This window comes from Cricetulus griseus, assembly GCF_003668045.3.
Source record: "Cricetulus griseus strain 17A/GY chromosome 1 unlocalized genomic scaffold, alternate assembly CriGri-PICRH-1.0 chr1_1, whole genome shotgun sequence".
In the NCBI taxonomy this organism is placed as follows: domain Eukaryota; kingdom Metazoa; phylum Chordata; class Mammalia; order Rodentia; family Cricetidae; genus Cricetulus; species Cricetulus griseus.
Window position 1 is genome coordinate 44,890,476 of NW_023276807.1, and position 64,465 is coordinate 44,954,940.

Sequence of the window (64,465 nt, forward strand, 5' to 3'; positions counted from 1 at the left end):
CTTTGTGTACAATACACCTATGTGATGCATTTGGAGGCCAGATGAACATACCACGTGCTTTCTACTCTCTCCTCATCTTATTTTTGAGGTAGTCTCTCATGGAACCCCAAGACTGCCATTTAGGTTAGGTTAGTAACTTCCCTTTTAGGTTAGGTTAGTAACTTCCCTGGATCTGCTTACCTCCACCCAGAATACTACCTTCAGCTCTGGGATTGCAGGCACATGTGGCCATGTCTAATATTTACATGCGTGCTGGGAATTTGAACTCAGGTCCTCTTGCTTTCACAGAAGTGTTCTTACCCACCCCATCCCTGGATATCTCTATATCCCCTTATCGAGTATTTTGCTAGTGATGGGATGGATGCTGAGGAGCTTCCTGAAGATCAAGGTCAAAGTGACAGGTCCATGTAATAGCAAGTGAAGTGGTAATCTCAGATATGGGATCTTGGGGTGGCAGCTTCAAAAATAGCTGATTATTTTTGTTGTGTATCAGGAGGACTAAAGTTCTGTGGATATTTCTCTTCTGTCTCAAAAGACCTGGTAATCACAGTGATGGCTGAGTTTAGTAAAATAATAATAAAGCAGAGTATATCGTATTGTGTTTCTGAGCTTTAAAGGCCCTTAAAATCAGAAAAACAAAGAGAAATATAAGATTCCAAAATTTAAGCGAGTCTGAAATGTGTGCTTTTGTTTTGTGTGATACATACCCATACTAAATTATTATAAGTCATATTAAGGTTTATTTAAAAACACATGGTTACATTATAAAGTGTAACATAACAGTTAAAGCAGCAATAGTTTTTATTACAAATTCTAAAAAAAGAGTCCGACTTTATATGTAAAAAGGAATAGAAATTATCATTAAAAACATCAAGATTATTTACTGAACAAAACATCTTTACATTTGCACAAGTACTTACAACAGGGTACTTGTAGGGTTTTCTAGATGTAGATGTTCTGGATTGTTTTAGGCCTCCACGAACAACTGCTATTAAATATAATGATTACAAAATAAAGCAATAAAATGATTTGGCACTGCTAGTGGACATGAAAAATGAGAGGCCCATCAATGAGGTGTGGGTACAGAAAGCCACCCTGCTGGCAGTACAAGACTTTTCACCAACAGGGTCTGGGCCATGCATTTCTCATCTTGAGGCTGTGTACCTGCAGGAGATACAGGAGGGTCAGACCCTACCATGTCAGTTCCAAGACACAGCCACCCCCTCCAGAGGTCAAAGACATTCCTTGGTCCTTATTCACCTTAATATACTGATGAGATATTTGGGACTGAAGTTAAAGATCCCAGATGAGTTTCTATTCATTAGAAGTTCTTCACTATACTTAGTGAAGGATAGACACCACCAGAGTATAAGAACAGATACCCACACACAGCAGGTTGCTTGGATGTGGCATCACACTGGGGTCCTAGCTGGAATCTCTATGGGGCTTTCAGTGGTCAGAAAGCTGCTTAAAGTCCAGAGATTGTGGCAGTGGCTTTGGCCATGAGTAAGAACAGACAAGTACAGAACTCCTGGCCAGTAGTGTTAAAATCAGGTTATGCCGTAACAGAATACATTTGAAACTAATAAAACCAAAACTATGTAAATATAAACAATTATGAATACTACAAAAACCAACACCTAGACCAGCAATACAACAGTCGTATCAGACCTCTCAAAACCCACAAAACTATTTTAAATTCTTTAAATATAAGTACATAACGGGGAAAAACCTTCATTAAACAATAAAGTCTAGCAATTTTATCTTCACATTGAGAGCTAAGATGACCCTTGCTGGCATTATTTACTACATGAATTTCAGTATTATTATTTGATATATAAAAATAGAAAATGTACAGAGAAGGCACTATTTTGGCACTAGCAAAAACAACAGTTAATGTCACTCATATCACCAACCCCTACAAACTATGTGAATGTGAACCATCCATTAATAACACTCTAAACCCAATCTTTTAAAGTGCTGTTGAAATTGTAGTTTGGGAACTATCACTTGAAGTGTATCTGGAGAAATCCCCAGGTGTATTGCAAAGAAGCAAGAGCTGGGATTTCAGTGCAACTTCATCTTCTGGGTGGCAAATTTGGGATACACTCCAATTTTATGTTTTACACAGCCACCACATGTACACACACACACACACACACACACACACACACACACACACACACACACACCATAAGCCTGATATAAAAAGGGAGAAGATAAGGTGCCCAAATTCCTTCTGAATCCTTAGCACTGTAGGGCAACTACTTGTGCTAAATGTTCAGACAAACTTAGAAAATTATTGGGTAACAACTCTGAATCACAGAGTTTTATTCAAAAACATTTTAAGTTACTACCTGCAAACTTTCAGGGCTTGGAAAAAATTGGCTAAAATAAAGACTCTATAAAATTTATCTAACTTTTTATTCTTTAGGAAGACAATTCAGAAGCTGGTCTTCTTGAATCAGTTACAGTTAGAACTACTAAAGTTAACGTACCAATAGTAGTTTCAATGTTGACTTTGATATATATATATATATATATATATATATATATATATATATATATAATATTTTCCTTAGTAGGTATCAAAGTCTCCAGTCAAGTTTTCTCAGGAGTTTTTAAACTTGAGCTTTCATAACTGCCCTTTTAAATATGTGGCTGTCGTGATCTTCATCTGCTAATTCCCAGATCATTCTCCTTTACACAGAGTATGAAGTTAAGGTGCTGTGATGAGACAATCTCACTGAAAATACCAACAACACAGTTCTTAGTGTAAGAAAAAATAAAGCACTACAAGCTACTTTTGCTCACCATGAGGAATAAAAGATGTCCACATTTGACATTCTGGATCATTTGCTCACTAGTCAAATCTATATAAAATATTTCGGTGCTCCTATAAAACAGAATAGGATGTTTGTTCAAAGAATTATGAACTCAAAGTTTGGGAGGACAGAAGGTTGGCAAAGAGCTGGCAGTACTGGCATTTGCTGGCAAGCAGACACAGGGACATGTGTGTCAGAGACAGTGCCACAGAAACAAATGAACAAGAACACCCCAAGGTTCCTACCCCTACTCCATTAAGATTCCAAAGCACCTGTCATAATATACTACAGTTTAGTGATTTCATATTAGAAACATGATAAATATGTCTTAAAGAATCTTGTCTATAGAAAACATACATATAAAATTGTATCTTTTAAAATAGCTTAAAATCTAAAATATCTATCAATATAAAACATTAATTTCTCTCCACATCGTGTTTTTTTAATCTATGTAACAATATCACATCCAAAGCTTATCAAAAACCCTACTTACTTACACACTGATAAGCAAACACCCTCCACAAATTCACAAACAAATATATATCACACATACATATGCCAATGTGTTTATAAACATTATACACATATAGACATGCTTTCCCATTTGGGTCTTCACAGAAAAAACAAAGCATGGTCTATGACAAAACATGTTCACAGACATCCGTGTTTCCAGATGTTTTGATGTGAACATTCTGCTCCTAACTGAACACAGTGGCCACAACACTTCTAGTTGCCTATCATGGGCCAGGCAGATCTGGTTTTGTTACAGTAAGAAATTCAGAGATTCATGTATGAAGTTGTTCACATTTCCTGTGTGAAGGACATTGCTGTAACAGCAAGGATTTTTTTTAAATTAAAAATTATTTTGAGCATTTTTTACATGAGTATATAGTTCTGATAATTTCTACCTTCCTTTTCCCTCTCCAGTTCCCCCCACTCCCTATCAAATCCATGACCTATTCTTTATTATTTTTGCACACACATACATGTGTGTGTGTACACAGCCTGCCAAGTCTATTTAGTATTGCTTGTATATACAAGTGTTTAATAGTGACCAATTGGAATTACATAACAGATCAAGGAGCTCATCCCTGCTTCTCCCTCTCTGGGCAGCCATTAACGACAGCAAGAATTCTTGATCATGCCTACTCCTTCGCAAACTATTTTAGCCTTTGCTTCTCCAACTTTTCTCCTGTAGTAAAGCAAGCAGTTGGAAAGATGTCTGGGCTGCAGATGTTATCAAGTGTACCCTGGAAGCTTCAGAATGTCAGTACTAAGCCCTGGGTTAGGGAGGTATCCCCAGTAGCTGGGAACCCAGAACCTTTGCCTGCTCATCTGATCATTAATTACAATAAATGCCTACTTCCACACAAAGGGTTGCAACTTGCTTTTAAACAGCATCAGTAAAATAAATGATCTCTTAGAAGAATTACGAGAAAGCAGCTGTTTTCCTTGTTTTTGGATTATGCAGGGAAACTAGCATTCTTAGTAACAAACTGTCTCCTGGGAGTGCCACGTCTGTGTTAAGTGTCCAGCCTCTAGATTTACCTAATAAACCATTTAATTACTTTTACAAAATTAACTCATGAGGAATAAGAATGAGATTTATAACTGGAGATTTATAATATACTATCAGAGAACCCTATAAAGTAAAATGTAGCAATCAGAGAATCTTACATATAAAAATTTATTTAATCACATACAAAGATCACCGTGCTTTTAAATTCAGTTTGGTTATTTAACTCAAAGTTGTAAATAATTGTGTTCTGAAAGTAATTGATGAGTTAATTGTATAATATCAGAGCTTGTGTTAATAGGCTTAATGTGGTCATTTAAAGGCAAATGGAACAAAAAGTGATAAATGATGGGACAGGGTGGGGGCAGGAATCTCTAAACATTTCTATAAGAAACATCAGAGGCCCAAATGCCCAGTGAGACTGGACTAATGGTATTTTCCTACACCCCTTCATCTTTTTCTTTGTTTGCATATTGTAAAGATAGAATTTGCTAACATGTCCATTTCCATCTAGATCAGAGAAAAAATCAGAAGCAAAAGAGTGAGTTATGTGATTGATGAGGTGATAGATGATGAGCTGTGATTAGGTATTAAATAACAGAAAACAGCTTGAACCATTTTACCAAATGTGTGACATGGGGGCTTATACTGTCTTCACTCACTTTTAAAAACAGAAAGCCTGCCTGAACCTCTGTCTATGTCTCTCTGGTCCTCAAGTCATGGGATGGGACCTCATTCATTCTTTGGCTTAAAGGGTCCCAAGTAGGCCCTGATGCCCCTCCTGAGCCCTTGATGGGGTTGGGGTTGGGGTTGGGGTTGGGGTTGGGAGAGCATATCACTTACAGCAGGTGGAAGGGTTAGGGCCAAGGCTCTCAAAAACAAGAGTAACCATCTGGTGCCACAGACTCTTTCTCCATCCTGTCACACAGAAGAAACAAACACTCGCCCTGGCTGAAGTTTCAGTAAATTGTTCTAGCAAATAGGAGAAGAAAATGTGTGATAACTCTGCTGGGACATTGTAATATACAGAAAAGGCTCGCCCTTATTTCTTCCTCGACCCTGTCCACTGCTAAACATCATGACAGGTGGCTGCATTTTTGGCAAGTCCAAATTGCCAGCCACAGACCTAATAAGGAGAAAACCATCACTATTTTCTTACCACCTAGGCATATATAGAATACACCTCTATTCAGCAACATACTCTAGTACGTAAAGTGTACGCCACTCATTACAACACTGGAATAATGTCACATAGTAATAAAAACCAACAACATGTAACACGCAAACAGTCCCAAATATACATGTATGCACACAGGCACATTACTTTGGGGGTACTCGTTGCTGAGGAGTGCAGTGCACTCAGGCACTTTCCCCAGACACATAATTCACCATCTAAAGAGAAGCTATCTGGAGGAGAAATTATAAGCTAGGTGAACCATGTCTGCAACAAACCCATGACATCCCAACATGATGGTGACAGCCTGCCATAGTTTTCTCCTTGTAAGTGATGTCAGCATTCGCTTGTCTTTTCATGGAATATGAAAGGTAAACTGAAGCTTCTTTGGTGATGGTCCTTTGCTTGCATGGCGGATTTCTCTTCTATTGCTGCACTGATGTCATCTGCATAGACATCTTCATCATCATCTTCATCCCTGGGGTTCCCCTCCAAGCTGTGTCTAATGCCATAAGCGAAGTAAATCAGGAAGCCTTTGGGGAGGGAAAGCGTATCAATGTGTTAGGAAATGTTTTAATGTGGACAACTCAATATAGTAAGTCTCCCTGTCTCTGTGCAACCTTGGAAAAAGAGAATGTGTGCATATACAATATATAAATACAACCGACTAAGTCTGCCATTGCTACCCATGCGGATATGGTTTCAGGGCTGACCACTTTGCACTGGACAGCCAATAAGGGGGCTCATCCCTGGGAGAGGCTAACTCTCCTTCCTCAGCAGTTGTTAGCTGTTGCCTGTGATTCTAGAGGCTATCAACTTAAAACTTATGTGTGTGTGTGTGTGTGTGTGTGTGTGTGTGTGTGTGTGTGTGTGTGTGGTAGACGGGAGGGGTTAGAGGGAGGTACCTGGGTGGGGCTGGAGGGTGGGAAGGGAGGAGGGAAAGTAATATAATTATATTTCAATTTAAAATATAGTTAAATAAAAATAAAAAACAAATAAAAATACGTTTAAATAAAAATGAAACAGAATGTAAAAATCAGATGCTGCACACAGATCTCCTATCTGGCTAGAAAGCAGCTCTTCATTTCTAACGCCCCAACCTTATAGAATATATTTTTTTCTCATCGAGTATTTTCAGACAGCAGCTATGTGGAAATTTCCCACTTATGTTCTCAAAACTCAACAGAATGACTTTGAGCAGAATCATGGGGGAGGCACACATGACACACGTGAAACCCCAGCAGTGGTTATCAGAGTCATGGGCAAGCCCTGTGTTCACAATGGACATGGACACCCTTTTACCTGTTACTGTCATATGGGAGGCTTACAGCCCGAGAACTGTCAACAGCCATGCTAACTGTAGGGAGAAGGAGGCAATGTTTTAAGTGTCCTTAGAAGATAATTACCTATAAATACATATATTCCCATGCTTAGTCCTAGTTTAGAAAGCCGGGTAAGGGTTTGGCATTGTTATGACAACTAATTCAGGAGCTTCATTTTTCTCATTCATAAGCTGGAGAAGACAGAATCTGTGTGGACTCCAGGGTTACTGTGGGAGTTTGGATGAAAAATAGCATCTGGAGGGCTGGAGATGTGGCTCAGTGACAGAGGCCTGTGATAGCATGTCTGGGGCCTGGGGTGAGTCCCAGCACAAAAGAAAAGAGAAAGAAAGGGAAGAAAAACCAAAGAAAAAGCATCATGAAACAATGGTAAAGCAAACATCGAGATGGAGTAGGAATGGGAGGAAATGAACAGAGCCTTCAGTTTTAGGAAGGGAGAGAAGCCATTTCTGTAGCCACAGCCCACAAAGCAAGGCGAACCAAACTCCAGAAGAGTAAGGCATCACGAGACCTACCAAGCCCCATCCAGATGCTGAATCTGACCCAAGTGTCCGCACTTAACTGGACCATCAAGTAAATGTTGACCAGGATGCTGAAGGCTGGCAGAAAGGGTAAGAATGGGACCTAGGGGAACAAAACATCCTTTGAGTAGAGTGTTACTGTAAAAGCATATTCTCCAAGTAAGTTCAAGGGGTGTAGATAGCTGATATCTAATCATATCACTAAGCTTATAGTTTCAAAAAATGAGACCCTGAACAAATACCATCCCCATAGAAACTAGTGAAAGGAAAATGTCCTTTCCCATTACTGGCTGAAGCTGAAACACCATCACACCAGCAGATTATCATCAAGACACCACAGGGTGCAGGCATCCGTGTAGCTCAGAGGTTAATGGTCTCATTTAGTCATCAATAGGGAATGCTTCTGGAACTCTGGATACATGTAGCATCCTGGGGTTCCCTTCCAAAAAGCTCTGTCCACATTCAAGCCTACTGCTAGTTCCATTGGGGCAGGATAATTTAACTTGCAGATGAAGACAGCTGGTGGGAATAGATCCTCACAAGAGGGCTTCAAATTTCTGAATATAAAACCCTCAAACTACCTTCTTTCCATCTTCATTTAACTTTTAATTTTTAGTGCTGGGGATTAAACCCAGAATCTCATGAATTATTTTTTCTAATATTACAGACTGTTCAACACAAAATTTGTTCACTGTATGTATGTATGTATGTATGTATGTATGTATGTATGTATATATGCATGCATGCTCAAGTTTTTGAGAAGGGAAGTGAGACAACGCATGTACTGTGACTAAAAGGAATTCATAAAGAATCTGACAGGCTTGTTCATTGCTTGCTTTTGTTTAGAAGAATTAAACAAACACAGACAACATACAGAGGGAGTGTAGACAACAATTAAGATTTCTAATTATTTTTTCACATACCATGAAGGCTACTTTTTGCTGATTCTGTGGCTGTCTCCAAATGGTCAGAATGACGGCAGTGCAGAGGATAAGAAACAGGGTAAGAAGAGCCAGGCTCCAGGCTTCCAGTCTGGCAATGGCCTGGACTCCATACGTGGTTAGAATGCTCATGCCCAAGATGAGAAAGGCTGTGGTGGTCAGTACACAAGGCAGAGTCAGCACACACCCTTCCCTCATGCTTCTCAGTTCTAGTGGCCTATCCGGGTACAACATCAAGTTCTTTATCATCTGCTTTGCCACACAGACCCCCACCCCACTTCTTTTCTTTTGTGAAAAAGAGTCAGTCCACTTCATCCATCTAAGAATCATGTACATGTTCTCATTTCTGTCTTTTCAGAAGCCAACCTCTTCCTTCATTTGGCACTAACATCCTGCTTTGTCCGTCATGTGACCAGGGATCCAAATTTCCTATTCTCAGACCATATGGATAGGATGTTTCTGGTGGTGTGTGGCTTCCATTTTTTTTTTTCCAAATGAAGTATAGCAGCTTTGCTTATTTTAAGCTATTATGAAGGCTATTTGGTTTTTTTGTTTTTTAATTTTTATTTTATTTTATTAGTTCAAATTAGGAACAAGCTTGCTTCACATGTCAATCCCTTCTCCCTCTCCTACCCCTCCCCCCCAACATCCCACCTGTCCCTAGCCATCCCCCCTCCACTCCCCAGGCAGGAAGGTCCTCAAAAGGGGCTCCCCAAAGTCTATCACATCATCCTGGGCCAGGCCTAGGCCCTTCCCCATGTGTCCAGGGAAGGCTATTTGTTAATGCAAACAAACAATACCACATGATCTGAATCTCTCTTCCACATTCCAGGCAATGATATCAGGCTTCTTTTGATCACCAAGTATGCAATAAAAGCCCCTCCTACTCACTCTCAGGGAAACCTGTTCTTCCCTTGTTTGCCATGACCTTATTGTACAATCTTCAGGAGCAAGAACAGTCTGTCTCACTACTCCAAGTGCCCAGAACAGTCCTTGGCACACAGATAATGCCTGGCAAATGTCACTAAACTTATAGAAGATTAGGTAGCCAGATGCGCAAACAAATCTTCCCTATGTTGTTTCCCAATACCATTGGGTTCCAGTTCTGCTACCTGACCTGACTCTTTAACACAGGGAGCACCTTGCACTAATGGAGTATGCCAGTTTATAATTCTACAACTCTTACTGTAGGAATTCCTTGCTCTTGTGTGCATGTGTGCAACTGTGGGAGCATGTGTGTCATAGCACACATGAGGACAAAACATGGCCTTGGATGTTGGTTGCCACTTGCCACCTTGTTGGAGGTAGGGTCTCTTATTTGTCACTGTGTATAGGAAGCTACTGGGGAATTCTCTTTCTAACTCCCACCTTGCCATGGTCACACTGGTATTCTTCCTACATAATATAATACAACCTCAACTACCAGTACCTCTCTAGGTCAAATTTCATGTCTCAAATTGGCTAACATATCCCAGACAATGTGAGGCCTCATCCTTTGCCTTCCACATACACTGGTTCCACACACTCATATCTTTTGGCCTTTCGACACCTGCAGCGAAGACTTACCCAGGAATCCCACCAGAAAGCTCACAAGGGAAGCCGACTGTCGTGTGGGCAGAGCAGAGGGGTTGAAGAGGGTCCGGAGGCTGAAGCCCCGTCCTTGTAGCATGGTGACCTGGGACTCGCTTTTCGAAGTCGCACTGGTACAGGATTCCAGAATTTCCTTCTCAGGGATGTATTTGGGCTGCTCATAACACAAGCCAGGTTGGTACCTATCCCCAAATAAATATCGCCATCTTTACTCTCATCAGCCCAAATGAAATTGTCACCATAAACTCCTCAGTGAAACACTTTACAAAGCTACCTAGTGTGCAGTCAGGTGACACATCTCATGTCTCCAGCTCACAGTATGCTGAGCCAGGCTACAAACCTCTTCCATCAAATCTGAACGGCAACTCTGAATTTTCTCTTACTGCTGCTTAGTCAGAAAGTTATACAGTAGATGTCAAAAAGTAAAGTTAAAATTAAGATGAAGCAATGATTGTACCAGATGGTATCTGAAGCCTCCGGTGCCCAATGGAATTGTAATCCATGAACACAGCACAGAAGCAGCCACCAGCTACAGAGTACAGAGCCTGGGGCTTCAAACTCGAAGACTCCTATCAGAGTCTGTCCCTCTGCCCATGTGTCCTGATTCATCTAGCTCCATCCAGAGATGCTCACTTAGCTACCTGGCCACCTAACTACCCCATGGGCATCATTTTCCTCTGTTATTTGCCCTGTTCCTCTAGAGCGCATCCATATAGCCTGCTTTTCTTCCTAGTATCTGTAGCCCTTGCTTATTTCAGAAACAAGCCCCCCCACCATGTAAAGAAATGAGCTCACCAAGGAAAATGCACAAAAGAATACAGAAGGAAGTCACAATGACTGATAGCACCATTAAGTTAATCATCGTTAGCATTTTTGGGACAAGTTCATCCTGGCATTTATGCATCCATAAACATTATTTCTTAATGTAAATTTCTAATGTTATTTAAGCAAATTCAAATGCTATGGCTTTGTCTATTCAAATTGGAATAGTTATCTATATACCAAAACATGAGTTTTTCCTGTAGAAGAAGCCACTGGATACAGTACCTTTATTTATGCCTCTATTCTCCTGCTGTTACTCATATTCATGTTTTCTTTATACTTGTCAAGCTACTTTTTCTGTGACTATTATTTACATCTATTTGTTGGTGTCTTTCCTTAGCACTAAATTATTAATGCCAAAAGTACTAATAAGTACACACATATTTGGTAGATGTACATTTATTGACTTGAAAAAAATTCAGGCAATATTGCTAATATAACAAAGGCAATAGCGTGTAGTAGTCAAGAACAGGGATCTGTTCGTCAGTCTGCTAGTATTTACAATTCCAAAAATACAACATGTTTATGTACATTTTAATAAACTGCCTTGGTGACTGGGACAAGCTATCAGGAAGGCTCAAACTCTACTTGATGTTTTGCTAAAAGCTATGTCTGCTTCCTATACCCCATCGTACTGCTTTAATGGCCATGGCCTTCCACTTTGGTGAAACCGCTGGCTCTTTGCAGTCCTTACTGTCTCTACTCACTATATCCCACCTAGCAAATGCCCTTCAGAACCAACAGACACTCACCTGAGGATGAGCACACAGGCTGCAACCAGAGAGTAGGCCATGAGGGTACCGATGGACATCATGTCCACAAGAGCCTTCAAGTCAAAAAGGAAAGCCATCACAGCTGTTGGGAAACAGATAAAAAAAGGTCAAACCAAAGGCCTCTGAGGACATTTCTTATAGCTGTTCACTCAGGAACAGCAGACTGACACTTTTCTGTTTTGGTACCAATGACAGATCAACATCACAACATTGTAAGATGGTCTCTGGGTCATATAAACTGCTAACACTAAGACTTCAAAGACCCCAGCTCTTTAGGAAGTACTGAATACATCTGGTATGATTATTTAAAACAAACTCGGCTTGACCAAGTGTGAAAGTATTATATGACAGAATATTGTCTTTTGAAGTCTCGGAAGGCAAACAAACATTTGCTAGGAAATACCAGTTTTCTCATTACAAGTTATATAATCACTTTAAGTTCCATCTGTATCGAGTCATATGCAATTCAAAACATTTTAAATAGTCTTTACAAAAATTATACTTATTTTTCAATGAAATCACAATTTGGATGTAAGTTAACACTAATCAAATTAAAGTCACATGCTCTGGAAGACTGATTATATGTGAAAGATCAACTTACAATCCTGTACACAGAATCTTGACAATGTTAAAAAGTAAAAATACCTTGCATTAGTTGAACTTACTACATAATACTCCCTATCTCCGTAAATAGATAACACCATGTTCAATTTATATGGTGTCCTAGAACTTTTTACAGATTTTGTAGTCTATGAACTCACTTTATCTTCAATGACCCTAAGAGGCAGAGGAAATTACTTTTTATTTGACTATTTATTTATTTTTACCAAATCCAGCAACTTCCCACGGTCTTCCTTGATAGGATTATTCCTGTTTTATAGACAGGCTGACGTAAGCTTACAATGGGTAGATATGGACAGGGCTTTTCCTGTCCTTAAAACCACACAGTATTTCATCTTCTTTCTGAATATGTACCACATGCGTCACTCAGCAAAGACTTCATTACTAGTATAACCATATAACAGATTATGAAATTTTAGCCTGCTTGTAATGACCACAAAAAGCCAAATGCTGATTATTCATATAAACTCTCTGATCTAAATTTAAAATATTTTGGGTGTAAGAAATGTAAAAGACACAATATTTTAGAAAGCATCCCACCATTAACTGTCTTATTATCCTGTTAAATTCCATTCTTCCTAAATGAAGGAAAAGTTAAATTATCTTTAAAATTCTATATCCCGAGTAGAATTATTAATTGGAAAGGTTTTCACTTTGTGGAGAATTCTTTATGACTTGGCTCATCTTTAACATTAAAATAAACAGTGGTTCTCCACCTTACTAATACTTAGACCCTTAGTACAGTTCTTTATGTTATGGTGACCCCAACCATAAAATTGTTTCATTGCTCCCTCATAACTAATTTTTCTACTGGCAAAATAAAGTATCTTATATGCAGGATGTCTGATACGTGACCCCAAAGGGGGCGAAACCCACAGGTTGATAACCACTGACCTAGAAGAATCTTCATTTTATTGCGGCAGAAATTTAAGCCTGAGAAAAATAAGTGATTTGACCTTCTCACATATGTCTCAAGTGTCAGATTTAGAAGATCTGCCAGGCGAAAACTACATAGACAAATGCTTCCTGACTTGAAAGAAACACTGGCTGGGTATGTAATAAAACATTCTTGATCCCAACTTCCTAGCACATTAGAGTCTCAACAAAGTCAGAGATTTTATTTGAACACCTGCTCCTCAGGCAGCTTCAATTCACTTTGCTACGAAGCTCACTGCAGTCTTTCTCTTCTTCCTGTGTCAGGCCCTTAAGACCATTGACTCAGTTCATACCATCCCTGGAAATTTCCACATGCTCTAAGAATCTGGTCAGAGGCAGTTAGCATGGACATTATAGCATATCAAAACATAGGCAATCTGGATTCTAGGAGCAAAACCTACATGTCTCAACTATTGCAGGACAACTAGGTTCCTACTGGGGCTTGAGAAGGTGAAAGTCTAACCCTGCTGGGCAATGCACTTCACTCTGGGCAGTGAGGACAACAACCAACTTCAGATTATCTTTGGCATTTTTCTTACATTAGCATAAGAATTGAAGTAGTTTAGCTTTTCAAAAGTCCTACAATCATTATTTTAAAATCAGTAATTCCAATATTAAGCCATGATTCCATTTAGAAATTTTTTCGGTGCCCGAATTATAACTTTATGTGCTTATTCATCAGTTAGAAGGGTGATACCTCATACATAGTGTAGAGTCATTCACAACTCTTTGCACACATTGGTTAGATACCTGAACGGTTAAAAGTAGTAAAAACAGAATCTTCAGTGATTAGCTATGAACGAATTTCAGTGTTTTCACCATCACCGTAATTGTCAGATGTTAATCCCAATACCCACACATTAATTTACCCATGATTTTGCTCTTAACTTACATGCACAGCATGCAGACCCTTTTTAAGTCCATGCATGTGCACAGCACATTTAGTCCAATGATGGAGAAACCTGTGTTTGTAAGGCTTACCAGCAATGACCCCCGCGGTCAACGTGGCAGCAACGGGTGACTGCCTCTTACTCACTCTTGCAAGAAATCTAAACAGTAAGCCATCCCGGGCCATGGCAAACAGAATGCGGGGTAAGGGGAACATAGAACCCAGAAGACTAGAACAGAAAAATTCATAATCCAATGTGAGATGAGTATTATTCTGCAAGGGTACATATAGGTACACAAAGAAATCAAAATAGGAAAGTCACAAAGTTATTGAGCTATATGTTAATCAAAACAGAAAACCACCTAACTGTTCACATTTTCCAGAGTTCTTGATGAAAACGATCCCCCTTTCCTTAGTAAAAGTCAATGCTCTCACCTGCCACAGCACCCGATGACAAAGTAGCAATTATTGGTGTCTTCGTTTTGGAATTGATTTGAGCTAGACATTTGAAAAGCAACCCATCCTCCGCCATAGCATAGATTACACGAGGCATTGGGAAAATGGATCCAAGAAGACTGAGTAAAAAGCAAAGACATGCAGTATGGCAAACAGTCATGCATGATCACACCCAGAATAGAAACACAGTGATTGTATAACACTAAGCATGGCAGCTGGGATCAAGGACTCACATAGTCTTACAGTGCACTATGGTTGGGCATTTAAACACACCTGCCAATAATGGCCATGGTGTTACTCATTACTCTTATAAATATTTGCCCAGCCAAATTATAAGACTAAAAACAATATTGCAAGTCATTTGTTTATATCATGATTGTTATGGAATTAAAACCAAATTAGGCTTTGCAAAATAAAATTAAGTATGAAACACTGAGATGTTTTAGTGTTAATAATTCAGAAAGCAAAATTTCCAAATTAATGTGTAATTAAAAAGATTAATCAATTTTATGTCACAGTAAGTCACCCATTTATACAGTGATTATGCATTTTCACATTCCCATGATTTTACACCCTGTAGCTTGACCTTTGATACAAGTAATAGCTCCAAGCTTCAAAATTATCAAGGTAAAGAATGACTTAAAATAACATACTATAGATTTAGTATATAGAAGGAGCTACAATTAAATGTTAGTAACAGTGAGGTTTAATGTACAATTGTTGCTTAAGATAAATTGAATTATTTATGTTTGTTGCTTGTGTCATTCCACATATGATTCAGTTGTGAAAGTAACTACTTAAGAAAAAGAGGTAAAATATTTGATTTTGAAAGTCTATTGTTTGGAAGGTCTGGGCATGGTGGCTCATGCCTAAAACCCTATCAGTTAGGAGGCTGAGGCATGCCGGGCGTTGGTGGCACATGCCTTTAATCCCATCACTTGGGAGGCAGAGGCAGGTGGATCTCTGTGAGTTCGAGGCCAGCCTGGTCTTCAGAGTGAGTGCCAGGATAGGCTCCAAAGCTACACAGAGAAACCTTGTCTCGAAAAACCAAAAAAAAAAAAAAAAAAAAAAAAGAGGCTGAAGCAGAAGACTGCTGAAGGTAGCTGAAGACTGTTGAGGGTAGCTTGGACTTAATAGTGAGTACCAGACCAACTGAGGCTATATAGCAAGACCTTGTCTCCAAAAATACCTATTTATTGTCTTTATCTTTTCCCCATTATTTACAGAATACTTTATTAGTTTCTGTTACCAAACCCACATAGATAAGACAGTGAGTTTAGCATTGTTGGTTTTTGTACAATGCCAACTCAACACAGTAAAATGAGAAACCTTTTTTTTTCAAAGTTGACAGCATAGCTAAAGTTTCCAAAAATTCAGTGTGTGTGTGTGTGTGTGTGTGTGTGTGTAAGGACTAACCATAGTAGTGGGATGTGCTTGATGTAGCTACAGGGGACTATTTCCACCCCTTTGAAGGTCATAGTGACACCATATAATCAAAGTTGGGACTTTAAACTATTGGAAATTCTTCTAGTGAATCAACAGAAGCTGACTAAACTCACTTAGTATTGTTACAGTAGAAACTAAAAACAGGTTTGAAAGAAAAAAAAATAAAAGCCACGTTGATAAATTATACTGAGAAAAACTTCTAGTTTCAGAATTGTGAAAAGTGTTTTCAATTTTAAGAAGGCATTCTCAGGCAATAGCTTTTCCCTGCGTGCGAATGTTACACTATGAAGTGTGGCAATCATGAGCTAGAGTGAGATGTTTTGTTTCAGATCATATGAGAGGCTCCGGAAACCTGAGGCATGAACTGTAACATATTAAATAATTAGCTATTGAAAATCTGAAAGTTTGACAGTCAAATTCCCTTTTCATATGAATAAAAAATTTCCGCTGGTAATTTCAGGATGGTAATTTCTGTTTCTCGAGTAAATACATTCTGATCAGAGCTAAAGGGAAAAAAGTACATTTAAATAATGACACAATGTATGGCTTCTAGTCCCAGACACACTACTGCTTCATGAAGAATTGTCCCAAGTGTGAAGTCTGTGTATAATCTCTGATGGAAACAATGCAAGCAATACTGATGCCAGTAGCATGAACATCCCAAAGGTGTCTAACATAATACTTGATTATGTGTGACACAGATATGTGTGTGTCCCAGTGCTATGAATATTAATTACTATTGAAACTTAGACCACCATTATTCTGAAAAACAAAAACAAAAACAAAACAACTGACTCAGCTGATGATGGTCACTCAAAATTTTTGTAACCACTCAAGATTTCTGGACAGTGATTCTGTGCAAACTATTCATTGAGTGCATAGTTGTATAATGCATTCCTCATGTTAGGATATTTTTAGACTATATGAAATCAATCTTGTGGTAGCAGTGCTGACCCAGGGCCTCTAGAATGCTAGTCAAGCATTCTACCACAGAGCTATCCTTAAAACCCACAAAAGCAAATTTGAAGACATTGACTACACTTGGCAAGATCCCTAAGAGCCCAGACCCAAGGACAGTACAATGTACCTTGTTGACAAGGCGCAGAGGGATCCTGCAGCAACAACATATTTGGCAGGACCCCATCCAACGTATTCAAATGCTACAGGAAGTGGGCTTTTCTCATCCAGGAGGTAGTAAGGCATCATAAGCGTTAAAGCTGCAGAAACCCCAAAATAGGCCATAAAGCAAACCAGTAGGGAAGTCACTATTCCAATGGGGATAGCTTTTTGGGGGTTCCGGACCTCTTCACCTAAGGAAACACAAACAGAAGGTGTGCATGGTTAGTAAACAGCTAAACAGCTTAGGAACTTCCTGTTGATCAAATGCCCCTCCTCAGTGGTCATTCTACCCAAGGTTTTGTCCCTTCTGCATTCTTAGTGGGTTCTATCTATTTCCTATAAAATTTCTCTTCTCTTCTTCAGGATACTTTGCTAGTAACAAAAGTGATCCAACTTTCAAAGGAAGAAGAAAAGAATGGAATATATACAAGTCAGTTTCCTATCTTCAAAGGGGGGAGACCCATGAGCACGCTTAAGTGTTTAGGTCTAGAATGGCAGTTGGTGTCATTTGGGAAACAGTCGCACTCGTATTCTGTAAGCTTTTGAACTGCAAGGCTTCAAACAAACTTATTTCATCTATTTATAGGAAACTTTAGTTTCTATAAAAAAGCAAAATATCCTTCTCACAAGATTAATATTTGAAGCTCCCCAGTCAGTCAGTTACAAGGCTATTCAATGGGGAACCCTGAAAGATACTGGGATGAGTGTTTTGTCACTTGGCCTAAAGAGAAAAGAATTGGTATAGTACCAAATTCTGGTGAACAAAAAGACAATTTAAGACAATGACCATCTGGAGGGGACAGAACTTTTAGTTAAAAGGTTAAAGACAGAGAATAAGACAATTTAAAATAATAACCATCTGGAGGGGACAGAACTTTTAGTTAAAAGGTTAAGGATAGGATTGTGAGCATCATTTAAGATTCCTCATCTAATCAGCCAGATGTGTGGTCTTGGGTTGTTGTCATAACATCTTCAGAGGAGGTGCTGCTCTTGACAGGAACAATGCTCTTGACCAAGTGGCTTTTGCATTAGATGCAGCACGGGTTGCAAGTGGATCTGGAGTTGGTACCCTTCCTGCCCTACATCTCACCCTCTCCTGGACCCCCGCTGTACCTGTGGCTACCCCTGGGGTACCCTTGCACTGCCCTTACCAGTTGTTGCAATGCAGTCAAAGCCCACAAAGGCATAAAAGCAAGTCGCAGCACCAGCCAAAGTTCCTGTGAAGCCATAGGGCATAAAGCCACCAGCCCCATAGATGCTTGTTCCATTTTCAGAAGGTGGTTCTCTGAAGAAAAGAACAGACCCAGTCAGCTGCTTCATGGAAACTGTGCCTTCTGGTGATTTCTCTCAAACCACGTCCTTGGAAGACAGTTGGTGCTCATTGGTTCTTTGGAGCTAATGTATATAAACCCACAACTTTATTCTGTCACCTTGTTCTGGAGAACATGGTAGACTCCCTCACAATGATCCTCTAAGTCACTGACATCCAACTATAGGTTATTCAACAGCAAATACAGAAGTCCCAGACCAAAGTATATGTGTGAGAGAGAGAGGGGTTAGGGAGAGAGTGAGAGAGGGACAGAGAGAGAGAGAGAGAGAGAGAGAGAGAGAGAGAGAGAGAGAGAGAGAGAGAGAGAGACTATGAGCCCACATTGGCCTGGAACCTGCAATATAGCTCAGGCGAGCCTTAAACTTGTGTCAGTCTTCTTGCCTCAGCCTCCTGTGAGCATCACTGTGCTGATTTATATAGACGTGTGCTAGATGGAGCACAGGCAAGCAGGATTTTGACATCTGAGATGCCGCATGTGAGCCATGCTCTACAATAAAGGTAAGAAACTTTCTCTTCATCCCCTCCCCTCAAAGAATCAATTCTTACCTCATGGAACAAAAAAGAAAGGCAGAATGTACATCTTTAAAATTCATTTAGGGGCTGGTGAGCTGACTCAGTAATGTAGATTGGTGACAATGTAAAAGCACTTGTCACCAAGCCTGGCAACCAGTTTGAGTCCCAGAACCAGAACAATATCTTGGAAGAAGGCAACCAACTCTTGCAAACTATCTTCCAACATCTATGCATTCATCTCAGTCACAAACACACCACACACACACACACACACACACACACACACACACACACACACACACACAGACACACAGACATACAAACACACCCAGATGCACACACACATATACACTGAACAAATAAAATAAAAAATAGCAAAAAGCCCATAAAATTTACATATAATATAGTTGAAAAAAGTAGAACAGAAGCATCCCATAGGCTTGATTAATCATAATGAAAGTTTCATGTTTTACCATATAGTAAAAACTATAAGATTAGCAGACACTATCCCTTATCAGGATGACTGTAAATGACATATATAAATAAAAAACATGTACTTATCATTACAGCATGTAATAAATACTTCTGTAATCTTTTTTCTACTTAGGAAACTAATAATACCAATAAGAACAAAATGGCCCCCTTGTTGGAGTAGGTTTGGCCTTGTTGGAGAAACTGTGTCTTTGGGGTTGGCTTTGGGGTTTCACATATGCTCAAGCCACACCCAGTGTCTCAGACCACTTCCTGTTGCCTTCGGGACCAAGATGTAGCTCCTTCTCCAGCACAATGGCTGCCTGCATGCCACTATGTCCCACCATGATGATAATGGACGAACCCTCTCATACTGGAAGCTACTCCATTAAATGCTTTCCTTTATAAGAGTTGCTGTCTGTGTTCATGGTGTTTCCTCACAGCAGTAGAAACCCAAACTAGGACAGGCTCCAAAATTTTTTTTCCAAGGGTTTCTCAGAGTAGCTGTAGCTGTCCTGAGACTTACTCTATACATCAGGCTGGTCTCCAACTTAGAGATCCTCCTGCCTCTGCCTCCCAAATACTGGGATTAAAGGTGTGCACCACCATGCCCAGCTTCCAAAATTCTTAAAAGCCTGAAGGCATGCAATGAAACTGATGGTCCCAAAGAAGAAACCACAGGATGCAAGAATCAAAAATATTCCTAGTTCTTTAGAGGTGGTGAACTGTTGGGGAGCCAAGGGCGAGCTCTTGCAGGGGTTAGACTCTGCCCTAGAGGCTGCATTGGGAGCCAGAAGCTGCAGAGCTTCACTAGTGGCTCAGCGGGAAGCACAGCCCTACCTTGGTATGGGAGGTCTGGGAAGGGGAGCTGCATCCTAGAACCATCCTCCAGAAAGGTCTCAGCAGCAACAAGACTGAGAACTGCTGCTCTACAGAGAACTTCCCGAAATGTTCTCTTAAAATGTAGCAGAGAGAGTGGATAGGGAAGAGGAGGAAGGAGCGGGAGCACTACTACTAGTTTACCTGGCACCTGCTGATATATTTTTGAGAAACTCTTCACTGATCTTCCAGTTAGCCACATTTCCTTTCACAAACCCAGCCACCATTACAAAGAGGAGGACCAGAATATTAATAGCTGTGAAGAATTTATTCACCCAAGCAGACTCTTTTACTCCAAAAGATAACAGTCCTATGGAAAAAGAGAAGGCATTAATGTGGGCACTTGACCCATACGAAAGACAATGCTACCCTGATGGCTATAAATGCATTGGATATTATTGCACTAGTATCCATATATTTACATTCCATTTCTTCAATTCCATGGCTAGTTCAGTCATCAATCACCTTTTCTGTGAAGCAATGCCTATGGAGACACCACTGATTTTGATCTCTAGAAGCAGGCTTTGCTCACACTCAAGAGTTCCACACTATCTGTGTAAGTGTAGTAACTCTGGTTATTATTACCAAGGTAGGCACAGGCACAACACCTCCTTAAAAGCTATTCCAGGGCTGATGTAAAAGTCTGCCATGCACCTTCTGATCGTGTCACCAGAAAATAACTTCCCTAAGGGCCACGTCAAAATGTTCTCTGTTAAATCAGTTCTCAGATGATAGATTTACTTTATATTAGGAATGTAAATATCCTATTCAAGTAGTTTGATAAAACAGAACAGTATAAGGAATAAAGATCAACTATGGTATCCCTTCAGAATTCTGCACATGCACACACAGATATTTCTGCACCAATGCATTTATCATCCGTTTTAGCAGCTGCATAACATACTAGGCAGAGATACTTTAAGCCCTTATTTATAGACAATTAGGTCACTCTTGGTTTTATTTTATAAACAGCACTGACATCATTGCCATCTTATAAATACCCCTCTGCATTTTATAACATTTTCCTTACAACAGTCTACAAATTAAGAGTGTGTGGGGGGGCATGCAGTGTGTGTGTGTGTGTGTGTGTGTGTGTGTGTGTGTGTGTGTGTGTGTGTGTGTGTGTGTGTGTGTGTCTAGTATGTACACATGTGTATGTGGGTGTATGTATGTGTGTATGAGAGGTCAGAGGTTGCTGTGGTGTCCTCCTTGATTGCTCTGTAAATTTTGTTTTGGGAGACAGACTGTCTCCCTCTGCATCTTTAACCCACCTGGCATATTTATATGAAGTATGGATCTTAGTTCAACTTTTACTACTGGGGCAATGGTTGCTATGAAAAGACAATGGCTCAGATCTTGCCAGCCTCTTCCCTGTATCCACAGCACCCACCATGACAGAAGCAGAACCGTGCAAGCATGGATGAGAGCAGTTGCATTTCATTCTTCTGCATGTACAGTTTCCACTCTGACATAACAGTTACAGCAATAGCATAAAGGAACGCTGTGGGGTTGGCACAACTATGGACTCTGCAATTGGCTCTTGGGTTAGATGCCTCTGGTGCACACCTCCAAGCAGAACAAAGCCACAGCCACAGTTCATATCAGGTTCCAAACATGCCAATGCATTATCTGCCACCAACAGATTAGATTCCAATAAAGACCTCATCTGAACACTACACATGCCCCCCTCCCTGGTAGCTTTACTAAAACAAGTTCTGGCAGACATATGACACTGCAATTTGACCAAATACTTACAATGGGATATTTAAATTTTCAAACAGTCTAGGAAGTAAGTTCTAATGTAAGTTTAGACTACATTTAAAGAGAAGACTGACGGTCAATGAACAGAGGACAAAAACTCAGTCAGGCTAAAGCCAAGGTCTCGTCATTATAGACTTAACAGTTCTGAACATGTGTCATAGCTATAGGCTTCTGACCATTAAAAGACTAAAGCTGAATATTTTAGGCTTATTGAAGCCACTTCTAAATAACACATGATAACACTAACTAGGCTGTTTAGAAACTAAACTGAGTCAATGTCATTTAATGAAAAGTAATGCATGTATTTCTTTTTTAAAAAACTTGTGAAATGGGCTGGAAAGATGGCTCAGAGGTTAAGAGCACTGACTGATTTTCCAGAGGTCCTGAGTTCAATTCCCAGCAACCACATGGAGGCTCACAACCATCCTTTATGAGATCTGGTGTGCAGATGTACATGGAAGCAGAATGTTGTATACATAATAAATAAATAGAATCTTTAATAAAAAACTTGTAAAATTAAACATATTTGTATGGTTGGGGAAGGGAGGTGGAGTAAGCTCAAGTGTAGAAGTAAAATGACAACTTCTGAGCATTGGTGTTTCTCCTTCTACTGTGGGTCTAGGGACTGAACTTGGGTCTTCAGGCTTACTTAACGGCAGTTACCTTTACCCACTTATTCATGTTACTGACCCTTAACCCATGTCACATGTCTCTCAACATTAGAAGCAAGGTACACAACATTTTGGACCTATGGAATTTGTTTATGTTTGTGTCCCTCTCTTTACAATTTTCTTAATTAATGACAGTTTTTTTTAATGTAAAGCTATTTTGTGAACCATGCACTTGTCCAGGTAAAACATTTCCTAATAGAAAAATTATTTCTGTCACATTCATCAAGCCCAGAGAGAAACCAGAGATGAGGCTAGACCGGAAAGTGAGAAGCCAATTACTCAGGGGAAATCAAGTAAGAAGCCAGAACAAACAGATCGGCTTAAGGGTCTGTAGATAAGGAGAACAGTCATAATAGAAAATGTCCAAATAATCTATGTAAGGGACAGCAGGGATTAACTATGCTTCCAAAATAAAATTGGCTGCCATCTGGGTGCATACAATACTCCAAGCAAGGAGCAGTACGAGGCAGTCTATGGTACTCACATTTCATGGATGAACATACTGAGGGAGGAAAAGACGAAACACACTTTTCAAATTCTGCAAGTAATGAGTAGCAGAGAAAGATGGAAAGCCTAAATGCCCCTACTGTAGTTCTGGAGCCTGTTTAAGGTACACTGTTGAAAGGTGGAAGGTCCTATAGCAAGTATGTCTCTCTGTAGGATATTTGCATTAGAAAATGCCCGGTGAGCTGAATGCTTCCTTTTCAAACACAAGTCTGCAGTATATGCGTGACAGAAAACACTACTTTTTTCTAGAAATGATGTTTGCTAACAACCCTGGTTGCATTTAACATGATGAAACAATACCATGAAATTCTACATTTTTTCCTTATAGAAATACCCTTCCCATTCTTGAACATTTCTTATTAGTACTGAAAAAAACTGATGCTCTCCAAACAAAAACTGACATCTCCATCCTATGACTTACTGAATTCCAGGTACCTTCTCCTCCAAAGCGAGGCTTCTCGCTTCCATGCACATTTAATCCTATTGTGGACCATAGGGGAGATGAAGCCCACAGTGACTCAACACTAAACCTATGGGCCTTGACATGATATGCTGACCTCATTCAGAGAACCCCGGCTTCAAATCTGTGTAACCTACTTTGCCAGGGCCCACTGGTGTGGTTTGTTAAGGGAACAGCATATGATTGGTTTTCTTACCTGCCAAAAGTAATATAAGGCACACAGCAAAAAAGTCTGGATACTCTGCCAGGCCGGTGTAATTCATTTTGAAGTATGTCTTGAAAAACTGACCAATCTGCTTGTTAAGAAGTTCATCAAAAGTGCCACTCCACGCTCTTGCGACACTGGATGTACCTTCCAGAAGCAGAACATTCAGAGAATAAAAGGTTACTGGTAGAAAATTAACAGAACTCATCTGCTTAGTTGTTTCCTGGATAAACCTGGCTTAGTTCATGCTGACTGAAAATTTTAACCACATTAGAAAGCCAAATTACTGTGTATACACACACACACACACACACACACACACACACACACACACACACACACACACACATTACTATTTACATAGTAATATATGTATGACAAGAATACTGTGTTTTGTTTGTTTGTTTGTTTTTTTGAGGCAGGGTCTTGATATGTAGCCTGGGCAGACCTCATACAGGTGTGTAAATGCTCTTACCAGGCAACTTTTATTTGCAATAAAGAACTATTTAGAGGCTAGGAAGATAGCTAAGCAGTTAAAAACACTTACTGCATAAGCAAGAGATCAATTCAGACCCTTACGGAACTACCACGGGGAAGCACAGCCTGTAAGTCTAGCCTTGGAAGGCAGAGGCAGCGCCCCAGGACAAGCCGGCCATGGCTAGCTGGAATGTAACCAATGGGCTCACCAGAGAGCTCCTGCCTCTGAGAACAAAGCTGAAGCGCAACGGAGAAAGATTCCTGACATGTTCTCCAACCTCCCCGTGCACCCAAAGACAGAGCATATGTAGCAGCATACATGCGCGCACGCGCGCGCGCACACACACACACGCACGCACGCACGCACGCACGCACGCACGCACGCACGCACGCACGCGCGCGAAAAGAAAAAAAATGTATTTTGAAAACTTCAAACCACTTTCAAACTCATTAAGAATCATGGATTCAAAGGGGAAGCAAAATCAGAGACTTCAGCAATGAGGGCGTAATTTAGAGATGACAAAAAAAGAGACAGGGAACAAGTGATTCTCTCAGAATCACCCCACAGCTGAGAAGCGCAGGTTAAACCCTAGTGCTAAGGCTCTTTGGAGAGCTATTTTTACCCTGTACACAACTGATATTTGTTTTTAAATATACCTATGACATATGACAGAATGAGATTCCAGCCAGTGATGAAGGCCCACAGTTCTCCAACCGTTACATAAGTGTATAGATAAGCAGATCCAGTCTTGGGAACTCGGGCCCCAAATTCAGCATAGCAAAGGCCTGCCATCACCGAGGCCAGGGCGGCGATGAGAAAGGACACCACGATACTGGGGCCAGAATCTGCTTTGGCGACTTCCCCAGCCAAGACATAAACCCCAGCGCCGAGAGTGCTTCCAACCCCCAGCGCGATGAGGTCCATGGTGGTTAAGCAGCGGCAGAGTTTGGAATCTTCTAGACTGTCCAGTGTGACGATTTTTCTCCGGATCAAACATCGCGCAAAAGTCAGCACCGCTCTGCAGGGAATCATGGTGAAGAGAGCAACCTAGGGGAGAAAGGAGAGGAGGGGTTACAAGGAGGGGTCTGTGGCCATCTCCCCTCCCATTGAGCAAAGAAAACCAGCGGACCCCTCCTTCCCACCCCCCTTACCTAGTTCAGAGCAACCAGGAGGGCTAAAGATGAGAAAGCTGCACATTTTGGGGGTTCACGCACACATACCAAATTAAAGTGGGAGCGGGACGCCGGTAAAAAAGGTGACTTAAAAGATCCGCAATTTGGCCCGATTGTAGTTTTGTAGACACATTGAAAGGAATGCTTTTCTTCTTAGATGGTGAATTTACCCTTCACTAGAAAGCAAGGTTTAGATTCTGCCCTTAAAACCATTTTCTTCTTTAATCCGTCATCCAATTCCAGGTCTCTGAGCCTTCTCAAATGCCAAAGTTGCACTAGGAATATATGCAGAATGGTCACACATGTGTGGCCTCCCATTTAAGGGATCTACAGTCTAGCTATGTCCTAACAGTGCGTAAAGGGTGGTGGTCATATACTTGCAAGCTTTACTGAATGTGTCAGAGCCACCCCACTTTCCTCTTGAGCTGGGAATAAGGAGCAGATGTTAACTCACTAGAAGAAAAATCTGCTTCCCAAAGCTCTTTTGTTAAGAGCTTAGATTGCTCTTACGCAAACTGCTATCCAGCTATGCTTCAAGTATGTGTTGGTTTGAAACTACATGTGCTTATTGTGCTTGAGATTTTAAGACAAGTCCAAAGCCTATAGTGTTATCTTGTATTCTTTTCAAGTGAGAGGAATAATGAGAATGAGCCCCATTCTCCATCATTTGCCCCAACAATTTAACCCTGGAAAACACCATTCTATAAAACAAAGTGAGGCTTTCAGTAATACACACAACACCCACACACCAGAGCAAAAAAAGGTCTGAACCAAAATATTAACCTAACTGTATTTTGATCATGAGTTAAGTTTTTACTTTTAACTACTTCATACAATACAAATTATTATTCTCTACCTCCAGGTTAGTTCCAAGGAATATGTATAACCTATGTGCAAAAGAAATTCTGCAGTTTTAAAAAGTCTACTTGGGTTTGTCTACAGAGGCGTGGAATTCAGCAGACTGAAGGCAACTGAGAAGAGGGGTAGAGTATGCTGTGTATCCGTCAATGCAACGTAGACATTAAGTCGTGTGTGCCCGCACTTCATGCGCTGAATACCGGCACAATGGTCTGCTGCTGGAGGGTGCTGGTCCCTTCAACTTCATCATATCCATCATCAATAACATAAGCGTATGAGACTGCAGCATGGGACCTTCGCCCTATGTCCTTGGCCTTAGGATATACGGGCTCTAATATCCCAGTGGAATGAGGGATTCTGATGATAGCAGAAATAGGTACATATGGCTTTTTTTTGAACAAATGATTATTTTGCTAATTGCTAAAACAGTAGCTTTGTTTGAGGAAGAAAAATGCTGAGATTGAATATAATTAGACAAAGCGGGCCTGAGGGGATTAGCTCTATGTGCATGTCTCTATACGATTTTATTGAGGCTAATGATACGTGTGGATCTTCCCCAGCCCATCTCAACCTGAAGAATGACAGTTTCTAAGTGTCAATACTTCTAGAGCCACCTGGAGATGTAACTTCTAAAACTTTTTCAATCCAGGCCATCAATTTGACAGCAGGGAATTCTGGGTCTAGTAAACCTTCATACCTGATGATAACACCAGGGGGCAGATATCCCCTCCTAGCCCCCATATGCATCATTTGAAATCTGCTAGTTACAGAAAAATGCCCATCCTGGATTGTGGCTTCATTTCCATAATTGAGGCAAAAGTCACAGAAATGAATCCTTCCACTCCTGCCCCGTGTCAAGGCTGATGTGCCAAACTTAGTCCCTGTGTCATCATCACGTGCCCTCACAAACATACCACAGGGGGAACGAAGGAGGCTCGCCAGTGGGGCAGTGGTCCCTAGAGCCTGCAACCAATTAGCTTGTCCCAGTTAGAACCCAGGTTTTTCTTTCTCATTCCTCGGCCAGTTTCATAGTGAGGAATATGCACTGTGCATTTCTGGACTGATGGAGAGAAATGCAGTTACGATGTATATAGTACAGGGTTGGTGCCTACCCTTCCTTTTGTCTTCAGATTTGATATTTTGATTTTATAATCTCCATAGCCAACATCAACTATGTTCCTACAGTTTTAAAATTCCAATACAAAGTTCTAAATTATATTATAGGTTAAATAAGTCAGCAGAAGGAGAAAATGCTATGACATGGATTGCTGATGGTAATTCTTTTTACTTATCTTTGAAAGATAAATTTCTCAAAACAAAGTATTATTTAATTAGAAATGGTAACTCTTGCACCTGAACAACAAAAACAAGCTTTTGCACTGAAACCTATCACTGTTTTTCTGAAAGCCACTTTTCAGAAAGATAGGAAATAAATTACCCTATCTTTTCTCCATATTGAGTTTTCGGAACAATTTCTTCCTCTAAGGTATTTCCCAGATAGGTGAAAGGCAAAGTTGGGATAAGTAAAAATCAAAGATACAAACGAGATCATTACAAATGTACAACACAGTAGTAATTCCTTTTAAAAGTAGTTCTTCCCTTTTTAAAGCATTGAATCAGTATGGCCAGAAGTTAAGGCAGAAATGTACTATTTCAAAACTTCCCACGGGCAGGCATTTCTCCTAAGGTTATACAACAACTGAACAGCTGATGCAGGATTTTGGAACATTTCTACAGACAACGGGTGGTTTGGAACACGTGGTTTGGGTACACTCACCTCAGAAACAATGAAAACACAGCTGAGCAGTTCATAGAAATAGATGGAACATATATTTTTTTTTAAGTGTGTAACTTTGTTCCCAGGGGAAGGGAAGAGAGAATAAAGCAAAAAAGAGACAAGAGACGTAATGAAAGCAAAGCTCTCGGCTCTGTGGTAACCAGAGTAGCTGCCCAGTCAGCACTCTGCCCTGGCTTGGTAGCAGCAAGAGCACCAAGTAGGCGCCTGTTCTCTTCAGCAATGGCTGGCCAATAAATCACCCTGAATGCCACAGGGCACCACCTGTTCCCTTTCCCCAAGATGCTGGTGCCAGTCACTCTATTCACAACTGCAAACATCAGGAGATGCCCTTCTCCAAATTAGTTCATGCCTGCCTGCCACTAATTCACAAGTGCTGCTGTTAAAATGCCAAAGGTCTCCGGTGTTTTCGTGTTCCCGGGATGCCCTGACACTTTTTATTTTATTGTCCCATCCCATAACTTTTTCAATGTTCCTGTAAGATCAGGTCTATCAGGTTTCATTGTAGAGATGAACAAACTAAGTTACTGTATAGTTAGCCAACATCATAGTCCACCTATAACGGAAAGAAGGTGAAACCCATTGCATGGGACTTCGGAACAATGGTTCTTTCTCAACCTGAGGGTCTCAACCCCTCCAGGGAGTCAAATGACCCTTTCACATGGGTCACACACCAGATATTCTGCATCTCAGATACTTACATTATGACTAATAGCAGTGGCAAAATTACAGTTATAAAGTAGCAACATAAGGAACAATATCAAAGGAAGTATTAGGAAAGGTTGGGAACCACTGTTCTGGAACCACTCGCCAAACAGGAACTGTTAGTGGGTGGGTGAAAAGGGTTAGGCCTAATGGGGGTTAAACAGTCTGAATACCTTATTGGAAAAAAAAAAAAAAAACAAAACAAAACTGGAAGCCTGATGTTGGAAAGAAAAGGAATTAGCAGGAAGTGAAGTACAAATGGCAAAAAGGTGAACGAACAATTTACATTTGAATGATAGCAGAGCAAGGGCTGGCAGAGTGGCCCTCGCAGCACCCCCAGACCTTCAGTGATAGCTTCTGGTTTTAATGACCAGACACAGCTCAGCACAGCTTGCATGTACTGAAACAAAGCAGAAGAAACCCAGTCTAACACTGCAAGTTCAGCAGGGGTGGAGAGAAGAGAGAAGGCAACTGGCCCCCCTCTGGCCAGACCTCCCTGGTAAGGGAGCATATCCAGTCACCGCTACTCTGTGGGATTGCAACCTAAACACTATTGGTTATGAGTACCCCAGCCATCGTGTTCTGTAGAGTTTGGGGGACATCGGAGTATGCCCCGGCTACCTATCTGTCTCTGGTCCAGCTAACTGTGGCTTAGGGGTGGGAGACAGTGCTGTAGTGACAAAGGAGCAAGCAGCAAGTGATGGGGCTTCAGCAAAGTGGCCATGTTGCACAAACTAACCAGAACCAATGCAAATCCAAGCAGTAAAATAAAACAAAACAAGGGGGCGGTGCATTTAGTCTTGCTTCTTAAAGAAACTTTAAAAAACGAACATGATTGTCTTTTAATAACAATTCATATTCCCTTAATTCTACCTTTAATGCCCTGTCAATTCCATGATGCCAAGAAAATCTAGATGATGTGAAAGGACCTATAGACTTAGCACCTCTTGAAGCACCCAGTGCACGGGAAACAAAACTCCTTTACTTATTTCTGGGTTAGTCAAATTTTGAATTCCAGATGCTAGAAGAAGTATGAGCCTGGACCAGGATGGGGGCTGGAGAACGCAGAGGTTTTTTTTTTTGGTCTGAAAGCAAAGAACTGATAAATGCTTCAGGCCACTCTGGTCTTCTCTACTCATTCTCTTTCCAGTGCTTTGTCTCTACAAAGCACTCCCTTTTCAATCCAGCACCCTGAGCTGCCCCAAAGTTACTTAATTTAGCCAGCTGTTAGAATTCTACCAATTTTGTTTCAGTGCTAGGCAAAAATTCCTTCCATCAAACTGTGGTGGGAAAGGAATTTTACAAGAATTCACACCCATTTTTTAGCTCAAAAAAAATGTAGCTGGATACCTAGTTTTGTGGTTTTGCTATAAAGTTATTTCCTGGTGGGGGAGGTCACTTTTGACGACACATTTTCAATTTTGAAAAGAATGCTCTGATTTGGTGTTTCTTAAATTCCAGGAACAATGTATGCACAGAGACTATTATTGCTGGCATCTTGGGAAGATTCTTGAAACACTGCTATTGATTAAGGGGACTTTGTAAGTTCATTTGGCTTTGGCTAATTCAGAATAAAACACTCCTATTGTGTGATCAGAGGAAGCAAGGAAAGCCATGCCAGCTCATCCCCATGGTGCAGCACCACAAGTTATATTTAGAATATGCAAACGAAGGATAATGTTAAAAAACGAGCCCAACTTGAAACAACAACGTTCTTAAAATACTAGCCTGGCAGTCTCAACACATTATTAATATGCCATATCTGTCAAGAATTGCTCGTCCAAGTTTTTGTTTTTTGCAGAATCCGTCTTTATTTTCATATTTCTGTAAGGACTGAATTCAGCCAACTAACTGCTCAACAAAAACGTCAAGTTCTCTAAAAGGTCAAGCCTTAGAAATTTCAAAAATTGAAACTTTTCTTAACTTATGTGGAATTCCTTTAAAACCATTCTAGGGGCACAGAGACAGGAGACAGAGACAGGCATGGACTGGCACCACACCATGGCATGTGTTAAATGAAGTCCTGCAATTCCAGAACACACAGAAGGGGGCGCGCTTTTTGGATTCAACTGGAGCTGGAAGCAGTGAAATCTTCAAGAGAGGGAAAAAAAGAAGGTTAAGTGTGGCAATGCATTTCAGAAGACCAAGAGTTCAAGGTCAGCCCTAGATCATATAGGCAGACTCTGTCTCAAAAACTAAATAAATAGCAATTAAAGCAAGACTGCCTACAGCATTGATAGTCTTTATATATATAAACCCAGTTAGTATTCTAACAATGAAGCAATATCCACAATCTTCAAAATTTATTTTGAAATTTTGATGAAGTTATAACCTCTGCTACTTCTGAAAGATAACTGGAAGTTCAAATAGTCTCTTACCTATTTGTGACAATCCTTTTCTTGGAAAAAGAACCCAAACTCTGCAGAATAGTTAGTGATAGTCATTTCTATAATAAACAATAAAAGAAAAATCCTTAAGACAATTATTAATATATAAAATCCTTACAAAGAGTTCTGACAACCATCTATTTTGATTTAATTTTAAACAGCAGCAGTTTACATTACTATGTGATTTAAATTTTAAGTTATCCAATAATGTAAAAAACTAAGTGATAGTCACTCATCAATAAAAGTTTTAAGGTATTTAGATACCATGGGAAGACTAGGTTTTATAAAAATGACTCACAAAAACAAACTAACGGTATTGACATGGATCAGTGAGTAAGCACATTCATTCTGCAAGTCTGTGAACCTGCGTTTGAATTCCTGGCAACCACAAAAAAAGCTGGGTACACTGTGTAGGACCCTAACTCTGCACTAGAGGAGGAAGAGACTGTGGATCCCAGAGCTTGCTGGCTCTCTGGCATAACCTAGAGAGCTTCCAATTCACTGAAAGAGCCACTCTGTGGCCATAAGACAGACTGACAGAGGTAGACATCTGCTATTCAGCTATGGATTCCACCTGTGTGTACTCAAGTGCACAACTCATGTGTGGGAGAACACACACACACACACACACACACACACACACACATACACACACACACACACACACATACACACACACACACACACACACACACACACAAAAGTAATCACATACATTCATACCATCTACCCAGACAAATATACAAAAAGTATTCAACACCCAACAAAAAGTGTTTAATAGCCAGAAATTTACATTATAAACACACAATTATCGTTAAGAATGTAAGAAGGATAAACACTCTCTTCTACCTTGAATTCCCACTGCTGCTTTACAGAACACCTCTAATTTGACCTGCATGGTCTTTAGCACTAATGTGCTCAGAGTGAGAGCCTTTCCTCAGACTCTGAGTCCTAGCTCTGTCCAGGAAACCAACACTGCTGTTTCCCAGCTCTCATTTTAAATGATCCTTGGGAGAAGCAGCAAATACTTGAGAGTATGCTGTACAAAGATTAGTAAATGAATTACTTTAAGAAAGCAGAATTTAGTTTCCATAACTTTAAGTATGCTTGGAAATCATGTATGTATGTATGTATGTACACACACACACACACACACATATGATATGTATACCATGTACATCAGAACACAGATAAAGAATTATGATATACCACTAGTCACATTTTACTTTGAATACTTTGAATGTTATTCACACTGGATTCTCATCTGCCTTCAGCTTGGATTTCCCTCCATGCTCTGTCTCCAGCTTACTCTTCCAGCCTCGGGTTCTGGAGCTCTCCACGTGAATGCTGTGTACTGACCTGCTTGCCAACAATCCTTGGAACATTTGCTTTCTCGCCCACACACGTGAAAAGAGATATTGACCTGTGTGTTCCCGGCTGCTCCTGGCTTGTCCCCTGGCCCTCTGCTTCTGTCCTCCCCCAGAGCCTCTGAACCACAAAAGTCAGAAAGATGTTTCTCTGCCTTCTCTACCAGCACCTGGCTACTCCTATTCACTTGAAGGAAAAGCCAATTTCATAAAACTCCAATTCTAATATTTTTGTTGCTATTTTTTTACAAATTCACACTACTTACTTTATTCTTGGGTATTTTAAAATTAAATACCTCAAGCAAATTCTCCGGGCAGCCACAGTTATTCCTCCTGGCATCTAACTACTTTTCCTGTTCCTGCTTACACTGAGTAATCACTATCTGACAGGATTCTCATGATATCTGATCTTTCTTTTCTTCAAACAGCATGCTATTTAGGACTGTAGTCTTTGGAGTCATAGCTATATTTTCTCTGAGTACATAAAAACCTGCTCTAAAAGGATTTGGGAGGTATAGACTGAATCATTACAGAATGTTCTCTGGAGCAAGCAAATTATTTCCCTATCACCAAGAGACATTTTAAGAATATCACCAAAAAGAGTATTTACTTCGAACTGTAGTCCCAATTCACACTAGCTAACCCTATGTCTTTTATCCTGTGTCAACAAAGAACACATCTGTTTAAGAATCTTTTAGAGGAGGCCACTCCCAGAAATGCCTTTTCTAGTAGAAAAACAGTATTTCAACATCTGCAGCTCCAGAACCTTCTAGTTGTGTCTTGTCCCAGGTGGGAATCCTTCTATAGCCCTTGGCAAATGAGATAAGCAGGGCTCTACCTTCATCATTCAAAAGTCAAAAGCTGATTGCCAAATTCAGATCTGAGCAAACAAATCCTTTCAGATTATCCCCTATGTCTCCTTCAGGACTTGCCCCTCCTTCAGTTCACCTGTCCCACGCTGCTATCTGAATAGTGTCCCTTTGTCGTGACATCTTCCTGGGAATGCACATACAATTCATGAAGAGACAAGAAGCAAACACAACAAACACTAATAATTACAACTAAGATTTCTGGACACCTTTTGTGTTATATTCTGGGGCTTGACTATTTTTGCTCATTTTTAATGTGGTGGACAACATGGTGTTTAGCTATAGTTCTTCACGCTAAAAGGGTTACTTTTGGTTACAATCAGATTAATAGACTCACCAAATCAGTTACCCCTTTAAAAGAAGTCCTTCCCAATTTGTTTTTCTTCAAATAATCCCCACCCAACTCCCCAGTGATGTAGACGAGCATCCTACCACATGGAAGACATAGGCAGAGGGACACCATTCACCTTACAAAGTCACAGCAAACCCAATGGGCTAAAAGGATATTTTTTAATCACACAAATTGGAAAGAAAACACAGGGAACAATATTCCACATATATCCTTATTTACATTCAGGGACAGAGCTGAGCTCTGCGTCATCCGTCACCCTCGACTGTTGTCCCAATCAATACTTTTTGGTAATTTCCTCACTTCTGAATGGTGAAAGGGGAAGAGGGGCAGGGTGTTTTGTTTTATTTTGTTTTGACCCTTTACAGACATAACAGTAACAAAAGTCTTACCCAGAGAGCACTCGTGGGAAGCTAAACATTTAGAAAGCTAATGATAATCGGATGGCATTGTACTCAGTCTAACAAGTGACCTAAAAGCAGCACCCTGACTGGCCAAATGAAGGTGACAGTGTTCTTATCAGGCTGCTGTAAGTATCACACAAGACACTGTTAAGTGCCCACCACATACCACGAGCTATATGGATAGTGGTGTGGTGGGGCAGAGGGCTGTTATTAACTAACTTATTATTAATTTATTTCCAAAACATATCACAAAGATATTTGTTTGAAAATTTTAATCTTGGAACTCAGAAATTACTCCATTTATATAAGCTGCCAACTTTTATTTAGAAAGAGTGTAGGTATGTAGAAATTAGGATCTCCTTAAAGGAGAAATTAAGGCCCAAGAATTCCCCACTAACCCCCACTTTCATTCTGACCCCTACCCCATGACAGTTGGTGAGACAGCGCAGGAGCTACTCTTCCTGGCCCACCTCTATTTGGGCCGTTCTGAGGGAAATTGAAGTGATCCCAAAGGGACACAGTGTGCTTCCCTTTAGCTCACCTCTTCTTCATCCCTGAAATTCCTTTAATCAAATTGAAGGCCATTAGAGTCTTCAATGGGCAAACTAACTTATCTGACAGGCTTGACACACAAAGTATCCCAGATTTGAGAGATTTAGGGACTTTGGAATATTTACCGACTTTCACACCTCTAGTATGAGTATCTGAAATTTAAAACATTTTGAGCTCAATACATTTGGACTGGGATGACTTGAGATTTCAGAGGATGTTCAACCTGTATTTCAATGTCAAGATATTTGAGAGCACCAAGGCTGACTTTTACAAACATTTGTCACTGTGAGATGTCCTAGGTGTAAAACCACCTTTCCCATAGCACAAGAGCATCAATAAAACGTACACAGACTATCAATGCTTGGCAACCACACAGGAAATCCTGTTTCCAGGGGTTCCGTGGGCTGGCTGCCCAGGAGACGCCTACAGACAACTGAGTAAATGAAAGAGCAGTTTAGAAGCCATTCAGCAAAAGGCAATGGGAGGTCCACAAAGAAGAGAGGAAAAGAGACATGGGAAGAGGAGGGGGATCTGGGAGGAAGGGAGGGAGGCAGAGGGAGAGGGAGACAGAATGAATATGAATGAGGTGGTGGCAGGACAGAGGTGTAATGAGTCAGATGTCTAGGAAAGCACAAGACAAGAGGGCAGGAACCAGAGTGTTGTTCCCCAGCATGAAAACAGGACCGAGAGGGCAAGGTCAGTAGCACTTTTGTGAACCTAATAAAACAGACCCTTAGCATGTATTCTGCTTGAATGCAAATCCTCTTGGGAGGAAAGCCTACCCAATTTAGGGCTTCAGCACCCCTACAGATTCAATTAAGCAAATTACTGGCTTACAACCAAAACTTCCCGAACACAAACCAAACCAAACCAGGAAACTACAAAAGTAACTCTGCAGCCTTTCTAAAACTTCAGATAATGGAAACCAAAGATGAGCAGAAAAATGTAAAAGATCAAACTATTGTTTAAATATGGACTCAAAACAGAAAACCAATCAAGTAGATTAAACAAAAAAGGAACCAAAACAGGCCTCTTGGAAAATATAATCAGAAAAATTGAAAGCTCAATGAGTAGGTTAAGGAGCATATTAGGTCTGGAGACGGACCCTCTGAACAAAACTGGAAGATTATCACATGTGAGGCCATGTAGGCCATGTTCTTTACTACCAGGGCAGTGTGCACAGTGAAGCTCAACTCCCCCTACCAAAAGAAAAGGAACACAGTACAAGTAATTCACTCAGGCAGAGAAGAGAAATGGAACAACAAATAAACTCCCAATAATATAAGGACCAAACATATGTTAGAAACATAACACATAAAAATTAATTCCCAGAGAATTAATAAAAAATGTTAAATAAAAAACCTTAAACCCTCAAACAAAATCACTAGCTAAATGCAGATGTCAAAAAGTACCAAAAAAAAAAATCATACTAAACATGACAGAAAAAAATTTCCCACTGATATCAGAAAGTGTCCTCTGGATTTTTAATTTCTCAGTTATGTGTGTCATTACTGATTCATCAAATCAAAAGAACATGGAAAATTTACAGATGGGTGGAAAAGGATCAGTCAATGTTACAACCATAACAAATAAGGGCAAAATAACCAGGCACATGATACAGAGAGGAAGAAAAAACATGATGAAAACAGTGGTAGCTTGTGAGATCCAGTAAATTCTAAGCCTAAAAGCCTAACTAGACTCTTTATGTAATAGAAGGCATTCAACTTATTAGGGAGAAATTATCCTTAAAAGCATATTGATATACCCACTTTGTGACTATAAAATACTTGAAGATGGGTACTTTTCACAAGAAGGGATTCACTCAATCCATGAGCATCATTTTAGCTTCATCATGGATGGCGCCATGAGAGGAACATGAACAGAGGGAGAGATCACATGGCAAAATAAACTATGATGAAGGGAGAGGCCACATTCACACTTTTACTCTCAACCCTCTGTGAGAACTCATTTAGGACTGACAATGGCCAAGGACTACCTTCATCCCTTCCCAGGGTCATGACTCCAATGGTATAACCAACTCCAGCATTGTACCAGCTCTTAAATGTCCTATAACTCTCAACTTTGCCACAGTGAGGACTAAGCTTCTAAAAATTTCAAAATCCCGAACACACATACCAGCTAGTTCTACAAATGATGTGGATCACTCACTTGTTTAAATCTACTTCTACGGCATATCTGCACCTGCCACCATCCTGAACACTGGGGAAAAAAGGGTGAACAAAGCCAAGTGCTTTCCCTCATGGAAATGAAATGAAAGCATGGACACAAACAATAAACAAACGAGCAAAACAACATGTTGCCCTGACACACATCTGGAACTAAAGAATCCACACACATCTCAAACCCAGGATAAACATGTAAACACTTAATATGATTTTTTTAAGCTGGAAAGGAAATTTCCAAGGAAATTATAATCAGACAACTCCCAAACATTTGGAAGCTTACACATATATTCAAGAAATTTAGAATACAGCTCACAGCTTTCATAGAATTTCAGGCCTCAAAAAAGATACATAAATCATCCAACATTTAAAATGTTCTTTTTGGGTTAGGGATAGGGCTAGGGCTAGGGCTAGGGTTATGGTTAGAACTCAATACAAACTCCTAGAAACACTGTTCTGAGTGTTTTAATAATTTCATCCAAGAGATTGCCAATGTATTTTAGTCTTAACGCTGTTCACTATTTAAAAATACTTCTATATCAAAAACTTTAACCTCTCCACTCTTCATTTCTACCACAAAGTCCCAGTGTTAGGATGATGTTCCAGAATCAGTGACAGAAAACCCCAGAAAGTAGTGGTCTGAACCAGGGGCTCATTTCACTGTCATGAAGTCCAGAGGCCACCTGCCTGAGGTCTACAAACCAGAGATGTGAGCCTCTTACAGTTTGTCCCCTGTCGACTCACTACACAGCCTTAAATTAACCTCAGGATCTAACTCCAACTCTTGTTATCTGTATTCCCATCAGTTGGACATGGAAAGGGGTGAGAAGAAGGGCCCCGCCTAGAGGTCACAAGGGCTATTGTACCTTACATGACATTAGCTAGAGTTAGCCCAGTGGCCACAGCACCCTCAGAGGGCAGTGAGACTCTCTTCACTTCAGGTGTTCACGGGGATTTCTGGGTTAAAATTGGGAAGTAAACACCAGGACAAACAGAACTCTATTACATCACATCAGGTAACATGATAAAATGTAACATTCTGCAGAATTGCTCTTCTCACTCACCTGGGTAGTCCAGCCAAGGACACGTGGTACCTGCAAACCACCTTTGCTGCTCTCTTCTGTGGCTGAAAGCTTTTAAACTTTAAGGCCCTGGGTAGCTCAGAGAATTACCTCGTCTGTCTGAAGTTAAGTTTCTGCAGCCACTATAGTCAAATAAGGCATTCCTACTGGTTTGCAAGTCTTTGTAATCTCGATTTAAATATGATTGATTGATTGTATTTGCGCATGTGTGGAGGCAGGAGGAGAACCGGCAGGCTTTGGCTCTCTCCTTCCATCAAGTGGATTGAACTCATGTTGTGAGTCTGCAGCAAGTGCCTTTACCTGCTGAGCTGTTTCACTGGCCCCTGTAATCTCAATTTAAAAACCATTCCACAGTCCCTCAAGACTGGCCTTTGGGCACCTCTTCACTATGAGAGGTGCTGAACAGAACACTTAAACCGGAAAATGAAAGCAGCTCGCCTCCACATGTGGGCTTGATTTCTTCCCTGTACAGAGGAAGCTGTGTGCCAGTAACACATCATCCTGGACGTGGATACAAGAGCTGGGTTTTCTTCAAGGCTTCTCTTGAGCTTTCCTCCTGAGCCAAGTGTATCCCAGCACCCCATGCTAATGAGAGAGTCACTGCCAGAAAGCTGAAAGGAGCCCAGAGCCACATCTTCTTCCCCTGCAGAACCTCTCCGGGGCTACTGGCTCACCCCAGCCAAGTCTTGGCATGGCTGTCTTCACAGAGTGCTCTGACTAGGGAATAGGTTCTGAGGCACTAAATGGTGGTAGGTAGGGACTAATGGGAGTGGAAGAGCATAGGAATTCTGCCTAAAGGAGCTATAAGCACCCTGTCAAACCTGAGACAAATTCCTACAGCCACACACTCTATTCCCTTACCATCAATCACAAAGAACAAATAAAGGTCATTTACAAGATCCTTTCTTTTTTTCTTATGTGGGAAAAACACAAAGTACACTAAAACACAAAGTACACATTGCCCAACCCCTACAAGTATTTCCCTCCATTTTCTGAAATATAAATACTTCTTTGTCCTATCAAAACACACAATTTCACATTTTAAGTGCATTTCTTTCTAAAAGGTAAGCATCCTAAAAGGGCTCAAGGAAGAAGAGAATAGAATTAGAAAAGGAATTGTAGTTACCTTGCATATGTTCGTCTAATCAATACCGTCTATCAACAAATCAAAGAGCAAATACCATTATGGTACTATGTGTTTTCTTTCAAAATCAAACCTAAAAGATGCTCAGTCCAGGGCAGGTTTACAAAAGGTCATTTCGAACTCAAATATTTCAGTTTTGCAGCAACATGTTAAATAACCTTAGGGCATATAACAGAAAGGACTGGCTTTTTCAGATACTCTAAGAATTTTATACAGTAGTTAGTTCTGAGTTCACAGATCAACAATAGCATAGCAAACCCTTAAATGATATATATCCTCTTTCTTAAAGATTTATACATAGGAAAATACACTACTACTGCTCACGGGTACCTCTGGCGCTGCAGTCCTTCCATCTAGAGTTCACCCCAGGACCCTCAGCTCACAGAAACCCCAGTTGTTCATTGATGCTATTCAAACACCTCCTTGAGCATCCACACATAAACTCATCCCGGCATTCAGACTCTGTTCTATTCTGCATGTCAGGACTTAATCTCTTTTAGGATTAACTGAGTCAACCCTCATCTCTACTTTTATCTACCCCTTTCATTTCTCATCTTAATAGTTCTCAAATCCTAGTTTCTCCATGAGGCTTTCTTGGTTCTACAGTACTGAAATAACATAAAATTAAATATATTATAGCTTTATTGTATGTTGATGTGATGATAATCCCAGATTCTTAAAACACACACACACACACCTATATTGTCTCCGAATTCATTGTTGTGGGAGAGACTTTTCAATTCATCACATGTCCTCCTAGCAGGAAATGAACTAGGGTTTACAGAAGAATCTGAGGCTCTTGTCAGTCATTCCAGAAGGCTTCATGGGGAAGGATAGTACAGAATAAGCAAGCTAAGCCTTCTGGGTAAGAAGAGTGTTTGGCATGAGAAACCACCCGTCCTGGTTCAGAAGACCTGAAGAAACTCTTTTCTTCCTCACTTTTAAAACATGCATCATCTTGAAGGGAATGAGTGAGACAAGACAGAGCAGGAAAACTAAAGAAGAAATAGTCTGAAGGATGTGAGGCAAAGATCATGGCAGGGGCGGTGTCAGCAAGCACACAGCCTGGGTGAAGGCTGACCTAGACAGACAGGACTTGGGGTTGGGGCAGGAACAGAGAAGACTTTGATAAGGCTACAAAGAATTTAATCATCATTTGAAAACTTAAAGAGTTCTAATAAATTCATGGAATAATACAGATGAGATATATATATATATATATATATATTATATATATATATATATATATATATCTGTATACCAGTGTGGCTATGCAAACAACCCTCACCAAGAAGCATTACACTTGGGGCTCCTAAGGGCAATAGGACAACTACTCTACACTGTTGTTGCTGTTATCATCTCCTGTAGGCAACAAAACCAAATCCAAAGAGACTAAGTTCCAGCTAAGTGTTATGGATGGACTGCGTCTCCCCAAAATTCAGTGGAATTTTATAACTCAGCGTGACAGTGTTCAGAGGTAGACACTTTGGGGGGGGTAACGAGGGTTAGAGGAGTTTAGATGATGTCATGTGAATGAATTGCCCCCATCCACTCACAATGCCAGTGGGCCTTTAATAAGCCCAGGAGCTGACACTCTCCCTCCATCATATAAACACAAAGAGAAGGAAGCAGCTGCAAGCCAAGGGCCCCCACCAGAGCATGCTGGCTCCCAAATCTTCTAACCTCCAGAATTATATAAAATTAATGGTTTGAGCCCCCAATCAATGGTTATATGTTATGACACCTTGAGCAGACCAAGACACTGGAACATACCAAGTTAGGAAAGAGTCAACTCTGTCCACAGTAGACCTCTAGTGTGCATTAGCATTTTAGAAACAATGCAGGGAGTCAACAGTGAATACAACCTCTCCTCTTCCCCCATCTTTTTTTTGCAACCCTTGTATTTTGCTGCAGTGGATGACGTTTCGCCTTGTACCATCTCAAGAGTCAAGCTTGAAATCTGTGCTTCTGTCAGAGCTCTGGTCCCCATGATGGGCCCTGGCTTGAGGAAACAGAGTGAGTATTCAGGATGACCCAAGTGTTAATTACCACAGTCCAGGAAGCAAAGCACACGCAGTTCTCTATGAAGAAATAGTCCTGTTGTGAAGTACGCCTTCTAAACTGAGATGAAATACTATCCAGAGCATGCCCTCCGGAAAGAAGTTTGTCGCCATAGCTTGATGGGAGGCCAGTGTTAGTTAAAGGTTACATCATCCAGCTCAGTATAGCAACAGCAGAGAAACTCCAAGTCCTCAGGGCGCCGGCCGGATAGATACAGTGTTTTCTTTAGCTCTGATACTAAGGATGAGGCAGGGGCCAGAAAGAAAAGAAAAATAAAAGGAACAAATACCTGAGACTCTCCTACTGGGGAGAAAAAAGTAATTCAAAGAGGATTTTTATATTTTTGGTTGTGAGCCTAGCTTTTAATGGCTGAGCCATCCTTCCAGCCCAGGATTCCGCTTTTTAAGCAAGGCTGTCCTACATCAGACTTTGGGATATAAGACTGGAAATAGTAGAGGCTCTTCATTGTTCATTGAGGATTTTGACATGCTTGTATCACTGAGTTCTCAGCACCTTGGCCTGTCTTCAGTGATGAAACCCAGGTTCTGCACCATTAAACAATGTGTTCAAAACCACAGACATTTGGACTCCAGGTCTATATGGCTGGTAAGCCCCTGATGTTTGCTCTAATCCAAGTAACCTAGAAGCAACAAGAAAATGCAGAATTCTTCCTGGTCCCAGGCTCTTGGCAGCTCACCTAAGGCTCAGCAGATAAAAGGATATTTGAAGGTCATAGAGATGCTACTGAAAATATATCTGAAAAGCTGTGAAATTTTAAAACTTCATCTGCATGAGATTTTAACCTTTCAATGTCAAAATGATCAAAGCCACTACTGGCCAAAGAAGGGAAATGCAGTAATTATTAGGCAAGCAATATAGAAAATCAATCTTTAAAGATAAAGAAAAATACCCAGACAAGCATCATGTCAAGAATGCTACCATATATTAAAATCCCATTTCTTCTGGCTGTAAAATCCTTCCATGACTTAATATAGGGCTATTTGTAGTAAAAAGCTGCCGGGTTTTGTGCAATCATACTGTACTTCCTAAAACACTGTTTGTAGTTCAGGGTTTACCTACCACATTCCTAATCTAACTTTTGGCTTCACAACTATCTAACAGTCTCAAGTCTTCACATCTTTCTGAATTCAAAATTGTTTCAGAGCAAACAATCTAGGCTCTCCTAGTCACATACTTTATATTCTGCTTTGTTCAGATTCTATTTCAATTGACCACTGGCAATATCAGGGACTGTCCCTTCCTATTGTCAAAAGGTTTTCTGGGGCTTTACTTCATGCCTGGAAGTAAATCAGTGTGATTCAGTTGGAGTTAACATTATTTTCCTAATCCACAAGAAGGAATGTGCTTGAAGTGGTGAAAATGGGGAAAACGGGAAGCTGTATCTGGTATGTTTCAAGCATTATTTGAAGTTTTCACATAGAATTGTCACCTCGACTTCTGAACAGCTGTTGTGGGGCGTGAAGAGTGAAGGAAAAAGTCCTGAGTGAACATATGCTGCTGATATGGGCACATCCATGTCTACAAATCCATTAGCCTCAGGCTCAAAGGTTGGCAAAGCCTCTGGAGACAAAGTGAGAGCGTTGGTAGTGTATGTAGAAAATGTCCATCATAGCTTTCTTCCTAGGGACGTTTACCACCTAAAGTCTACCCCACTATAGAGACCACTTCTACAGAGAAGAGCTAAGCCAGCAGTCCCCTAGATCCAGCTGTATACCACAAAGACCGCCTCCTTGTTCATTTGTAGGTAATAGCCACACCCCCTTGTTCAGCTGTATGCAATAACCCCACCTCTATGTTCAAACCCCACCTCTATCTAGTAAACATGCTGAGCTTCCAGGGTGCTGGGGTTTCTCCTGCAGAGGGCCCAGTCCACTCCGCCTCAGTTAATCCTGTCAGTTCCCATGTATGTCTATCTTTTCTTCATTCCTTTGCTGCCCCAGTCCTGTCCATCCCTGGAGGACAAGGCAGTGAGGCAGAGCCTACCAGGCATAGTATAGAGACCCTTAGAACAAAAACTACACGAAGGTAGGGACTTTGGGTATTGGCATGTAGCAGGGACTCAAAATATTCCTGAATGGACCTTCCTCTAGCCCCAACTTCTTAGATCCTTATGAAGTATTCTGAGGTCCTGATGAAGAGACTGAGACAGGCCAGGTGTCTGGGTCTGGAGACCACGTCCTTACAGGTCAGTGAAAGAATTCAGGAGTTGGGTAACAATAGGCAGGGGTGTAGTATGATCACAGGACCCATGATTCTGAATGGTGTCAGCTAGGGCAGCTGCTGGAATCTAAGGACAGTTCTGTGGCTGAATAAAACAATGCTCAGCCTCTGGTTTTTTGCTTACATTTAAACCCAAATGGGTAGTCAGGTGGCAAAGGCAAGTATTCTACTCTAAAGTACATACTGCACCAAACCTCACATCCATCCATCATCGCCATCCCTGCATTCAGTAAGATCACATGGACTAGAGAATTTTAAAAACCAACAGCTGTGCTCTCATTACCAATGACTCCGGAAAAGGCCAAGGGTCATTACACCACAGCATAACACTTAGATCAAGTAAATATTGATTTGGCAAACCTTTCTTGAGTTTAAAGGTTCAACTGATGCAACAACCTAGGTCAACTGTTTACCTGTAATTTCCCTTTCACTCCCCCTTCCCCTCTATTCCAGTAGGGTGTTTAATTCAAAAGAGCAGGTGTTGCCCTTACTCATGGTTCTGACATCGTACCCACCAATAAGATAGGAAACCATTTCTCCAAAGACTAGAAGAAAATGCTCTATCATTTACTCACTTGGTCCAGTCCATGTAGCATCTGGCACTCAGATACCATCTGAACAAATTCTTGGTTTTTCACTTGGTGTTTGTTTTCTTTTAAGACGGTCTTGCTAGCTATCCCAGCCTGGTCTGAAATGTGTGACCCTCCTGCTTCAGTCTTTTGCCCTGGTTTATGAAGTGCTGGGATCAGTCCCAGGTCTTTGTGCATGTCAGGCAAGCACTTTACTGAGTTATGTCCCAGCTCACACCTTTATCTTGAGATAGGATTTTACTAAGTTGCTCAGGCCGATCTTCAACTCGTAATCCTCCTGCCCCAACCTTTCCATTTGGTAGACTTGCAGGCCTGTATCAACTGTTTACCAGTCACTGCTCCTAGTGTGCAATGTATGTTTTAGGACACAGAGTATTTTCTAAGTTGACTGCACTCTGGTTCACCTTAGTGCCACAAATTCCTTACTATACTACATACTGATTTCACTCATTTATGTTCCTTCCTGGAACCAAAGAATTGGGGCCAAATTAGTAATAGACTCTGTGATAAAGGAAGAATCCATCACAGATATGTGTAGGTGTTTTAGCTGCCTAACAATCCTACATGGAATGAACACATACCCATGTAGACAGGAACAAACATTACTATGCATGTTTAATATTTAAATGTGATTTGTATGAAGCAATCCCAGGAGTTCCTCCTCCCCATGGTGTTGACTATCATACATACAGACAAGACATCCTGAGATATCCCTTAAACCTTTTAAGTCTTGAAAAAAAATTGCCAGCAAGATTTTTTTTAAATCAGTGTATATGAATACAAGTGAAAGGCTAGCTTTGTTTTTGAGATATTAGAGCAAATTTGTAGCTACAAAATGCCTTCCAAAGATTAGGGTGAGAATGAGAGCCAATTAGATGGAACACTGTTGGTGGGAATGTGAAATGCTGCCACCTCTCCGGAAAACAGTAATGAAAACTAAAGGAAAAATTAAAAAGCAGAATCACCACATGATGTAGCAGTTTTATTTCTAGGTATACAGCTAAAAGACAGCCGGGTCGCCGGGCGTTGGTGGCACATGCCTTTAATCCCAGCACTCGAGTGGCAGAGGCAGGCAGATCTCAGTGAGTTCCAGGCCAGCCTGGTCTCCAGAGTGAGTGCTAGGATAGGCTCCAAAGCTACACAGAGAAACCCTGTCTAGAAAAACAAAAACAAAAACAAAACAAAACAAAACAAGACAGTTGGGTCTCCAGGAAACAGTTATATGTCAGTGCTCATAGAAGCAGTATTCACAATAGGCAGGGGGTGGAAGATCCCGTGATGCTAATGGGTGTAGTCTATAAAAGCATAAATAAAATGTGGAGCATTAATATCATGAAAGAATAATACTTAGCTATAAAAAGGAAACACATTCAGGGAAAGCTTAGCTGGTACCGTGCCGCCTTGAAAGCTTAAGGGTTTGAGTTTGATCCTAAGACCCATGTAAAGAAGTGGTGTGGTAGCACACACGTGTAATCATGGTACTGGGGAGGAAGACACAGGAGGATTCCTGGGGCTTCCTGGCCTCACCTACATCGTTAGCTTCAGGCCAGTCAGAGACTCAAAAACAAAGGAATGGCAGCTGGCTTTCACAGGAACATGAGCACACCTGCAAGCACAACCCACACCTGCATCCCCACACTGAAAGGAAACAAATTCAAACACTGTAAAATATGAATGAACTTTTAGGATACTCTGCTAAAGACAGGAAGCCAGTCACAAAAGGACAAGCAGTATTCTCCTTACATACTCACACAGACAGAAAACAGGATGGTGGCTGCCAGCCCACCCTAGGAGGTGTTTAATGGGTATAGTTTTTTCTTTCTTTCTTTCTTTCTTTTTTTCTTCCTTCCTTCCTTCCTTCCTTCCTTCCTTCCTTCCTTCCTTCCTTCCTTCCTTCCTACCTTCCTTTCTGATTTGAAAGCACTGGGAAACTGTAGAACAACAGTGTGAATGTACTGAACAGTACTGAATTGGATACTAAGTATGCTTCAGATCACAGACTTTATGTTATTTGCATAAAATTATAGTATCTCAAAATCAAAAGTCAACACACACACACACACACACACACACACACACACACACACACACACACACACACTTTCTACAACTTTTAAAATTTACCTTGAAGCCAGCAAGCCAAACATTCTTAAATGAGGTCATTTGCTCTAAGGACAGCATATTATTTTGTGAAGTTAACAGGTGTACATGCCACAGCTTGGCATGAGGCAGCTTTCAGAAAGGACACAGTCTTCAGTGACCAGTATGAGTTCTCACTCTTAACTTTGAGCTTTCAAGAGTCTAAGCTGGAATGAGATTCCTTACCCCCACAGCAGTAAGCAGGTCTGATGTTTAGGATCAGTACACCTTTATGAAGTGACAGCTGCCCTTGTAAAGCATGACAAAAAATATAACCTATCAGTAGATGCAAGAGTTATAAAATTGTTCACTAGACATACCATGAATAAAACTTCAGAGACAGAGTATACAAAACACTAGTAAACTAGTAAGACTGTTTACTAGTAACTGTAACAATATCAAATACAGTAACAGGAGAAAAGAGTTACACGTGGTAACTGTTACTCTAAGTGAATGTTTTTAAAGATTTATTTATTATGTACATAGTGTTCTGCCTGCATGTATGCCTGCCTGCCAGAAGAGGGCACCAGATCTTATTACAGATGGTTGTGAGCCACCATGTGGCTGCTGGGAACTGAACTCAGGACCCCTGGAAGAACAGCCAGTGCTCTTAACCTCTGAGCTATCTCTCCAGCTTCTTTACTCATAGAAGCAACCACTCAAATGGATAACCAATAGAGAAAGACGGGAAAACCCCTTTCTGAATAATGGAGATATGTGTCACAAAAGTTAGCATGATGTATAGACTGATGGAGACAACAACTTTCTTGAGAGTTAAATTTACCCTCCTCTTGTGTTCAGCTTCATTTGCTTTTATATTTCGAACCAGGCTGTTGGTGCCTCTAGAGTTAGCACTTAGGGTCAGGATTGAGGGAAAGCAGTGGAGAGGAAACAGGGGGAAGGATAAGCAGATGATGAGCATAGGATCCTTACACACCAGCAGGTTCCCTGGGGCCTGTGTCCCCCAGGATCATAGAAAATGCAATCTTCAGGCCAAGATCCAGCATTGACAGTTTTAGGCACTAGTGAGCATTGGACTTGGGGTTAGCTAGGCTACTCATTTAATTTTGAAGGAGGAGGAAGGGGAGGAAGGGAAACGCATGGGCCCTGATGTCAGCCCTCCACACTGCATAAACCACCGAGGACGTTCCAGCTATACACCAGGACCTCTAATGCAGAAGTGGCATCAAGCATAACGTGTTCCGAAGGATCACAGGAGAGATGGGAAATCCTAAGGAATAATGAACAGAGAGGGACAGGCCACTCTCTCTCCTTCAGAGTAGGGACTTAAACACCTTTCTGAAGTTCTAACTTCCCCTGGAGTAAAGAGCTATGAAAATCAACACTACAGTGGTGGGCATTAAAACATTAAGGAGAAAACTTTGACTCTTCCCTACAGATACAGATATCCTCAACCAATTGTTATCTTTAAATATGAAAATACTGACATTTATAGTAGCAGTTTAGAAATGTGATTGTTTTCAGATATATCTGTACAGGCATCCCATAGCCAGTTCACATTTACACAGTCTGCACACCTATGATGAATGCCAGACATGACTCTTCTTGACAAGAAATGTCGTAGGTATACTTCAGAGCCAGCCATCTTGTAATTCACCAATGCTAGCAAGCAATCTTGAATATTTCATCTTTAAATATGTGCAAATCTAGCAGGGCGTTGGTGGCACACTCCATTAATCCCAGCACTCAGGAGGCACAGGCAGGTAGATCTCTGTGAGTTTAAGTCCATGCTGTTCTACAGAGCAAATTCTAGGATAGCCAGGGCTTCACAGAAAAACCCTGTCTCAACAATGAAAACAAAAACAAAAAATAAAAGATGTGCAAATCTCAGTCCAGCAAGTAATTATTATATATAGGTGAAGCTTCTTAAAGCATTAGTCTACACACATCATTTTATTGAGGCCAAAAATAAAAAGAAACAAATACCATTATTTTTGCATTCTTTTTTCCTCCAGATTCAAGCAAATAAGTGAGAAATGGAATCATAAGTCATTCAACCCTGTTTACTCCCTGGACCTAACATATAATACGTTAAGATTCTATGTTATGAAATAAAGGCTTGTTCTTAAAACAGAAAATTCAAAAATGTTATTACTCTTATTACCAAAGACAGCCGGTGTTCACAGTCCCTTCTAGGAGAGCTACTCCACTTTGGGAACATGGTTTTTGTTTGGGGGAGACAGAGTTTTGCTATGTAGCCTAGGCTGGCCTTGGGTTCGAAATCCTCCTGCTTTAGCCTCCTCCATGCAGGCATTACAGGACCATGCCACCACAACTTGAACTTTGGGAATACTTCTCATTCCCTTTCATGTACCTCTACCCTCTGTGGCTTTCACCACTGCACACCCTGAAAGCTAAACACCATGAAAGGCTGGAGCTGGCCATCCACAGATGGGAAAAAATAGGTTAACTACACCAAGTACTTATAAACTATATTAAGAGGGAGAGAGAGAGAGAGAGAGAGAGAGAGAGAGAGAGAGAGAGAGAGAGAGAGAGAGAGAGAGAGAGAATTTGAGACAGGGTCTCCTGCTGATGGAGCTGGTCTTGAACTCCTAACTTTCCTGTCTCCACTTCCCAAACAGTGAGATTCTACAGGCACACACCATTGCTTCTAGCCTTAAAATTTAAAACCTCTGCAAAAAAGCAATTTGGTACAACTTCTGTTAGTTCAGTGAGATAAGTGATCACATTCAGTGGTAAAAAAGGCATGGAACTACCTAGAGGCTGAAAAACAGAAGAATATTCTAAATAATTTACAAGGATAACTTTAAGGTGACAATACTGGGCTCTTTGCTCTTCATATCACTCTTGTAATCTGTAGCAGGAAAAAAAAGATCCAAACAATGTAAATATGCTATTCATTATGCAGAAAGTTCATATGATCCATTTCAGTGAGGCCAACATGCACTATCAACAGAAATTTTATGCAAAGTCTGCTCTTTTTTTGTTTGGGTCACTGAACTAAGTGCAAACCAGCTGTTACCTAGGATAATCTGAAAAGGCAAAAATCCACACAGCTTTCTTCTTTTATTTTGAGCTAACACAAAAGCCCACTCAAATAACACTTGTTCAAAAGTGCCATTTGTGTGTGGGGGGTGGAGAGCAGTTAACTCTTGGTGACTTTAACAGTTTGAAACCTATACTTAAAATGTTCCCTTTTTCATATTAAGCCTCTATTTTTCCTTTCCTTGTAAAGTATGCCATTAATTAAAATTGTCCACATCCTCAAAATGCCACTTTACTAAAATATGCCAACATATTTTAAAATTTTTAAAAATTTAAATCTAAAAACTTTTCAATGGATATTGGAATTTGATTCCCACTTGCAAAATTCCCTATGAAGTGCGGCAGTACTTTTTTTTCACACCTAAATTCTTAGGTTCTGCTTTGGATCTACCATCTCAATTTCCCATGTTCTATCTCCCAAGACCTTGATTTCTGAGCTTTCTAAATTGTCATTCTCAGGTACTTTCTTCCTTTCCACATTTGTCTAGTGCTGTATTTGGGAATGAAGAAAGTGCCAGTAACTTAGTAACTGTCCATGGAAAGGGATGTTAGAAAAGAACATTGGGGAGCTTCAGACCTTTTGGATGCAAAACCAGCTACCACAATCATGTCTCAGCATCATTATGTGATAAAACCAACCACATCTCCGGGTAGATAAGCCTTACTCACACATGCATCCTCTGGGAACACGATTGTTTTGGAGGTGAAATGTTCAGTTTCAGGAGTTAACATGGCACCAGCCTAGTATGTGTTTACACAGCTAGTACTACAAATTGTATCGACGCCCACTACTATTCCTCAATGCCATGCAAATGCACTCTCTGCTCTTTTCTTGATGAATAGCACACATACAAGATTTGTTCCCCCTACATGAACACTGGGCCACAAATGCAGTTCATCAGAGGGCCTTTTCTTTCTCTCCTCCACCCCCCTAGCCAAATATTACAAATCACAACCACACAAACTCCGAAAAAGATGTACTTCAGCAGAGAAATTGACTGTAAATATCCCCACCCCCTGGGCTTGCTGCCACTGGTTCAGCACATTATTAAGCAAATGTAACGAGTAACTCCTACAAACTAGTCATTTGCTCCAGTGATACATTCCTTCCCTGCTACTAGCATTTAATTAGGCTTTGATTCAACAAGTTTATGAAATTCTAGAGATTTCCACAATTTCTATATTAGATGTACAGCCATGAAAATAGATCTCAATGGCATTTTAAAGATGCTCCCATGTTACATATCATTTTTACCCATTCTTGTTGAACCTGTTTATGGGTGTAATCATAAATATTCAAACAAGACAATCTTTTGTTAAAACTAAGTCAAATTAACTCCTTGGTCTGTAGACATGCTGAAATCCATGAATCTGAGAATCTGGAGAAAAGACTATGATGCTGGAAGTTCAAGGGAACTATACCACTTTCACAGTGGCACAAAGAGGCCACTCATCCTTACTTTACTATGTAAACTCTTCCTGATAGCTTGTATCAAGTTGGATATGATTTCCCTTGGGAAAAGCCTGTTCCCAAACCCCAAGCTGTTCTGTATAGTTCGATCTGCTTTAATGATCACATCAATTACAGGGGAAGGAAAAAACCTTATCTTTCTACCAGTTGATCTCACTGTGAGTCCCCAAATGCTATGCCCAACTTAGAATCAGTAGGCCATCTTAAAGCAGCAAGGAGGCGGAACAAATGACCAAAACTGTCCCAGGCAGACTCAACAGAGTCTCTCCAGGTACCTCCCCAAGGCATCAAGAGTGGCTTCTGTATTGTGGGATTCTTATCTCAGTTTGTGGAAACTCTAGCTGTCTACAGGTTGGAAGTAGGGACCCTGAATGTCAGGAAATCTCACACAAGAAGGTCAGAGAGGGGTGTTATTTCCTAAGGAGAAAGGAACTGAGTGGGATGGGTGGAGAAAAACTTATCACCAAATATCTGCAAGTCCCGTCAGACATGACACAAGCCACTGTTGTGACCACAGGTTCTTCTTTCTTCCACTGAATAAATGTTCCCTGTGTGGAAAGTATACTCACAAAGCAGGCAACACTGATACATAGAACCACCTGAAGTTTCAGAAACAGACTCTTCCCAGGGGAATTCATATCCAAGTTGATACAAACTATCAGGATGAGTTTTTCACTTGATTTGCCTGTTTCTGCCTTCCCAGGGCTGGGCTGGGAATTGAAGGTGCTGTACCATGCTCAGCACTGATTTTTTTTTTCTTTTAAGTCAGGACAACTGCTACGGCAAATTACAAACATTCTGTGAACTAAATTAGCCAAACACAAATGTGCACGCACACACACATACACACACAAGCAAACATACATACAATAGGTATTAATGTGCAACAGATAAACTAGTCTCTATCTATGGAAATCGCCACATGGAATGCCTCATAGGATATTCTTGGGATCAAAATTGCAAAGCTTTATTCTAAGGGAATCCTGACTTAGGAAATTTCACTCAGTTATCTGGCTTAATATACCATTATTAAATAGCACACGTTTTACATAGTAGTAGAGGTAAATTTGGCATGTTAACTTCAGAAGCATATTAAGTTGCTTTCACCCAACGCAGGCCTTTTATAAACTGGACAGCAGGAATTGAGGGCAGGGGAAACAACACAGGATCCATGTGCTCTGGTAAAGCATCCATTGTGGGTGACACCTAGATACAACTGCTCAAGTATCCTAAGTTTGTTTCTTGTTTTGAAGGAAATTGTATGCATTTAGAAACCCTGCCTCAAATTCACATTAATAAATGCTGCTGAAATTGGAAAGATACTAATTTTTCCATTTGGTTCAATATAGAATAGCCATTAATTCTACCAGTGACTAGCACCATTATCACTGTTTGCCGAGGTGACAACACTAGTAGGCACCACAACCAAAGCAAGAAATCTTCACAAGCAATTATCTCCCAATTACGATCAAGGTATCAGCTCAAGCATCATTTTTCTCCCAAACGCAAAACAAATAACAAGTGAGTTTTAAGGTTTATTACCTGATGTTATGAAAGAAAATGCCTGCTTTTAAGTACAACAGACCCAATCATCTTAAATAGGAACACCCTTCTCATCCAGCAAAGTACTAGAACAAAGTGAGCACCTTGACTCTGCTATTGCTCTGCATCCCTGGGTGACATGATATCAAGGTCTATATGCTGTGTCCCCCAAGCAGACACTGGAAGGGCATCTCCATGGCCTAAGAAGTGCCGTATTAAACACGGTGGGATGACATCTGGAGTCTCAAAGCCAGTATAAGTTTAGGAAAGAAGAGTAGTTTCCCCACAGCAGTGAGAACAGCCAGTAAAAACCAACAAGGGCCATGCACGTTTCTTGTTAAGTATTGTTTAACAAGCCTCTTTTAAAAATAAGATTAATTCCTGGAAGAAAGGTCATGGGTGTTCTTTCCTTCTCTGTGTTGCAGGTTCTCTGATCAGGGTCAGTTCTGAAGGGAGGAGTTAGCGCACACAGTGTTATTGTATTCCCCTAGCATGGGCAGACATGCCTTTCATTTTAAAGCTCATTCTGGAGATTCAACTTTTATCTTTACTCCTTTACAGGCAGATAAGCATAAAGCATAAAAGAGAATATATGACAGCCGCTAGCTTAATGAGTCAGCCTCAGCCTCAGATGAATAAAGCCCTTCGAGGAGAAAACCCACGGGTTCCAACAACATATCACCTTGTACAATGAAGAACCACAGCTCTCTGCAAGGGTAGAGATCCCAACTGAAAGGTGCAGTAAGAACGTAGAAGACACATGACCCACACAGTCAAAGCCTGTCTTTTAAACAAAAGCCACATCAACTCAGATAGTTTTTAAAGTTGACACTAACCATACTTACCAGTCAGAACATTGCCATAAGGGTAGGGGAAATCTTCAGAAAGTGACACTTACTATCTAAAAGTGTCTGTAAACATGTGAAAAGTAGTAGTATTCTGCCTGCCTCCACAGATTAGCACAGAACACTCGCGGTTACTGAGTTAGACAAGAAAAATCAAGAGATGAAACGGAGATTGTCTTGACTAGCTGTTGCCTGCTGGAGATGAATTCTCACTGGGTTTGGTTCTCACAAAGTATCACTCACATTTCCACAGTGACGGCTACCACTTCCAAGACAAGTGTCAGAATAGCAAGTAAAAGGATGCATGAGCAAAATCTGTTGCTATATGTGGAACAAAAAATACCCAGCATACATGCTTTTGATAAGGAAATAGCAGCACCATCCTCAAATGTCACAACATAGCCATCACTTTGTGCACATAGCACTCAAGCCAATGTGTTGAGATTTGTTACATTTATACAGTTAACAACAACAAATTATTCTTAAAATCCATCATGGAAGAGTTTCCCAAATGCAAAAAAAAAAAAAAAAAATGATTATAGACTCACTCCATGATGGCAGCAATTAGTTTTGGGTCACCCAATAGCTGACATACTGTAGGGACCCAATAAACTTTCAGTGAAGGCATGAAAACATTAGAAGACAGACAAAACACGTTTTCTCAAGTTGTTGGAATCGTTCCATTTATTTTTACAATAAAGACACACTGAACACATGTTACGTCACACCAGGTGAAACAGAAAAACCACAAAAGGAAGAGTTTCGTGGGTTTTTATTACTGTTCAAGGCTGTATAGATATAGTTTTGGATATTTTTATAAAGGTTCAGAAGATGTTAAACATTTAAATTTGCTCAGGTGTTTAGACAAACAAAATGAGAGTGAGGCTGTAAAGCTCCCTTGGCTTTTCAGTCGCATGGTGAAGCGTTCCTTTGGCACACAGTATCAAACACGAAAGCTTAGAAACACATTCAACTGAAAAAATGTCCAAGAAGTCATCTATTAAGAAAGCAGACTTCATGATCATGTTCATACAATATCTGGGGGAGGGTAAAGTCAAGCAAATAGCAGCATGAGGATGTTTTGAGAGTTCGGTTCTGAACGCTGTCTTTGAAAGACTCCAAGATAAAATCAGGAGATGGCTCTGGACACCCCCCCCACCTACCTCAACACACAACAGGAGCAAACGAGTGCAAAAAGAACAATATGAACTCATTAACTAGGTTAGACAGTTACCAAGAAAACCTTTAGGGAAGAATATTTGGGGAAGAGAGAACCAGCCACTTACTAGGAGGGTCTCTGGCTAAAAGAATCAAAAGAAATAACACTGACTTGAACTAGAGGTAGGGGAAGAATACAAACAGCTGGCATTGAGCCACCTAGAAGGGAGAGGAGGCCGATGGCTCTGCAAAGGTAAGTAGCTTGTAATGAAGAAACACTGGCTTTGAAACGCTCCAGATACGTGTGTTCACGAGGTCCAGGGATATGGAAATACAGGACAAAAAACTCAGCAAATTCTCAGACTTCTAAAATGTCCACAGCTACCATATTGACCTCCTAGCTGCCCATTCCTCTTTCCTGGCTCTTAACTCTAAGCCTAGTGATAAAAACTGGAGACTGGAATCAAAAGGGTTTTGCTGACCAAGCGAAGGTCAGGATTCTGCAAAATGAATCTCTGCAGATACCAGGAAGCTCTGGTATGACTGATCTTCAAGGTCATGGCATATCCCAAAAGATTCAAATGTCTTAAGGGAAAGGACACTCACTAACTAAGAGACAAAGGGAAAGAGTGGGAGCAAAGGAGAAAGCTTGAAAAATGCAAGCACATGTAATGTTGCCTCCAAGATTCACTTCTGGACAGTGGCCAACTAGCAACTTTTTTAGCATGGGGGGAAAATGTTCTTCTGAGCCGATGTATCATTTCTTCATGCTACTTTGGTGTAATTAGAAGAAAAAAAAAAGATCAGATGGCATAAAAAACATATATAAAAATAGGATATTCTCCACCTGCACAACCCCTAGCCAGAGATAACAAAATGTTTCACTTTAGTGCGGAGGTAAATGTTAATAGGGAGGTAGAAAAGAAAGACAAGTTTTAAAAGAATGAAGTTTTAGGCCAGACGCACTTAGCTACATGGCCCAAGTACTAGATTCTGATAGCTCCATTCTAGCAAAGAACTGGTCCACATGGATCTAATTCTTGAGTCCCAAAGGAATCGTGACTTAAAGATCTTTGAAGACAGTTTTACAGAGCTTAAAGTTTGAATCTGATTAACTCTTTTACTTCTGGCATGTATGCAGTTTCCACTTTGAGAGCACCGTTTCGACTTCTGTTGAGCATTTTTCTTTGAAATAACGACAAGAGTACCTTACACCGCATACTGCATACATGTGACAACAGAAGGTGGAATAGACTATTGGAACTCACCACCTGAAGGCTTCGGGAAATGGAATTAAAAGGCACAGAACAACTCAAGCGCTTAAATTTAATTTAAAACATCAATACAGACCTCCCCCACGCAAAGTGGGACATTTTACCTGACATACCAGATCCAGAGCAGGATGGGGAAAGACTTCTAGCGATCCAAGCCTTGTTCCAAATTTAAATAAAAATCCCAAGGGAGTGAAAGGCGACTTCGGGGGACCATTCCGTGTTCAGGGTGTGGAGGCAGGCTGCCCTCCCGGAGAGAGATATTGAGGGTCCCCCAGAACTAAAGTGACTGTGGACACTAGCGGAGTCCCAGTGTCAGGCCCTATTCCAAGTTCTACGACCCGCCTGGCCTCTGTGGATCGCGCACTCCTCGATTGCGAGTCAGCCAGAGGCACGGAAGACCAACAAGAGAGGAAGGGTGGCAGCTCAGAGTGCAGCCCGGAGGACGAGGGTCCCAGGCTGCAGCCCGTGCCCGGACGCTCACTCGCTGGTCGCTGGAGCGCGGCCTCCAGCTGCGCACAGCTGGACTCGGCCTGAACGCCAGCGCCCCACCGCTTCCCCTCTGGCCCCCGCGCACTCTCGGTAACTTACTGGGGCAGCTCCCGGGCCGCGCGACGGGGACAGGGACTGGCGAGCGAGCGGCTGCAGCGCGCTAGGGATCCCAAGCTCCGGAAAGCTAGAGGAGCGGTCGCCACCTTCCAGGTCCGCGCCGACAGAAGCTCCCGCCGCCGCGCTGCAGAAGGCGGGCAAGGCACGTGGGAGCCCCTCTGAGTAGGGGCGGAGGGGCGGGGAGATGGGCGGGGCCATGGGCGGGGTCGTCCCGCCCCTCCCTCGTGCTCGCGACCCCCGCCGGGAGCGCTTGTCGAGGCCGCGCGCCAAAGCTCTAGGAAGGCGGTGTCCCACTCCGCGCCTCTGTATGGCCTGGGGCAGGGCGCGCACACGTGGTTCTGCCCCAGCAGGCTGGTTGGGTGGGCGTGGGTCTGAAAGGCAGGGCTTGGCAGGGGGAAAAATGCCCCTTTTCCTCGGCAGAACCCAATCTCAGAGGCATTTCTGAAGTTTCTTGTGAGCAAGATTTTGTCTCTTTTTATTGAGAATGGGAAACATAAAAGCAATAGTATATGATGATAATAGACCAGAAGTGTTTGTCAAATAGCACCACTTCATGTAAGGAAATTAAAACTAGAGGACTCCAGACTTGTGACTAGGCAGGCAGTCATGGTTATTTGGAGGTGGGTTTTAAGAAAATGATACTTGGTATTTCCTAGCCAGTAAAAGCAGAAGTTACACAATGAAGGTTTCTCATTCCGAGCTATTTTGTTTACTTTAGGAATCTCTGATAAGATTAAAGTTACAATGTGAAACTTTTGATTTTAACACAAAACGAAGCAGAACATTGGCCCAGAACTGAATATTATTGCATATTTTTATGATTTGGTGGGAAGGGCTACCCTTTTCAGCTTTATATTGTGAAGGGAATCTTTATTCAACTCCTACTAACAATGTTAGTCACGTCCCCATTCATGTGATGCCGTACAATGCGAGTTTCTAATCATCCTTTAGAACGTACCTTTCTGGGAAAATGTTGTGAATAGTGCGGAGTTTGCTCCAGAAATGGTACATGCATGCAAGTTCTGTTACCATCTTCAGAGGTAATGTATCCAGTGAAGTTAGCCATGGTTCTCAGTGATGAATTCCAAGTCTACAGAGCATAGCGACTACGAGGGAACTGGGGGATAAATGTGCTAAGCAATAAAAGCAACCCGCATAGACCTATTACATTTTATAACAGATGCTCTATGCAAACCACCCTTAGTGAGATGTAGTTAACTGATACACGTGGACACTGACACCAAACGCCCATTCAAACCTAGTCCCATACTTTCAAGCCTCAAGATGCCTCATTGATTTTATAAGGATAACGGATCTATTATTTTAAAAAATCACTTAGATTTTTTTTTTAAATAGAGGGTTTTGTGGCTATCTTTCTACAATGGATGGTCATGCTGGGTTATTCTAACCTCAGAACAAGGCTGATTTTGACTCAAAATAGTTTGGGATCCGAGCACGGCCACTGCCACTGCTGGCCTCAAGCAGGACTGAAGAATTGGCCCTACCAAGCCAATCTTAGGGTCATACACCATTAAGATAGAGAAATCCACTCTTTAATATGAACACTCAGACCTTCAGGAGTTGACCCTCAGTAACCTGTGCTTTTACACAGATAGTCCCAGCGGGGGTGGGGGGGCACAACTGACTTGCACTGCAGAACTTATTTCTCAGTAAAATAATGAGGTCTTTGCCTAGTCAGTCATCAAGATATGAGACCTACATGTGTATCCCATCAGATAGAACTCAAACGACCAAGGTGATAGAACATTGAAACACTGTCTTACTGCCTGAGAAGAAACCTTCCTCCCATGAATACAACCTGTAGAGTGACTCTGAACATACACTTTCTATTATCTTGCCTGCTGTACTGTTTTTAATTTAAAAGCTGGGTCTCAAAAGAGTAATCCAGACTTGCCTGGGATTCATTATGTAGCCAAAGATGATCTCGCCCTCATCCCAAGTGTCAGGACAATAGGACTATGTTACTACAAGTTCTTTATATTGTCTTTGAATCACTAGCCTGTCACCTCCATTTCTAAGTATGGAAGTATCTATTTTAACATTTAAGACATCATTCATCCATATATTTTTATTTAAGTTCATTATGACATCCAAATGTATACTTAAACAGAGATTATGTTGCAGCACAATTTGTTGAGACAAAGTGATTTATTATCTAGAAACTGCCAGTTCTGTCAGAATACCAGTGATTGAGTCAATGAGATTTTGATGTTTTCTGAAGCTTCATTATACGGTGTCTACATGGGACTAATCAGAGCTATTTCTCTGTGAGACAAAAAATAAACAAGTCACTTACTACAAATTTCTAGCATAACGGCTAGGAAGTTTGACACACTAATTTTTAATGTCATATATAACCGACATCATATTTTCTGTGTGAAATTAATAAATTAACCCCAAATCTTGCATTATATCTTTGGTTATTTCTCAACTTGCAAAAGGTGCGTGAATGTAGAAAGAATGGGATCCCCAGATCTAGTATTAGACTCTAATGTAGACTATGACAGATACAAGAAAACATAACAGGAGTTTTTGAAAACATGTTAAAATTTACATCTGTAAACCTCCACCCTTAGAAATGAAAGAGTCCAATGTGTTCATTTTTGAGGACAACCCAGGCTGTCATCTTCCAGATTTCACAAACATTTGTGCACATCTGAGCTCCTAAGAAATGATGAAATTACAGGGAATTTCAAGGGACTTTCATCAATGAATGAAAGCCACACCCTGTCCTACCATTCTTGTCAAGTACAGCCCAAAGGCATTCTCATGTCTACAAATGAGGATTTCATTTAAGATCAAATGAGTTGATTCTTATAAGTTCCAGTTGCTTTATTATCTTCGAGCTGCTTCAGTGAATACAAACTAAAAACATTTGCCATTTTGTACACTGATTTGATGTTGAATAGTGATGCTTGGGTCATAACAAAACAAGACTTGAACAAATACTAGACGAGAGGTCTAGCCAGTACAAATTAGAGGGCTCTCAGGCCACTGCTGCTCTTCACCACCCTTTAAAAAACATTAAAATTTAAAGTCAACTTTCCGTTGGACCCGGTTCACTTTTACCATCACTTATGACAAGGTGTGAAATACTGTGCATGGAGAAACGTGACATGGTTGAAAAAAATTCAAGAAGTCCTTATGATGAAAAGTTATCTTTAATCTTTTTCTGCTTTTTTTTTTTGACTGAGACCAAGTTATGGTTTTGAAATAGTTTTAAGTCCCAACAGTACTTTCCCTACAAATTTCCCTGTGTTCTGTCACTTGGCTTGTTGCTGAGTTTCTTTACATTGGCCATTAATCAAGAATTGCCTAGAACTCCACCAAACCTTGTGTTGGTTTCTGTTTCCTTCTGCCAGGATTCATGCTGGGTCTGTATCTGCTGGGAAAAGTAAGTTTCCTCAATCCAAATGTCTTTAGTTACTGTGGAGCATTAAGGACCCAGAGCTAAGTTTTAGAAAAGAGCTTAGCTGATTCAAGACCTCTTTTCTTGCTCAGCAATGGTCAAGGTCCTCACTGTTCTTGAAGTCTCTCCCAACCATGTCTAATAGATCTTCAGCTCTCACACACATTGTATCTCCTGTTTGCCATTCTGCTGCTTTTTGAAATACATCCAGGCTTTCTTTGGTTTTTGTGATCTCTTAGTGTTTCTCCTACAAACCTGATAACTTTTTGTTCTGCATACTAACTGTGGTCTTTTAAATATTAATTCTGAATCATTCTAATATTCATCAACCATCACACTCTTAGCTGTCATCTATTCTTTAGGCTTAGCCATTTTGATGGTATCAATCCCAAAAGCTACTTTGCCTCAGTTCTTATCTTTGCTACAAATTGTGTGACTTGGATAGAAAAAAACCACTTGTAAAAAAAAAATTAGGTTGCTTAAAAACATAAACTCACATGCTGGGCAGTGGTGGTGCACACCTTTGATCCCAGTATTTGCCAGGCAGAGGCAGGCAGATTTCTTGGTTTATGCCCATTCTGGTCTATATAATTAGTTCCAGGACAGCCAGGGCTACACAGAGAAACCCTGTCTCAAAAAAAAATCTCAAAACAAGTAAATTCATTTCTTTCTTAGATTATCTTTCTACATTTTCTTCTTAATTATTTTTTCTGAACTGAAAGCTACTTCAAATCACACTGGATTTTATAAACTTAGAATCAAAGCCATGCAAAATGATTCATTAATATTTTTCATGCTGATAACTTATTGAAATAATATTTTGAATATACTAGGCTAACTATAGATATGATTAGAATGAATTTGGCTTACTCCTCTGTGTCTTTTTCCGTGTGGTCTACCTTATTGTCGGTAGCACTCACTTGACAATCAACAAGTTATGCTGGGTTAGGCACCAAGGAATATATGAAAAGAAATTTAAAGAAAAATAAATATTAATCCTCCTTCAAGTCTGATGACGCACTGAGTGGATAAAGCACTGAGAATCAAGTAAAGGCACAAGCAGTGGACCAAGAGAACAGTGGCTCTGGGGAAGATCAGCGGAGGAAGGTTGTCAGGAACGCTCTTCTGAAGAAATGGAGTTCCAGAAGACCTGGAAAGGATAGATAGCACTTCTGAATCTGTGGGAGAAAAAAACAAAGAGATTCTGGGATGGAAGAGGAGGTAGGGGAACTGAGGAGGCTTGGGATTAGATGTGTAAACCAAAACAATGTAGGTGAATGCTGTGCCTTGGTTTCAACTGGGTCTATGCATCTCCTTTGCCTCTGTGAGTTCAGGCAGCTCCGCAATGGCTTCTTTGTCCCATTGATTTCTTCCTTTCTTAAGCACACTCCAAACCGGAATAGAAAAATAGATATTTATGCTGTCAGCCAAATCTTTTCCCCCTTCTGACCATGGATTCTAATATGTGTCCTGAATGTATGCAGACAATGGTATTGCTGCATGTTCTATCTCATATGTATGTAGACAGTGGTACTGTAGCTTGCTCTCCCTAAGCCTTTGGAATCAGTAGCCCAATTTCTGAGGAGAATTAACATAGCATTTATTTAAATAACCGCTTGCATGCATTCACCATTTATTGTGCCTTTTCTCAGTATTAGCACCCAAAATCCATTCCCTAGAAAGCTTCTCAGTTATGGGGAAAATTGGGTTTACCTTACTCACTCTGCCATGTTTCCAGCTGTCTTTGGTTTTCATTTCTAGGCACCTCCCTCCTGCCAATGTGATGACCATAGCAAAATGACAGAGAAAACAAAGCTGTCCTGAAGGGAAGATAATGGATTTAGCTCACCATGTCAGCACTGGCTTCGTAGTCTTTTGTTTTCTCAACCTTATTTTATTTTGGGGGCTATCATGAGTAATTACAAGTTCATGTTAGAGTCAGCCATCTTCCATTTAAGAACATATCACTGAGGATCCGCAGGGAAAAAGATATCATACACTGGATCAAACAAAAAGGAGGATGCTTCAGTCCCAAAATACAGGAATATGAGTTCTATCTGCAATGTGTTTGTCTGTTCATAGAGGCCCTGTCAGCTTCTTTGTCCATTGCTCCCTCCTTGGTCCTCTGAAGCCATGCTTTTCTCAAGTTCCAGGCTGGCAAAAGGGCAGCATCAAAATGATGTGAAATCCCCTCAGAAGGTCAATTCAATGAGGCAGATTCAATTCCAAATTCTGAGAGCAAAGACACATGATGACCAAGCCTCCACATCCTAAAGGGATGAAGCATAGTAGTGAAATGACAGGCAAGCTGCGAATTCCAGTCTGAAGGCACCAGTATGGAAAAGGTCACTGTCTGGCACCTTCCAGGTCTTCTCTGTAGCCTCATTAGAAAAATTCTTTGAGATCAAACCATGAAAGTAAATTATCCTGCAGCGATGAGAGGAAGGGAGAGGGATCCTTGGTTCCTTGTTGTATATAGCTTTGATAGCTTTAATAGTCTGGCTTTGGCTCACAGAATCCCTGCTTCAAATTACCCTGTGAGTGGGTGATGTGTTATCTCAAGTGTGCCTGGGTGGTGAAAGCATCACTGTATCTTTTTAAGTTTCTATCTATGTTTCTGTTATATTAAATTGGCAGGAACTGATACTCCTCAGCACATTAAGCAGTCTCCTTAAAATTCTGTATCCCAAACAAAAAGGCAGAGTCTATTTTAATTATGAGTCTGGTCCACCCGTTGCTTTGGTTTGTAACAAGTCTGAGCTAGCTGACTCAGTTGGGAGGTCGGCTGGGTACCTTTCTCAGCTACACATTAGAGCTGGAGGTATGGGCTCCGTGGCAGTTTATCCCTAGTCTTAATGATCAAATCAAACTGTGCTGTGTGTGGCTACTAGGTCTTTTCTCCTGATACTTTCGGGCGGGGGTGGGAGAGATTGTGCTCTTGTGTGACTTTTCCTGGGGCAAAGTTGTGCACAAATGTCTGTTTACCCCAGAGAATACCTTGAAAACAGACCAAAGAAATAATTCCAACCTTGATGAAACATTGAGTCTATTGGGCTCCCCCCGCCCCTCACAGGGGAATGGGTGAGGTGTTGGTCACAGGACCGTGAGTAATCCCAGAACAGCTACATCACATTAAAGTCCCACCCAAGCATGGAGGATGACCGCCAGAAATGTACATAGATGGAGTCTCCACTTCGTTAACCTTTCACTTTCTGGGTCCGGATCCTAGGCATCCTAACACCTCTCCCCCTCAAGACCATGTACCGCTGGGTAGGATTACATGCACCTGAGGATCAGGGGGTGCCGCAAGGTAGGACTAGGAAGTAGCTGTGATCACAGGTAAGGGCCTGCAACCATCCAGAAACTCCTTCGGAGGAAATACTAACAGGCCTCATCTAGTGGGATGGCTTGTGGATGATCACAGCTGCTCTAACTTAGAAATGGTAACAGCAGAGCCAGTGGTCAGAGGATGGAGTTCCAGAACATGTAAGTTCTTGTGTTTTATCTGAATTAGAGGGGGAAGGAGAGAGAGAGAGAGAGAGAGAGAGAGAGAGAGAGAGAGAGAGAGAGAGAGAGAGAGAGAGAGAGAGAGAGAGAGGGAGGGGGAGAGAGAGAGAAAACATGGAAGGCAGAGGCTTCTCTGATGTTTTCATAAATCAAATATCAAATTCTGGAAAAGGGATCATGAAATAAAGCATTGCATGTCAAAAAATCATGTTAGTCTGACATGCTGAACTAAACATGCTTTTTGAACATAAATATTTACAAGTATATTATATAGAGTTTATTATTCCAGGAATAGAGGGATAATGGTATTTAAGTTTTCTGAATGATTAAGAAATACCATGAACGGGGCTGGAGAGATGGCTCAGAGGTTAAGAGCACTGACTGCTCTTCCAGAGGTTCTGAGTTCAATTCCCAGCAACCACATGGTGGCTCACAACCATCCGTTATGAGACCTGGTGCCCTCTTCTGGTGTGCAGATATACATGGAAGTTGTACACATAATAAATAAATAAAATCTTAAAAAAAAGAAATACCATGAGCAAGTTAAACTGCAAAGGGCTCTTTTTTTTTTCTTCCACCAGCTCATATCTCCATTGGTCTAAAATTTAGTGCAATTTAAGGTCTAAAACATCTCTTAATTCGACGGGCATTGGTGGCACACACCTTTAATCCCAGCACTCGGGAGGCAGAGGCAGGTGGATCTCTGTGAGTTTGAGGCCAGCTTGGTCTACAGAGCAAGTGCCAGGGTAGGCTCCAAAGCTATGCAGAGAAACCATGCCTCGAAAACCAAGAGAAAAAAAAAACCCTCTTAATTCTAAACAAATACCACATGGTCTCACTCATATAGTGAATATGAAAAAAATGATAGAGAAGTCGAAAATAGAATCATAGGTACCAGAGGCTCCAGAGAGTAGAGATGGATAGAAGCAGAGAGTAGAGACTGAGAGAGTAAATTGACAGGGAAAGATAGGAAAAGTGGATCAGTGTGCTCTAAGTTACAATTGGATAGGAATAAGAAACTCCAATGTGCTGTTGCAGGAGGGCAACTAGCCATAACAATAATGTATAGAGCATTTAAAGTACTAAAAGGAGTTTGAAGACTCTCAACTCTCAGTGAATAATAAATATTTGAGAAGATAAATATGCTTAAATGCTTTAAGCAATATTCAGTGCATACATTCATTAAAACATTATATATAATCCCATTAGTATAATAATAATAATAGTGTATGGGTATTTTGTATGCATGTATGCCTTTTCATCATGTGCATGCCTGAAGGCGCTGGTAATTGAACCTGGGTCCTCTGGAAGAACACCCAGCACTCTTTACCATTGAGACACCTCTCTAGCCCTAATATATTTTTTTATATTTCACTTAAAATATAAAATAAAAAATAAATTCAGAGGCTGGGAGATGGCTCAGTAAAGTGCTTGCTGCATAAACATGAGGACCTGGATTCAAT

General features: G+C 40.8%; 1 protein-coding gene across 2 annotated transcripts; it reads right to left on the reverse strand.

Moving 5' to 3' along the window:
• Positions 1-5,851: 5,851 nt before the first annotated feature.
• Positions 5,852-25,276, reverse strand: Slc7a2 (solute carrier family 7 member 2). Of its 2 annotated transcripts, none has more exons than XM_035453231.1 (11): positions 24,901-25,276; positions 23,758-23,913; positions 20,307-20,472; positions 18,121-18,254; positions 16,938-17,160; positions 14,041-14,177; positions 11,482-11,584; positions 9,884-10,089; positions 8,300-8,466; positions 7,371-7,479; positions 5,852-6,048 (listed from the first exon to the last, which is right to left on the reverse strand). In XM_035453231.1, exons 1-11 carry the CDS (start codon positions 25,274-25,276, stop codon positions 5,852-5,854), a joined length of 1,974 nt encoding a protein of 657 aa, XP_035309122.1. The 2 variants fall into 2 exon arrangements, with proteins under 2 accessions (XP_035309122.1, XP_035309121.1); XM_035453230.1 differs by lacking the exon at positions 14,041-14,177 and adding an exon at positions 14,384-14,523.
• Between the last annotated feature and the right edge of the window lie 39,189 nt (positions 25,277-64,465).

Excerpts from the sequence above, each read along its gene's own strand:
- Slc7a2 (XM_035453230.1), bottom strand. The coding sequence starts at position 25,276 with ATGATTCCCTGCAGAGCGGTGCTGACTTTTGCGCGATGTTTGATCCGG. Across the intron at positions 20,473-23,757 it reads CCTTATATTACTTTTGGCAG|GACTGTTATCTTTTGGAGTA; the intron begins GTAAGAAAACCA and ends CTTTTTCCATAG. Across the intron at positions 11,585-14,383 it reads GTCATCGGGTGCTGTGGCAG|CTGTGATGGCTTTCCTTTTT; the intron begins GTGAGAGCATTG and ends GTTTCCCAACAG.